The 70684-nt window shown below is 39.2% G+C and overlaps 6 protein-coding genes and 1 long non-coding RNA gene across 12 annotated transcripts; 3 read left to right on the top strand and 4 right to left on the bottom strand.

Annotated features, from left to right (window-relative positions):
• Positions 1 to 9357: 9357 nt before the first annotated feature.
• On the top strand, positions 9358 to 11673 carry LOC103718814 (transcription factor CSA). 2 transcript variants are annotated; one of them, XM_008807802.4, is made up of 3 exons: positions 9358 to 9874; positions 10057 to 10509; positions 11129 to 11673. In XM_008807802.4, the coding sequence occupies exons 1-3, from the start codon at positions 9394 to 9396 to the stop codon at positions 11410 to 11412; spliced, it is 1218 nt and encodes a 405-aa protein (XP_008806024.2). In that variant the 5' UTR covers positions 9358 to 9393; the 3' UTR covers positions 11413 to 11673. The 2 variants fall into 2 exon arrangements, with proteins under 2 accessions (XP_008806024.2, XP_008806025.2); XM_008807803.4 differs by having other exon boundaries at positions 10057 to 10467.
• Positions 11674 to 13708: 2035 nt separating this feature from the next.
• LOC103718813 (putative lipoate-protein ligase A) lies at positions 13709 to 23420 on the bottom strand. 2 transcript variants are annotated; one of them, XM_008807798.4, is made up of 6 exons: positions 23285 to 23420; positions 22455 to 22652; positions 22012 to 22250; positions 18194 to 18250; positions 17919 to 18067; positions 13709 to 14126 (listed from the first exon to the last, which is right to left on the bottom strand). In XM_008807798.4, the coding sequence occupies exons 2-6, from the start codon at positions 22628 to 22630 to the stop codon at positions 13884 to 13886; spliced, it is 864 nt and encodes a 287-aa protein (XP_008806020.2). In that variant the 5' UTR covers positions 22631 to 22652; positions 23285 to 23420; the 3' UTR covers positions 13709 to 13883. The 2 variants fall into 2 exon arrangements, with proteins under 2 accessions (XP_008806020.2, XP_008806023.2); XM_008807801.4 differs by lacking the exon at positions 18194 to 18250 and having other exon boundaries at positions 23285 to 23416.
• A 39-nt stretch (positions 23421 to 23459) lies between these two features.
• Positions 23460 to 27925, top strand: LOC103718824 (pentatricopeptide repeat-containing protein At5g39680). Its single transcript, XM_008807814.4, has 2 exons — positions 23460 to 25852; positions 27516 to 27925. Exon 1 carries the CDS (start codon positions 23543 to 23545, stop codon positions 25664 to 25666), a length of 2124 nt encoding a protein of 707 aa, XP_008806036.1. The 5' UTR covers positions 23460 to 23542; the 3' UTR covers positions 25667 to 25852; positions 27516 to 27925.
• Positions 27926 to 28988: 1063 nt separating this feature from the next.
• On the bottom strand, positions 28989 to 30074 carry LOC103718823 (probable calcium-binding protein CML45). The gene has a single exon (XM_008807813.3). The coding sequence runs from the start codon at positions 29604 to 29606 to the stop codon at positions 29034 to 29036; it is 573 nt and encodes a 190-aa protein (XP_008806035.3). The 5' UTR covers positions 29607 to 30074; the 3' UTR covers positions 28989 to 29033.
• A 2032-nt stretch (positions 30075 to 32106) lies between these two features.
• LOC103718812 lies at positions 32107 to 44634 on the top strand. Of its 2 annotated transcripts, none has more exons than XR_005512759.1 (3): positions 32107 to 32363; positions 43986 to 44070; positions 44190 to 44634. XR_005512759.1 is itself a non-coding variant. In XM_008807796.4 (3 exons), the coding sequence occupies exons 1-3, from the start codon at positions 32181 to 32183 to the stop codon at positions 44227 to 44229; spliced, it is 324 nt and encodes a 107-aa protein (XP_008806018.2). In that variant the 5' UTR covers positions 32107 to 32180; the 3' UTR covers positions 44230 to 44634. The 2 variants fall into 2 exon arrangements, 1 of the variants encoding a protein (XP_008806018.2); XM_008807796.4 differs by having other exon boundaries at positions 44174 to 44634.
• A 513-nt stretch (positions 44635 to 45147) lies between these two features.
• Positions 45148 to 46649, bottom strand: LOC120111556. 3 transcript variants are annotated; one of them, XR_005512762.1, is made up of 4 exons: positions 46383 to 46639; positions 46198 to 46265; positions 46002 to 46102; positions 45148 to 45879 (listed from the first exon to the last, which is right to left on the bottom strand). It is a non-coding gene; the product is annotated as an uncharacterized LOC120111556 (long non-coding RNA). The 3 variants fall into 3 exon arrangements; XR_005512761.1 differs by having other exon boundaries at positions 45148 to 46105; positions 46383 to 46649; XR_005512760.1 differs by having other exon boundaries at positions 45148 to 46102; positions 46383 to 46643.
• Positions 46650 to 52633: 5984 nt separating this feature from the next.
• On the bottom strand, positions 52634 to 55073 carry LOC103718810 (cyclic dof factor 2). The gene is made up of 2 exons (XM_008807795.4): positions 54818 to 55073; positions 52634 to 54162 (listed from the first exon to the last, which is right to left on the bottom strand). The coding sequence occupies exons 1-2, from the start codon at positions 54935 to 54937 to the stop codon at positions 52897 to 52899; spliced, it is 1386 nt and encodes a 461-aa protein (XP_008806017.1). The 5' UTR covers positions 54938 to 55073; the 3' UTR covers positions 52634 to 52896.
• Between the last annotated feature and the right edge of the window lie 15611 nt (positions 55074 to 70684).

A 70684-nucleotide genomic window follows, 5' to 3' on the forward strand; every position in this document is an offset into this window, starting at 1 on the left:
AGGTCAGTAAGTTTCAAGAGTTTATTGATACTAATGGCTCGGTGGACCTTGGTTTCATAGGGCTAAGGTTTACTTGGTGCAACAACTGCCGGGGGGGAGTTAGGGTCTAAGAGAGAATTGATAGAGCCTTTGCCATAGTATGATGGATCCAGTAGTTTTTGGATCGTCATGTGTAGTATCTTCCACAAATTGGGTTGGACCACTGCCTGATCCTCATCTGTATGTAGTCCACCATTTCGTATTAGTTCCCCTTCTAGTTTAAGAAGATCTAGCTATCATACCTGATATCTTGGGACATTGTCAGGGAGGTGTTGAGTAGGGCGGTGCGAGGTGATATGATATACCATATGACCCGCAAGCTCTAGTTACTCAAGTGCTGGCTCCAGAAGCAAAACATAGAGGAGGTGGGCGACATCTTTAGGAGATTGGAAGAGGCAGAAGCTTGATTGTCTCTCTCTAGTCCAAGGAGGAGCGGGATGGGGGTTTGTCTTCAGAGGATTTGGCCAAGTTGAGATCTATGTTGTCTTTGCATCACTTGCTCCTATACCAGCAGGAGACGTTTTAGAGCCTGAACTCTAGAGTCCACTGGATCTTGGAGGGTGACTAGAATACTAGTTTCTTTCACAGATTGACAACAATCAAGAGATAGAGGAACATGATCCGAAGCCTCGAGATAGTAGTAGAGTGATGACCGAGGATGCGGAGGTCATTAGTTGGAAGCTCTTGTAGTTTTTAAGTAAGAGGTGGTTGACCCAGGCTAAGCATGGAAGTCCTTCTTTTGGCCCTATTCCTGAGGTGAGAGTTTTGGAGGTTGAGAAGGGGGTTCTATTTATGCCGATCACAACCATGGAGGTCCAGGCGGTTTTTTGGTCATTGATAGAGGACAAAGCTCCAAGCCCTGATGGTTTTTCCACTTCTTCTATAGAAGGTACTGGCCTATCATTCATCACGAGGTGGTAGCTTTTATCCAACACTTCTTTGACATGGTGTCGATGCCAAGGGAATGGAAGGACTTTCATTACGCTAATTCCCAAACAATAGTCCACCACCAAGCTTGGTCATTATAGACCTATCAACCTTTGCTCTACTCTTTACAAGGCCATCATGGAGATTTTGGTTGCTAAACTCAAAGGGATCCTTTCTAGACTCATCATCCCTAAGCAGGGTGCCTTTGTTGGCAGTCGCAGTATCTTTGATATACTCATAGCTCAGAAGTTCATGCATGATCTTCAGAGAGCCTTTTGTAGACGAAACCTTATGGCTGTCAAGCTGGATTTAGAGAGGGCCTACGATCGGATGAGCCAGCGCTTCCTCTTCTTCACCTTGGACAGTATCAAGTTTGGTGAGGACTGAATCCAGTGGGTTATGGGATGTGTTCATTTTCCATCCTTCGCCATTTTGGTGAATGACACACCCACTCCTTTCTTCGACTCCACCACTGGTCTTCAGCAAGGTTGTCCTCTCTCTCTCTATTTGTTCATCATTTGTGATGATGCCTTATCCAAAGCCCTTTGGGTTGTTTCCTTGGCATAGGTCATTAAGGCTTATAGGCCTACACAGGAGGCCGACCCAATGTCCCACCTTCCTTTTGTGGATGATTGCATGCCCCTAGGTCGAGTCACGAAATAGAGTGCTATGAGGATTAGGGGCATTTTGGAGGGCTACCATGCTGCTTCAAGTTAGCGAGTCAACTTTGCCAAGTCTGCAGTCCACTTCACCCCGAACACCAAGCCAACACTTAAAGATAGCATCAAGAAGATCTTGGGGGTTGGAGAGCAAGCTAACTACTGTAGGTATCTGAGGATGCCTATCACGGGGAGACTTCTATGGAGGGAAGATTGTGGCAAGGTTGAGCAGAGCATCAGCAGGAGGCTAGAGGTGTGACAGACGAGTGTCCTCTCTATGAGGGGTAGGATGATGCTGGTGAGATCAGTCCTCAGCTCTGTCCCAATATGTCTCTTATCCAACACTCTGCTGCCCAAGGTGCTGCTGCTGAGATTGGAGTGGATATTCAGGAACTTTCTTGAGAGAATGCGGGATGGTAGGAGAGGCGTTCTTTTCATGCCTTGGAAAGTCCTTTGTCAGCCTTGCACCAGTGGAGGATTGGGCATCTACTTTCTTCTGATGAGGAGAGAGGCTCTTGTGGTAAGACATGTAGACCAGGAATTGTTGGAACCTAAGGGATTATGGAGTGTCTTGATGAGAGCCAAGTATGGCAACCATATCAGAGTTGCAGACTTTCGGGCTGATCGGCATAGCTCCTTCATCTGGTGTAACATGTGCTCTTGTGCTCTGAGGGTGTTACCTCGGATTAGGTGGATAATCAATGACGGCCAGTCGATCGATGTGTAGAAGGATACTTGGATCTCAAATTTTTTTTTATGACTATAGCCCACTATGGTTAACGTAGACTGCTCAGGCCTCAAGGTGTGTGACCACCCAAGCCTGAGGGAGACGAGTTGGGACATAGCTACGGTCTAACAGTACTTTAGGGAACAACTGGTAGAGAGTATCTTAGCCTTATTAATCTTGAGACTGGGTGGACTGGACAGAAGCATCTAAGGCTCGACTTGCCGGTCTAAGGTAAAGGTCTCTAATTTGGGAGAGCTGTACGGGGCCCTGACGTCACGATTGATTGATGACAGTTGATTTTTGGATGCTCTGTATTCACCCACAGGTTGCCTTGTTTCTGTGGAAGGTGGTGTGGGGCAATTTGCCAACCATGAGTGTGCTCTTTAGAAGAGGGGTGAGGCTCTCCCCCAGTTGTGATAGCTACCCGGAGGTGGTGGAATTAGTGGATCATGTTCTATTTGGATGCCCGAAGGCAGTCCTGATATGGCGCTTGATAGGTGTTGCTTGTGGAGTTTTGCAATCTCCTACTCCGGCCATAACTTTTCTTGATTTCCTGAGGAGTCCATGAGGAGACTTGTCGACTCAGCCAGTGGCATTAGGTGCGCCTATATTTCTTATCAAATTTAATTGAACAAGAATGCTAGAGTCTTTGAGAACAAAGAAAAGAGCCTAAGGATTGTAGTGGACAAGGCGCTTATCGATACAGTAAAGCATACCCATGTAGTGACTATTGATGGAATTGGGATTATAAGGAACACCTAGGGCTCCCATTTAGCTCTGATGGTGCCTTGTGCGATATTTATCGCCTGAGAGCTTCCATCCTCGAGCTTTCTCAAGATAACTTTTGATGGCAGTGTGGTGGATGAGAAAAAAAGAGGTGGGGTTGGGTTTGTCATCAGGAGGCCTGACTCCATCTTAATTGCGGCAAGGGGTTGTCTACTTTATGACACTTTTGTTCCTGAGATGGAGATAAGGGTAGTCTAGGAGGATATCTCTTATGCTTGCCTCGTCCTAGGGTTCGATCGGATTCAGCTTGAAGGGGATTTGGTAACTGTCATCCGGTGGATCTAGGGCCATACTAGGGTTGCTATCGAGCACCCTCTTTTGTATGATATCTGTGGTCATCTGTATAATTGTCTGGATGTCCGTGTGTCTCATGTATACCAGGAGACGAATAGAGCAGTTGATTGGGTGGCATCATTCGTCACTCAATATTTTGGAGGTTCATTTTGCGATTGTATGGAGTCCTCACCCCCCCTCCCCCCCTTTTTTTTTTTGATTTTGTTAGATGTACTTATACTAGAATGGTATGAAAATTTTCGTGTTACTTAAAAAAAAAAAGATAGTTCACTATATGGCAGCTTATACAACATTAGTTATATTGCACTAATTGTCTATCTCTGTGTTGTTTGGCTCAAATCAAACCGCTCAACTCTCAATTATTTATTGTACTTTGCTCTCTCATACATCTAAATTGAAAGAAAGATAATTATACCAATATACAAGGGACCTGATAATATAGGGGGCCATCTGCACAATGTTTTACACTTAGCAATGATCCTTCTAGCGGCAGTCGGAATTAAGAAAATATTTTAATAAGCACTGTTCTAGAGTTATTAGGACCAAATGTCATGAGATAGCTCCTACTCTCTCTCCCTCAAATTACCAAGGTGAACCTTAGATGACAATGCCTGTGAGGAGTTAGGTTAATTCCCACACCCCCCCCCCCCCCCCCCAAAAAAAAGGGTTAAAGAGCCTTTCATGTTTAATAGCTTGAACATAGGTTTTTGTTAGAAGTATCTCCATTATATAGGTACATGAAAAATGGCCACACATTTTATAGAACTAAGCTCTTGATTGATTGCAGCATCATAATCTCACTCATATAGGTATTGATGTATAATTAAATATTATAAATTAAAATTATTTGGATTTACATGTAGCAGCATTTAATGGGTATGCCTTCTTGAGTGTGATGATTCTCTTTGCTAAATTGGTATCATTTCTTTGAATAGTGAGATGCCTCGAAAAGAATGTTCATCTCCCCCAAAGCCAAAAGCTTTTGGGATCCCGAGCACTGGTTCACACAACTGCCAATACTTCATGGCGGGCTGGCTGTAAATAACTTTTCACATGTAGGCATACTTTCAAGAGAACGCTAATCATTCATCCATTGGTCCCAAAAAAACCTTTTGTTGTTGTTGTACTTCATCAATCTGTTGAGACCCAAGAGTACCGCCGGCCTCAGAATTGGGGGGTAGAGATACTAGACGGCGTACAGCAGTCTTGTGTGTGCTCGTGCCACTCAATAGCATTGAGGGTGCAATATTTACATTAAGAACAATCCAGTTAATAGACCAACCTTCTTAAGACAATTAAGAACTTTGTCTATTCCTGGATAAGAGTCACCATTCATATTATTTTCTTGCGCCATGAAGTCCTAACTTCTCTATCCTTAGAAGATTGAACTGTTATAGGTAAAAAAAAATTCATGCTTCCAGCACTAAATATGATATATAGCTATTCATAATGGAGTTCACTGGAAAATAAGCTATTCACTTTAACAAAAAAAAAAAAAAAAAAAAGAAAAGAAAAAGAAAAGCCTGTCCAAATGGAGCTCAAAGTCCCCAAATTGAGGCTTGTTGGGACTGTTTGGCTCCTTCTTCAATGCTGATTCTGCGCTGCCCTCATTTCCATAGACATCTTCACTGGTGGCAGCTTATCCAACTTTAATTGTACTGCATTAATTGTCTATCCGTATTGTTTGGCCCCAACCAAACTGCTTGGTATTCGATTATTAACTATACCTTGCTCTCTCATGCAACAAAACCAGAAGAAAGAGAAGGATATTAATTGATACGAGGGACCTGCCTTATATGGGCCCATCCATACAACGTTTTACTAATGGCACTTCTAGCTGCAGCCAGAATTAAGGAAATGTTATAAGGCTTCTAGTCATTAAAAAAATACTGTTCCAGAGTGAATGAGACCAAATGTCAGATAACCCCTGGTTTGTGTCCCTCTGATTACCAAGATGAACCAAGATTACCATGCCTGCAAGGAATTAGGTTACTCGACACAATCATTTTGGATAAATTGAAGAGGCTCTCATATTTAATAGCTTAGACTTAGGTTTTTGTCGGAAATGTCTCTATCATGCTTGGCCCATCGGCACGAGCTCGGAACGTGATCCCAAATGGCTACATTTATAGGGTTTAGCCCTACAAGACATGCAAGGCCTGCCGTATCTTTTGTGGAGCTCAGGCTGGTCGGTTTGACGCTGTGGAATTATTTTTGTACCTATCAAGATATAACTAAATATTATGAATTAAAATTATTTTGATTTATATGTAGTCTTATTTGGTGGGTTTGCCATTTTGAGTGTGATGATTCTCCTTGTTAAATTGGAATTATTTCCTTAAGTGATTAGATGCCTCAAAAGGAATGCCGATTCCCATCATGCCAAAGGCTTTAGAGATCCCAAGCGCTGGTTCACGCACCTTCCTAGATTATTCATGGCAGTCTGACTGCAAATGACTTTTCACATGTAGACATGCTTTGGAAAACGAGGACGCCAATTATTCATCTACTGTTCCCTAAAAGGCTTTTTGTTATTACTGCACCTTAATCAATCTATGGACATAATTTGTGGGTGCAATATTTACATCAATGAATAAATGAACACATAATTTGTTATTACTGACTTTTCTTTTCTCTCTTGAATGAATAAATGAATAAATGAACAAATAATAACCAAGACTAACACCAAATCTTACTCACCTGAATAAAGAATTATTTTAGCGCTGCAATCAGATTCATGATCATCAGATCCTATACGTGATAAAAATGAATTCAGAAATATCATCCCTTGTAAATTGTTATCATTTTGAGATGGATTCGAAAATTACTGCACAGACTATTGATGACTCACTATGAATAACTTTCCACAATATGTTTTTTAGACAATTCCAGTGTTGTTGTCACCAAAAAAAAAAAAAATTATATTTTTTGTTTGAGAGAAAAAGAAATCTTTTATTATCATTATTAAACTACAAATAATGGGTGGGCATGTATTTTATGAACTGTTCAAATAACGGGTGATCCTTCTCAATTAATTAGTTCTAATACTGATGCTAATTCCTACCTACTGAAACTGAAATTTATGCCGGTTGATATCTTAGAACATCAAAGTTGCAATCGACAGATTTTAGTTTGTTAATTTAATGGCATAATAAACATTGACCATGATCCATAATAAAAATGTTTATCTTAATTTGCACAGATATATTTATCCATAATCTTGTAATGATGTAAATATATCAGGAGATGACTACCAAATATTTGCATGTTTTTGGAGTCAGATAATATGACCAGGAGCATTTATAGGCGCATAGCAGGTATGAGTGCTGCAAATAAGTGAATAAAAGTAGACATCTTCTATAATAAAAAATGAGGACCAAGTGGCATGGACCTGAAAGAATGGTAACAAATTTCAAGCGTTAGGTGTGAAAGAGTATTCGAGAAAGAATGAATGGATGGCGGAGTTAGAAAGTGGATGTCTAGTAGACTGTTTAGGGCTGTGTCACATCGTAGAATGGTAGTAGACAATATTATTGTAGCATCTTTTTCCCACCAAGAATGTTATACTTCAGAATTCACTCGCCAAAGCTTCTCAAACTGCTAAGAGAACTTTTTTTGGATTCATTTATTCAATTCCCTAGGTTTCCTTGTGTAAACTTGTTCTCAACTTTAATTTGGAAGTGATAGGGTCAAGTACTCATGACTTTGTGAACTGTTGGGAGTTTTGTTTGCTTTCTGCTAGCTGCTCGCTCCCTTCCAAATACATTCATTCAGCACACCTTTAAATGCTTGATTCCTTGGTTTGGTTGTACACTTAAAATGGCTTCAGTGCATGTGCATGCCTACAGTTTAATGAACCCGTGGATCCGGGCATGAGTCCAAGTAGCCTGAGAGTTATGGGTTAAGATGAGTCAGATTGGTGGACTGCCAAGGAGATCTGAACTGGGTTTCCAATAGGTCTATTGTTTCAGCCAATTAGTACCGGATACAGCATTGCAAACAATCCAATAACCATCAAAATATGGATATTCTATCTTTTGAACACATCCCAGGTGAGCCAGCATGATCTGGCCATCTGCTTTTCCCTTGCGCCATCGTCGCTTTCTAACCATGTACGAGTCAATAGCTAACATTGATTGTATCGAGGAATAATAGTCTCATATCGAATAGGTTGGCTTTCATAATGTTTGTATACTCTCAGACTCGTCCATCCAAATTTTGGATATTCATAAACGATTTTAACATTACACTATTTTTACAAAATGAGTTTAGCATTATTTTAGATTTGATAGATTGTATCTAAATCTAAGGAATGATATCCATAATAAACTAAAATGACTACCTTTCCCTTTGATTCGGAGGAGGTTCTTGTAGGTGTTTTATCAAGTGTTTGACATGACTAATTTCTCCACTATTTTTACAAAATGATTGATGGTAGTCCTGTTGTTATGCTGGGTAAAGATTCAAAATAAAAATGAACATATAACAAGTTTATTATGCATGCAAATGACTGTCAAAATATTTATCAATTAGAATATAATCATGCCAAAATCAAATCTAGTAGGATCACCGGACTATATTTTAGGATTTAAATATTGTTATTTTCTAACTATTAGAATAGGTTAGTGTTGATTATCATCCTTCATCTAATCATCTTTACCCCCATGTTTTTATGGGGGCTTTCATTTGTTGTGCTTCTAATTATGCTGTTTTATATTTATTCTAATTGTCGACTAATTCTTCATTAGTCTAAGCATTCAGAGGGAAGTAGTAGATTAACATCAGGAACCAGTAACTCCTCAAAAATGATCTTTTCTGTTATTTTTTAGAAACATATTTATCAGCTAGGGCAACTTAAGGGAAGGTACATTGCACTGACACTGTTCATATCATATTAAATAAAAACGCCTGCCTCTGCCCTCTGGGTTTCCGCTGGGCCAGGATGAGTAATGGTAGGTGTTCGAGCAGGTAGGTTTTCCTTCGGACGTTGGGATGGCGCTGAAATACGACTGCAAGCCAGTACCTTCCTCATAAGGAAACATGCAAACCCTCGAACAGTTTTCTTCTTCTTCCTCCTTTTTTTTTTTATTACTTTGGGGAGTACTGTTCTTGAACTGAAGTAGTTTCATGAGTAATTGTGAAAGATTTTGGAACTTAATTTTGTGTGATCAGAGGCATCAAAGCCACAAACACACCGTCCACACCCTTTTGGGCTCTACTTTTAGTGAAGAGCCATGAACCGGTCCACATCAATCCTGTTATTTTTTCTGATATTTTTGTTTGCTGGCTCAACCTGCTTCAGGTGGTTAACTGACACCCAGCTAAACCCCTCTCAGGTTAGATCGGGTCTCTGTGTGCGTGTGTGCGTGTGCGTGTGTGAGAGAGAGCTATGTGTGCATTTATTAGGGTTGGGATCGACAGTGGAGAGGGTGTCAGAACCCAGCTTGGCCTTTGAAAAGAAAGGTGCGTGTAGGCGTTTGCAGGGTCTAAATATTTGATGGACCAGGTCTAATGGACCAGTCCAATAGTCACTTAAACAATCCAGGATATCAAAGGAGGGATGCCTGCTGTCCACCATGTATATGCTCCGGGATTTAGACTGGTCCACTGGACCTGGTGCATGTAAGTCTTTCACCACTGCAGGACACCACGGTAGAGTTAGCAAGAGACAGACCCCCATCGGGACGGATGCTTGGGGGATAAGGAGAGAGACCCTTCCTTACGTGCCGCACGTGCGGTGAATGGACACCCACACGTGTGCTTTGAGTCAGAAGGGCTTGTTGGATGAGTGGTGAGTGTGATAGATGAACGGCTGGGTGTGACGGGGTTTCAAAAAAGAGTGGAGAAGCAGAGTGAATTTCTGATATATTATAACGCTAAGATGCTATAAATCTAATCACTCTCTCGTACACTTTCACTCTTATTCCATCTCTTATCTTCCCTACCCCCTTTCTGTTAAGGATGGCTCTGAAGCAGTGTAATGGGGGCCAAGGCTTAAGCAGTTTCCCACCCTCTTCTTCCTCTTCTACGGGGCTGTTTGCTGAGATGGGTTCTCTCTCCATAAATCCAACTTCTTCAGTGGAGAGCAATTGCTCCAACAAGGGCTCAGAGAAGACCTTTTGGACTTCTTCTTTTAGGAGGAACTACATTGGCCTAGAGGGCCACCCACCACAAAGCAGTGAGGATGAAGGTGGGAAGTGCTCCGATGCCATTTATGGTTTTGGAGAGAACCACATCAATGCCATTGGAGAAGAGAGCCCAGATGGAGAGAACACAAATGAGGGATCATTGGCAGGAAAGGAGGCTGCTGAGTGTGGCCAGTCGAAGCTCTGTGCCAGAGGCCATTGGAGGCCTGCAGAAGACTCCAAGCTCAGAGAGCTTGTGGCCCTCCATGGCCCTCAGAACTGGAACCTCATAGCAGAGAAGCTGGAGGGCAGATCAGGTGAGGAAAGAAAAAGGAGATAACCATCATCTCCTCTCTGTTGTTGTTGCTGCTGCTGTTGTTATGATTGCCTTTCTGTTGCTAGAATATAGTTAGCTGGTTGCTTGGAGTTTGAAGGCTGAGATCTTGATTTGTTTTTGTTTTGCTTCATTTCTTTATCATCATTGGTGGGGGAGTTGAAGGGAAGAGCTGCAGGCTGAGATGGTTCAACCAGCTGGACCCCAGGATCAACCGGAGCGCCTTCACTGAAGAAGAGGAGGAGAAGCTGATGGCTGCTCACAGATTGTATGGGAATAAGTGGGCTATGATTGCCAGGCTCTTTCCTGGGAGGACAGACAATGCTGTCAAGAACCACTGGCATGTCATCATGGCTAGAAAATATAGGGAGCAGTCCAATGCCTACAGGAGGAGGAAGCTTAGCCAAGCTGTACTCCACAGGGGACTGGAGGATGCTGCGGCTACCTCGGTAACTTGTGGCTTCAACAGCAGCCTACACCTTCCCTTCGCACATCTCTCTCTTGCCATGGGTGGGTCCGACGGCTCATATCACAGCGCAACTGGTGGGGGTGCAGAGGATTCAGTCTCCTGTTATGGTGGGTTTTGTTCAGCTCAAGCACCTTATGATTTCCTTTCTGGTGTGTTCTCCCTATCTCTTATCATCACTACTATTCTCATTTTAATTATCATTTTTTTCAAAAGAAAGAAAACACGCTATCATCATCATACTAGTTGGTGCAGTTTCTGTTGCATTTTGGTTCCTTTGCTTGCCCTCGTTGGTTTTCCCCGTAGAGGAGGCCTTATCTCCATGGCCTTACTGATTACCAGTCTCCTAGTTGAAATTGTACATTAGCTCAATAGTACTTGTGAAGCTTTTCTTTTCCTGCATAACAAAAAGTTCTCTTAAATTTTCTTGTCACTTCGTGACTTTGAATTTTTTTCAAAGTTCGTTTGGAATCGGAGGGGAAACCCAAAACTAGGTCCTGCCAATACACGCAGAAGGGCGAGCTTGCAGAGGGAAAATCTGCGCCTGACACCCTAAGTTATTTATTTTCTAAGCAGTCGTTATGTTGACATGCGGAGTGATAAACTATAGAATAAAAAAAATCTCTCTCAAAAAACTACATGCGAAGAAGAAATATATTGAAGGAAGGAAAAACAAATGAAGATAAAATAAAGTGACTGTCATAAGTGATGGCGAAATAGTTCTTCATTGTATACAAAACTGCTTCACCGTTTTGGTTGGTTCAATTGCAGGGATCAAGGCTCAGGGCAAGACAACAAGCTTCCACGGCACCAACAACTGGCGTTGGGATAGACCAAGAGATGAGTCCTTCATGGGTTCTTACTCTCAACGTCCATTCATGGTGGCTATGCAGCAGCCAAGCTACCTATCCTACTTCTCAGACTGCTCCGCGTCAGGAGCTTCAGCTACTGAATCATCATCTTCATCATCATTCAAGGAGAATGGAGAAAATGGTCAATCTGAAGCCACCACCACACCACCTTTCATAGATTTCCTAGGAGTAGGAGCCACTTGAGGGAGAGGAGTAACACAAGAATGGGAAATGAAGAAGGTTGGCAAGGAAGTTCATTAGAGACCCATGATGGGAAAATGAGAACATTGTTTTGAGTTGGGTAGCACAAGTAACAGGAGACCGTAATCCAAATCCTTTCAAAGATGAGATCAAGTTATTTGAGTATAAATTGGAACCCACCCTACTGTATTCTCCCCTCCCTCTCACTGAAGTTGCCAGACAAAAGGATGGTTTTTAATGTGATCAATAGAAATTTTTAGTCCATATCAATTAAATGAAAGAAGAACGAAGTATTAACAAAATAATAGAATGCGATGACCAAGACAACAGATGCACCTTTTTATGCATCATTGTCGAGTGCAAGGGAAGCACAATAGAGACCACCATTAAAGTCACTACAAATGCAAGCATGACATCAGTGTCAAAGCAAACTGCTAATTAAGAAGCATTACACACCATACCAATCATGCTCAACTGTTCACGTATGAACTACTTAATGCTGTTGTTATTCATGGTCTGGTGTCCGGTCTGTCTTAATTGCCAATCTTTGCATCTACAGTGCAGTTGGCTCCGCTTCAAAGTAAAATATTTTTTATCTTCTTTGCTGTGACAACCATTGCTGCTTGCGCCTAAGCATTCTTTCTTACAGGATCCATGAGAGAAGGCCTATCTAAGAGAACAAGAAAATAAATAAAGTAGTAAAGTTATTGGTAGAACACATCTACAGATCAAGCTAGTGAAGGAACAACGAAGCCCTCGCCTACCGAAGGCGGGTTCGTATATTCTTGTGCTGGTTATACCAGTAATCTTAGATCAAATCTTGCCTTCATTCGGGTTGAGGGCATCCTCTCAACTTTTGGATGCAGAAATTAGCATATTGTTTTGTTAATAAGCAACTACTAATTAGCCTCGATCGTATTACTTCCCGAAATCCTATGATGATGACTACAAGAAACAAAGATGTTCATTTTACAACCGGCTTTAAGAAACAAGAGAATTTTTATCAGATTGAAGTTAGGCATGTTTGGTTGGATTAAGTGCTCAGACCTTCTAATGCAAAGCAGGCTTGGCATTTTTCAAAAGAAACCAAAGGTTTGGTTTATACTATCACATCTCACTTGCGGGACCAAACACCCAGAAATTACAACTAATTATACCAAAAGACCACTTACATCCGATCATTTCTAACTTTGTAGAAGTTATCATACGCAGCTCCTGTTACCACCACAGGAAACTTGCTGCAAGTTCTTGATCACAACCATCCAATTGTGATTGTTCAGAGTAGCGGACGGCACTGATCACTGATCCCAATTTTAGCCCTTTAGATGCCAAGAATAAGATTAGCTTCTTATGTAAAAGTGTCCTATCCACAGCAAAGAAGGGAGCAACACAAAAATGGAAGAGAATCACTGATCACAAGAAGAGGCCTTTATAATAGAAACAAGACAGAGAGACAGAGACAACAAGCTTACTCATGACTGTGGGAAGGCCTGTAGAAAGAACTCAGGCCTGCACAGAATCTCCTAGCCCTTTACATCAGATGGCAAACACTTGTGACCGAGAGGGCAAACTATTTCTGCTTAACAACAAGAGAATCATGGCAGAGGGCCTCATTTCCCTCATTCCCATAAGGCAACATTTTTTAAATTATCTTTTTTTTTTCTTTCTGGACCCAATAGAGAGAATAAGGGCATAGGATCTTATGCCTAAGGGTACAGACTATTTACACTACCCACAAAATGACCATGAGATGATCTGGAAAGGAACCAGGTTAAAGATTCAGCATAGGCTGTGGTTAGCAAACTTTTCCAGTGACCTTTCACTCTCTTTCCTGCCATTCTTCATTTCTTCCGATCACAAGTAGATTCGAACACTTTGATTACCACAGTGATGGGATTCTCTTGGGTAATCAAAAGTTGGGGTAAATGAAACACTACAAACTAACCCATGATTGATTAAGCGGCTCCTCATATATTGTAAGCTGTACTGTCCTGTTCTATCGGCATATCCATGTCAGCAAGCAGCCTCAAAAGAATTATCCCTACATTACTTAAAATTAATCAGGTTTGAAACTTGAAAGCCTCAGAATGGACTATATCATACAGTAGTTTATATCCATTAGGACCTCCTTCGACTTGATAAGATTGATTCATCTACCATTTTTTTTCTCGTCTGATTCCAAGAAAGTCTAGATTTATCTGTTTCCACTGATTAACTTGAAATGTTCTTTTATGAATCTTTATGTCCCTACGGAAGTAAAATCTGTTGCAATGTTAGTATCATAATATTTGCAATTAAATGCATAAAGAGGTCTGCTGCACACTATGCAGAGCAAACTTTAAATTAATGAATATAAAAACAGCTAAACACATGATACAATAGTTAGGATTCTGAGAAGCAAGGGAAAGCCAATTTCTCTGGGAAAAATAGTCAATCAATTAGGGAAAAAATATGCATCAGCATATGTTCAAAAATTATACAGAAATAGCTGCTATGTGAAGTTTTTCACACAGAGATGAATATGCCTCCTCCAGCTCCTGCCTGGTCAACAGCTTCGAACTGGAGTGTAATGTATTGGAAGGATCAATAACTCTGTCCTGATGAATGGGTTTAACTGAGAAGTGGTTTCCAAGAGATGCAATGGTTCTCTCGATGAAAGTTGATCTGGAGGGCACATATTCTGTCATTCGACATAAGAACTCAACATGGGGCCTTGCCTGATAGAGAAAGCAGGTAAATTCACATTAATGCAAGTTTTGGAGACATTACATTTAAAAATTCAAAGCATACTGCCGCTCTTCTTGTTACAAGGTATTTTTCAGTGAATTAACATCTTAAGTGAAGGTTATATAATCAATGTAGGGAAGTTTATTTTAAGTGCAGGTACCAGGTTTAGCAACACTTCAATAAGATATTTATAAGATATGTACTTACATAATAAATCAGTCACTTCATGTCTGTAATTTTGTACGAATGCAATAACCACCAACAATTGGAAGTTTGCTAAAATAAGAACTCAGTGATATAATTAATAGAGACAGGAGTTAGATACCACTGGTAATGCATGAGCAAATCTCGAAAGTGCTAATTAGACAAGCTAGAAGTGCATCATGTAATGCTATGAATGAAATAGCTCATAAACCGAGTTTTTTTATGGGAAAAGGTCAGATTTCGAGGTTAGTTTACTGAGTTTGTGAGGGCCCGGTCCATTGACTGGCCCGCACTTTCCTTGGGCCTGTGGACGGGCCCGAAGAGGCTAGGCCCAAGGCCCCATCGTGCTCCCTGGCACGAAGCAACAGAGGAAGAAGACTCATCTTCTTTCTCCTCTGAATCCGGCGAGAATCAAGGACTCCAAAGGCAATCCGAGTTCATCTAGGACTCGGAGACCTTGCCTATTTAACCTCCCCACCTCTCTTTCTCCTCCACTGACGATCATCGAGCTCCTTCCTTTCTCTTTTTCTCGTTGAAATTTGCGGCTGCCTGTCACTGTGTTCGCCGAAAATCGAGGCTGGAGAGCTTGCTGGAGCCGAGGTAACACCTCAACCTTCTTCCTCTCTGATTCCTCTTCTCTCCACGACCCTAAGCCTCCCCCACTAGCCGAGAAATTGGCTGAAAATCGATTGAAAAGCTCCCCTAATCACTGTCCCTTGTTTCGTTTTTTTCTCTTCCTTTTCTGGCCATGTTCACTATTGGCGCTCGTCACAGCTCCCGATCCTTCCCTGCATTGGCCCCTGGCTGGAGCCGAACCTCCCGGTTGCCGACGAGCAGGTAGGGACCCACAATCGGCCGAGCCATGACCTCATATCGACCCTGTTTTTGGGCTAATTGTTGCCAGCCGCCGCTGCCGACTACCCTCTGCTGGTCGCCACCTCGCCGAACCACCAAGTCCACGGCCACCAGCCCACCTTCCCTTTCTCTCCTATTACTGAGAAAGAAAGAAAGAAAGAAGAGGAGGAGAGAGAGAACCATCCCTCTTTTTCTCTCTCATACTTTCTCTCTCCTCTCTCTACTTTCTCTCTCTTCTCTCTACTCTCTCTTGATTTCTCTCTTTTCTCTGCACTTTCTCTCCATGTTCTCTCTCTTCTCTCCACTTTCTCTCTCCTCTCTCTACTTTCTCTAGACCTGAATTGACCCTGTAAAGGGCCCTAATCCGCCCTAGTGCATAAGCTGCCTACTGAACCAATCACCTTGGTTCTGTTGAATATCCCTGAAACCTCCATTGATGAATCTTGTTGATTAATCTTGGCCTAATTGAGTCCGATTCATTGAGCAAATCGTCTACACCTGACCTACTTAGAGCCGCCGAACACCGTGACCCGACCAACCATCTCATTTCTTATTTGAATAGAAATTAATCTCGCTTTTCATATTTTTAATAGAGTTAACTGAATCGCCTAATGAAGTTTGACGATCTAAGACGAAAGAGGTAAGTAAACCTTGTACGCCTTACTAATTTCAAACTTGTAAGTAAATCTTATGCTCCTTACTAGTTTTTGAATTTTTACTTATTTATGGTATTATGAAAATATGAAAATAGAGTTAAATATTGATGATATCATGTTTTCTTAAAATTAAAGATCAAGCATACGATATTATGAAACTCATGATTTATTGCAAATTAATAGATCCATGATTGTTTTACCGTTAAGCATTATTTGTGAATTATAAACTCCATATTTATGAAATTGTATTTTTGGTATAAAAAAATAATTTCATGATTATTTTACTGTTAAATGCTTTTTTATGGGCTATGAACTCTATAAAGTCATTTAATGTTTTATTCACGTATGATTTAAGAAAATATGATTCAAGAAATATGACTTAAGAAAAATTGTTTTAAGAACCATGACAAAAAGTCTCCCAGATAACCATGTATGGCTCTTAAAAGTGAAGTAGATCGACATTCAGTTTTATATGATCTTGCCAGCGGGTAATAGTAGTTGGCATACGACCCTGCCAGTGGGTAATAGTAGTTGGCATACGATCCTGCCAATGAGTAATAGTAATTAGTGTTTGTCGATTACAGCTCTGTCACGGGTATAATAGTAACCTTAGCATTTAGTCTGAGAGAAGTAATTTGATCAATAATAAATGATTTATAATTTTATTTATGCTATATACTAGAAACTATATTTATGAAATATGAATGATTCATACATGCATGATTGGCTTTATAAACCATTTTTAATACACTGTACTATGAAATACTTCATTTTGGAATACCTGTTATTTTTCTTAAATGATGTATTGACATGAAAAACTTATGCTTGATCTGGTAAGATAGTGACAGGTTTACTTACTGAGTTGTGTCGCTTACATACTTCTATTTTTCTTATAGGATCGATAGGAACAAAGAATGGTCCAGGCTTGGAGTTAGGGCTAGCAAGCTTGGCAATTTTGTAGAAGGATTTTAGTATTTTAAATTAACTATGAATTTATAGTCAATGGTTTTCTAAATATGAGGATTATAGGCTTGATTTTTATGTTTAGATTTAGAAACTCTAAACCAATATTGGTGTTTATTTAATGAATAATGAAATTAAATTCCTATTTATTCTATTATATTTGAGATGGATTTGAAAGCTATATGAAACGTTTGGCTTCATGTTATCGTGGGTCGTACCCCTCGGTAGCACAGCCATATCATGTTCTGAATCTAAGGCATGACAAATCATGCTCCAGATCTGGGGTGTGACAGAGTTTATAATCTAAAACTTAAGCAGGAAAATTCTATCTTGCAAGTGATTAGATAATCCATTTAATTTTATGTTCTCCATTGAGCTACTTATTATTAAGTCACCAACAGGATACATCAAAAAAATTGGCCAAGCATGTTAATGGGAGCACTGTGATCTGATCATCAGACTTCAAACAAATCAACACACCATGAACTAAAGTGAAACTCGCTACAAGGCATCATTAAAAGGAAAAAGTTCTCTTTTAATAATTAAATTTATACAAAAGAAATAGAGTAGAAAATCATCATGAATTGGAATTCAAGAATTCAGCAAGCTTGTCATGTCCATATATGATGCATTGTACAGTGTACACAGATACAGAAGCAGTAGTACCTCAGTTACAATTAGCTACACTGTATTGTACTATGTTAACCCCTAGCACATGTTAAAGAGTGCTCAGTATCTATTAAGTATTCTGTATAATATATTAACACAATGTGTTGCGCATCCATATACATGCCCTAAATTTCAGATAAATAATGGTTGATACGTAAAATCGCATATCATATCCATATCACGTCAACTTGGAATATAAATACTAATATGAATGGTCTTGACATTTGATTTTTGTTACAAGAAAAAATCAAATTGCTCAACATATTAGCATGAGACGGGGGAAAATAGTGAAACCATAGAACAAAGCCTGATCAAATCCATGACTACGAGGCATTCAGGAAGGACGTGTCGAAGCTCAAATCATTCTTAGTAAGTCAGCATCATATTCTTGATATAAAGTCATAAAAGGATATAGCAAAGAAACAAAAAACATACTGATCGATACTTGGGAGCTCGCGAGGGAATTTTCAGGTATTCCATATTCTTGATATCATAATCCCATAAAAATGATGTGTGGTGGACCCATCGATTTTTAGTTATGGATTGAGCATTTCCACCAAACTTGCGAGAACCGATTGCATAATCTGAAAATATGTAGGTAACGAGAATCTGATCAGCAAGCATTGTATTAGATAAATGATAGCAGAATTGATAATGGACATAAAGTTTGTAGCCATGAACTTCTACAGTCCTTAAAGAACTAAAATTACCAGTAAAATAGGTATCAAGTACTGTTAAGCTCGCATACATGTAGTACAAGAAAATTTCTGCAAGATAGAAAGAGAAACAGAGATTGGGAATAAAGACAGAACAAATCAATTTAGATGGTTTGGCTATCTGCAGATGGATTTAAAAGAACTATTACATTTGTACTTTCCTACTTCAGGCAATAAGCAATCATGTAGGATTTAAAGAGATAAGTGCAAAAGCTAAGGCCTTGTCTGGATATTCATGTATGTAAAGAGCATGTGACTGACAATGATGCATTTGCACAAATTAGTAATGTCATCTCAGACATCACTTTTCTTATGCTATCTATACACATACAAATAAGAGCATATGCACAAAACGAGTAACATCGATGAACTTGCACAAACTGAATATATAATGAAAATATCCTTGACTGTTGACAATGATGGAAGCTGTCTGCCAAATTATTTTTTCTGCACGTTATTGCACACCAACTTAAAATTTGATGCCTCCCAGTATGAGCCACTCATCTTTCCTCCCAAACGACCAAGATGTCCTTCCTGCTTCCATGAAGGTACCAAAGCAGCCTTAAAACCCCCTATTCCAATTACTCTCACTTTCATCTGAGATTAGAAAGAATCTTATCTTTAGATAGCAGCATTATAGTTGTCCATACAACACTCTCTATCTCATAAAAGCAGTTTACCTCAAACTGAGAAGCGATAGCATGCAGATCTGGATACACTTCACATGGCCATGATGCATACTTAATAGCACTATGTGAATTGGTGTCTTAGGCTGCATGCGACAGCTAAGGCCACTGATCATACAAGCCTGTTGATGCACTCCATGGCCCACTTGGCAAACATCATCATCTGGATGACGATCACATCCAGATGTAGCACAAGCATTGCCCTTTCTCAAACCTTGACCGCTCTCTTCAAGCCTGTTTCACAAATTAGGCCATCCATCAACCCAACTCTCAAGAAACATCCCCAGAAATTATGATTGAGGTGTTCCAATGGGCCTATATGCACCAAGTATTGACTGAAGCAACTCTCCTATAGTGTATGTTCTTTTATATGAATCAGCCCCATGAAAAGATGAAGTAGATAGATGGCAGTAGTCCGCAACATCCAGGACATATAATGCAGGTAGTTAGAGAGGAGCCTTTTATCACTCCCAAACATTCACTTTGTGCGCCTTTCACCTTGTAAACATGTGCATGTGTGTGCACAAGCAGCAACATGATTGCATCAGCAATCACAACTGGTGTTCATGAACATTATATAGGCGACTCGAAGACCAAGAAAGCTTGCAATATTCATAATTTCCTGCACAAATCGAGTACATAAGCATCATATGTTCAGAATCGTTGATGATCCCCCCATCATCTATATGTTTTCTCCCTCCAAGATGACCTGCTATGCAAAAGGAGTTGCTCTACAGACATTCGAGGTTTCATTCTTGTATTCACTTGTCCCTTGTCTACCAACCAATAGAAAAACTAAGGCCACGACTACACAAAAAATTTTAAATCACAAGAAAATGTAGTGCCAAATCTTCACACCATAAAAGGAGGCAATCATTGGGCTCCTAATCATTCTCACTCAAAGGCATCAACTTCGTAACTTCCAACCCTTCCTTGTAACAGAAAGAGTGCTAGAATTTCCTCCAAATAGACAATTTGATGGATTTATCCCTCGTCTTGCTTCCCACTTCTCCTTGCACCATATCCTTGCATTAAATTGAGGATGTGGCATGTAATTTCTAAATTAAGTTCAAGTTCAGATTTTTATATTTTATTGAGGAACTGTGGTGCAACTTAAAGAGGGTATCTAGTGCAAATTGGAGAGAGAGAGAGAGAAAGCAAGTAACAAGAATACTAGAGTTATGATAAAAATTAGAGCAGATAATAGTAGTTATTTTTAATATCTCACGAAAGATCATGACAGCGCATAAGATACATGATTTATTCAAGATGTTCCATAAGGGATTATAGTCAAACAACATAGAAAAGAAATATTCGAGCCTAAAGTATCATATTTAAATAACAATCAATCAAAAGAATATTAATGTAGACTTTGCGATGAACTCAGAGATTTCCAATGGCAGACTATATTTAGAGGCTCATGTCACATGGAACGTGAGTAGTTTTTTTTTTTTCTTTTTAATTGGAAAAAAAGACTGGAACTGAGTTTGTTGTGGCTCTTTGGATTCTATGCCTTCAAATGAAAACAGCTCCATATGTCAAGTGCATCATATTCCTTCATGCAGACTCTTTGCAAGTCTACAGGATTTTTGGAGGACTTCTCCTTGGTTGCATGTGCATAATCTGTCACCAATAAGGTAGATCTCCAACCACCCTGCCATGTAAATTACTTAGCAGTTTCCTCTCTTGCCTAATATTGCATTGACATCAAGCTGCCAGAAGGTCATGAAAATATGCTCGAGCGTTCTGTGGAATTTTAGCTCTGCTCTATAGAGGACCCATATCTCATGGGAAAAGAACTGGGCAATGATGACTGGAAGAACTCAAGAAAGGATTTGAAGGTCAATTTAATAAAAGATCACAACTTCAACATTGCTGGGCCAAATGCTCTCCCTCTCTGGAATTGAGCATACATCCATCCTTCCTATTTATCACTACATCATCCACGGTCAATCTGAATCCGCTCCAAGAAAGTTCTGAAAAATTGCTAATCTTGTACGACCTCCCCTACTGGTGAACAAGTGATGATACTACTGTGATCATGGGGCAGATGACAGAGAATATGCATTCAAAGCATCCATTACAAATTGTCAACTTACAAGGTGGGTAAAGAAGTTTAGAGGGAGGAGAGGATTATCTGAAAGGTTTCTTGTGTATGATTATCCTGCTCGAGGTGTCTCAGAACTCGCAATAGTTAATTATGTTCTTTAATAAACTTTCCTACCTCAGTTGTTGGGGCAATTATTTGGTGGATAATTCGTACAGGACACGATGCTAGAATTTTCAGAGCTGCAACAAATTGTGTGAAGGAGGTTAAACTTGATCTGAAATTTTATTGGCTTAAATGTTCATCTGTTTTTTCCTAAATTTAACGAGAAAGAAATAAGTCCAGTGAGTTATGCTTGTGGACTACTTCTGTTCTATTGCATTTAATGAGCTTAATGAAATGAAGCGATGGGATTACTTATCTTTTTCTTAAAAAAGGAGATAAAAATTCCTCCCCGAATGTAGGAGGCTAAGGAAATACTGCTATGTCTTCTTAGATGTCACCAAAAATTACATGTTTTTGGACATCAAAACAGGTTTGTTTTCAGGGACAGTGATGATGAACAATGATGATGTTCACAAAGAAAGATGACAAATATTACATCCACTTTAAAAGGCAGACCTCAATGTGGATGAAATGGACAGTTCATGGTCATAACTAACTCATACTGGTGTTTCAAATGCTGCCAAAACATAAATTGCTTCTTGTTCATTTGTTATAAGTGTTTCAATAGCAGAACAATTATTTAGATTTGAGACTGAGACATGTCTCAAATATGTGATATCCAAGAATGAACGAATTGTAAAGCAAATGAACTACTCCAGAATTGATCATACATCAAAACTCATAAAGATAAGAAACATATAGCCTGTCAAGTATCATGAAGGGAACTCCCAAACGAAAATTATTGCATATAATGAACAGGACTATATCAAGGAGACTAATGTATTATTTGAAGCGGATGGGCTACGGTAAAACATCACACAATGAAACATATATTCCTAGTTGAAAGAACTGTAATGATGTCAAATTGTGCAAACCATGCAAATGAAGGAGCTCGAATTTTTCCTTTTACTTACCATTTTCTTGGAGATGGAAATCACCAAACCCATGAAGCACATCCTTGTACAACTGGCCTGTCCAAGACATAAGAGGGTGAGGATATGGTTGCAGCCCAGGAATAGCATCCTTATTGCAAATAAAAGTGACAAAAATTGTCCCATCATCAACAATAACAGTTCCTCCTCCAGAAAACCTTCTAATCACAGGAACACGATCGCGAAGCACAGACTTTAGATCAATAAGTTCTGAAGGTCTCCTGATGTTAAACATTCCCATTCACAGTCAGTATTTTATTCACAGCCCAATTATTTCTATGAGATTGTCCAAACAATACATTGAATAAGACTTCAAGAATAAAATTATCAGTCACAACTCACAACTGTCCCTAGTCACAAACAAGAGAGTAGACAAGAAGGTGAAAAAAAATAAAATAAAGAGAGTAATGAAAGGAGAGATTTACCCAGATATCCCCATGACTATATTAGGACGATTTGTTCCATCATTAATAATGCACCAATTATCCGATGAGCTCCTGAGAAGCCTTTCCTCCAAATGTAGCTGCTGTAGAATAGGAACTGCTCTCAAACTAACAAGATTCATCAGAGGAAGACCATCTCTAACTCGATGTAGAATCATCTCCCGAGTGAACTAAATAGTTCTGCAATTGTGTCCGTTTTAGTAAAGAGAACAACGTTGTTTCTCAAGAAAAAAAAAAGAATCGGAACTTTGGACATAATATAGCATTACCTCAACAGTTTCTATCACAAGTTAAGATATTTTTATTTGTACCTACCATATGCTAGAAGATTGATCATGAATTTCTTAAAAAATATTTTATTTATTTATATTATGTAGGAAATAAAATTTTATCCAATTTCTTCTGTCTGAACGACAGCACCTAAAAAAAGGAGCCTCTTTTTCCTACAATCAAAGTGCTTCTAAGGTTTTACGGATAAAAAGACGAGGTTTTATGATCTAAAAACCATCAAAAAGAAATCACCTCTCCCTCTCCCTCTCCCTCTCCCCCCCCCCCCCCCCCCCCCTCTCTCTCGCAGCAACACCATTAACAGTACCTGCACCAAGAACAGATCAAATCCACTACAAAAATAGTTCATTCCTCCATGTTTAAGTTTTCCAACATCCTCCAAATAAACAAAAATTCCTTTTTTTTAATATAAGGTAAGATAGTTGGGATCAACTGAAGCAGTAAACCGATCGCAGTTATCAATCCATGAAAGCAAGCAAAAAGAAAGAAAAAGAACTGGGGGAAGAAAAAGAGATATTTGTTACCTGAGACCCAGAGAACCCTCGCGCCCCCCTTCCCAAACTCCCTCCGGTTAGGACGGCAACGGACCAGAATATACATGAGGGTACTGATTTACAAGTACCCCCTCATGAATGCATCTTATGACAGATAACTCCATTTATCAAAAGATTTAAGGCATAAACTCCCTGACCGTTAAAAGTTGATATAACAGTGGCAAACGGCTGTATCCTGTTTTCTTCGGACAGAGCACTCGATGACCAAAGCCAGAGACTTTTGAATCCATGACAGTCCATAGGCCCTGCGTGAATGGATTTGCTCTCCTCATCCACAGCATGCCTTCTCCTCTCGTCCAACCCACGCAATCCTTCGCTTCTCGGCGGAACAGCTTAGATCTCTTGAAAAGATTCACGGAGGCTAGGAATTTGAATTTGGGAAAGGCCATTAATGCACAGCTGATCAGGACGTTCCAACTTGATTTAATCCAGGCGAATTATTTGATTAATATCTATGTCAAATGTGGTCAGCTTCATCTCGCCCGTCGACTCTTTGATACAATGCCCGAGAGAAACAATGTCTCTGGTAATGCACTAATGGCAGGCTATTTTCATGCTGGGTTTCCATTGGAAGCGCTTGCAGTGTTTAAATCGATGGATTTGAGCCAGCTGCCTGGGGGCCCAAACGAGTACATGCTCACAACGGTCCTCGCTTGTTGTGCGGAAGTCCGCGCCCTCGAGGAGGGTCAGCAATGCCATGAATATGCGCTGAAGTCTGGATTGGTGTCGCATTCTTATGTCAGAAATGCGCTTCTCCACATGTACAGTAAGTGTTCAGGCATGGAAGATGCGTTGCAAGTTTTCAAGACCATACCAGGTTTTGATATCTTTGCATTTAATTCCATGATCAATGGATTTTTAGAGCATGGGCAATTGAATTATGCCTTGGAAGTAGTGAGTGGTATGGTGAAGGAGGTTGCCTGGTGGGATCATGTCTCGTACGTTGCTGTTCTTGGCCTTTGCGCGGATTCAAAGGATATGAAGTTGGGAAGGCAAGTTCACAGCCAAATTCTTAGAAGAGGAGTTGAGTTCAGTGTCTTTGTTGGTAGCGCAATCGTGGATATGTATGGGAAATGGGGTGATGTTCAAAGTTCCCGGCATGCTTTCGATAGGCTGCTGAATAAGAATGTAGTCTCATGGACAGCAGTTATGGCAGTCTGTGTACAAAATGGATGCTTTGAAGAAGCCCTGAAGTTATTCCTAGAGATGGAATTAGCTGGTGTTCGGCCTAATGAGTTCACCTATGCTGTTGCTCTGAATGCCTGCGCAGGTTTGTCGGCTTTGAAAAATGGTGATGCACTGAATGCTCATGCAGAAAAATTAGGATATAAGGCTCAACTGACTGTTGGTAATGCTTTGATTAACATGTATTCTAAGAGCGGCAGTATTGATGATGCAAAGAGAGTATTCACAAGCATGCCTTATCATGACATCATTTCTTGGAATTCAATTATAACTGCTTACTCCCATCATGGGCTTGCTAAGGAAGCTTTGGAAGCTTTCCATAATATGTTGAAAGAGGTGGTTCCAACATATGTGACTTTTGTTGGGGTTCTATCAGCATGTGGTCACTTGGGTCTAGTAGATGAAGGGTTCTACTATTTGAATCATTTCATGAGGGAAGTAGGAATAGGACCTGGTGTGGAACATTATACATGTATGGTCGGGATGCTGTGTCGTGCTGGTCTACTAGATGAGGCTGATAGATTTATGAGATATAAATATGTTGATTGGGACGTCGTCGCATGGAGAACTCTTTTAAGTGCTTGTCAAGTACATAGAAATTGTGGTCTTGGTCAGAAAATTGCTGACCATATCCTTAAGTTGGATCCTGATGATGTAGGAACGTATATCTTGTTATCTAATATGTATGCTAAAGCAAACAGGTGGGATGGAGTTGCAAAAGTTCGGAAGTTAATGCGAGAAAGAGATATTAAGAAAGAACCTGGAGTCAGCTGGATACAGGTGAGGAATGAGACCCATGTTTTTGCTTCAGAGGACAAGAAACATCCGTGGATGAGCCAGATCAATGAGAAAGTAGCAGAACTAATAGCCCAAATAAAGCTAATTGGATATGTTCCGAACATTGCTAGTGCATTGCATGATGTTGAGGATGAGCAAAAGGAAGAGTACCTTAGATATCACAGCGAGAAGCTGGCTATTGCTTTTGGGCTTATTTGCACACCGCCAGGCGCACCTATCCATGTCATGAAGAACCTTCGTATGTGTGATGATTGCCACATTGCCACAAAACTTATATCAGTCATCGTAAACAGGAAGATAATAGTTAGGGATGCCAACCGCTTCCATTGTTTTGAGAGTGGAGTATGCTCTTGCGATGATTACTGGTGATCTGGGGAAAAAAAAGCTCTCTCAAAGGATAACAAAAGCAGAAGATTTGCTGGATCATATTGAAAATGCGTACTCCTGTCTTGGAGCTGCTCCTGCACATGCGGTCTGCTGATGCTGAGCTCTTTGAGTTAACTCTCTAAAGTCTTAAACGCCCATCCAGATTTTCGTGAGATATTCCTGTGATTGGTAAGCCATGAAAGAATTCTGAATCACAACTAATGCACATATGTAACATAATTAGCAGCCCATGATTTTTTTTTTTTTGAGAAATAGCAGCTCAGAATGGATAGCTTTAATTATTTGGTAATAGAGCTTTTGTTTAGGCAATGAAGAATTTTTAAGTCATTTGTGTGCTAATGAATATTAAAAATATGTGAGAATCTCACAATAGTGCTTTCCCTAGGACTTTCTTATTTGTTTCTTCCATGATCTAAATTCTGCTGTTTGTAGACAGTCATTCTCAAGATGGGTGCGTGTAGTTGTGTTGCCAACTATGAGAAGAGAAGATCTGAAAAACTAGCTCCATTTCCATCTTGTAACCTTGCTGTGTTTATGCTCTTAAGATCAGGATTTTAGTTGACTACAATCTAGTATAGTAGAAGATTTTCTGTGAAAGGTCCAATGGTGGATATAGCACTTCTCTTCACCCAAATTCGCTACCTGTAAGTTTGTTGACATCCCATATGAGGCCAGTAACTGTTTCTTTTTTTGGATATTATTAACATTGTTATGATGCGTCTTGTATTTAGATAATAGACTGCTAAAAGGGTCTCTTCACTCATGCCTTCAGCAAAGGGCTTGAAGGCTAATGCGGGGCCACATGTGCAACATCTTATGTCTCGCAACTGGCCAATCTGGGGGTTTCAGGGGCAAAGCCCCCAACCCAATTTTTTTTAGGTGTTCATACGTGTGTGGATTTCGCCCGTCTTAGGGCTTCCAGGGATTACGCCTCTGTACTTTGGAGATTTCGAGTACCTGTGAGATTAAGGGTTTTTGCGTTTGGGTCTCCTCCTCTTTGTACTTTCTCCATCATTAGTGAAGCTTTCTCCAATCATCTCTGCCTGTGGACATAGGCCATAAGTTGAACATTCAAATTTCTATGTTTCTTCTCTCTCCCTTTGTTTAGTTTGCTGTCTCTAGACCTGAACTCTGCATAATAAATATTGAAATAATAATGAACTGCATGACTGATTTTATTGCAATAAGCTATTTTTTCTTTGGGCTATGCTCGCTTCTGCAAGTGTTTCTACTAGTAGGGTATCTACATTTAGCTTCTTTTTCTCAAAAAGAAAATTCTACATTTGGCTTGTTTTGTAAGGACTGAATATTTGTAAGTTTGATAGGCATTTCATCAGTAGTAAAGCACACACTTCAGCAGGTTTCTGTGGCTGAAATATTTCCCCTTTTTTATTAGAAAAAAGAAAAGAAAAGAAATTTTGAAGAAAGAATGAACTGATGGTTGATACATAGCGTGAAAAGCTATTTTACTTGGTTGCTTCATTGTTCGTAGTTGCTATCTGCTTTCAGCACATGGTTCTCCAATAAAAGAAACCTACGTTTAGGTTCTGCTGTAGTGCGCTATCTAGTGTTTAGGTTTGAAGGTTCAGAAGTGATAAATGCATTTGAGTGATATTCTTTTGGATAAGATGGACCTTCTTTTTTCACTCCCATTTACATTCTGTTCTTCTACATGTTTGAATTTTGAAGTAGCTGTTTCTTTCAAGTTCCTGGTGAGAATGGCTGTCAGAGCCAACTGTTCAAGCTTCTTCTTCAGCAACAAGCTTTTCCATAAGTTTGCTTCTTTGTATCTGTTATATTTTTCATACATCAACTTGTTGTGATCTTCCAGGTTCCAGATTCCAGCTCATCAGGGTACTTCAGAAAGCCTTGCCCAGATTATCACATGCCGTGTCTGCTGCATCATAATCAATAAACAATTTGTGTGAGATCTCTAAACAGTGAACAGAGGGTAACATGAAAAAAAGCAGATGCAAGCAGCAAGTTCGCCACTATTTCTTGGCTGGAGGTTAGCAGCATGATCCTTGCACTAGGATTCATAAGGAAGGAGATATGAAGGTGCATAATCTATAAAGTATGCCATTGACTTCTCAGGGTCATGTACTGCAACTATATGGCTGGTGTACAATTTCAACTATGCAAGCTGTCTGAACTATATGGCTTGTGTAGAATCTCAACTATGCAAGCTGTATGTTATAGTGTCTCCATCTAGCATATTCACATCAGTTAATTTATCTTTCATTCTGAAGTCTTTTATTGTCGATATCGATGTTAGTTCACAGCATAGTTTGTCTGATTTTATGAATACATATATTTGCCAATAAAGTCTAGAAGTTTTTATTTTCATCAGATAGAAACCATTAAGTTTTTTATTGTGCTTAATTTACCATAACTTAGCTACTAATCTGAAATTATGAATACGGTGGCATGAAGCTTTATCACAGGTTCCAAAGCAATTCTTTTGTAGTAATGCATTTAAGTGGAGAAATAAGAAAATAGCCACAAACAAGTAATGGCTCAATCTTATAACTAGACAACAACAAACCCATATAGTCATGGATGTTTCTTAATAAGTAGGACTAAACTTCGCTCTCATCTAGGATACTAAACCATGACCGATGTATCTATCAGAAGCATTGCATATCCTTTTGAATATGGCCTGAAATCCCCTAGCTTATATTTTATGCATCTGGAGAAATTTGTGAATGTAATCCTATTTAGGGATTCCAATACTATTAAACTCGGAGATGTCTTCATGAACTTAACTATATAATTTTTTGCCATTCTACTTTTCTCCTGTTTATATATGTTCATTATGGACTCATTTGTATAATGGAATGTAGCTTTGCAACTACATTTAGCATCTAACATCTTTGCTTAAGCATATTAATCTTAAATATTGCTTCATCAGAATGTGCAACTTATTATACATGAACTGCCACTTCCCCCTGAGAGTACCATCAACAAACTTATCCATTCCTTTAATAATTAATACCCTTTTATTGTTAAGCCTAATTAATTCAACTGCTCACACTTTACAAGATAGTTAAACATGCAATATGCCCTGTGGGTTAGGGGAAGAGAGCTACCTAGAGCACTTCGAGATTTATTGTCTTTTGACTTTTTTAGATGCATCCATGCTAGGTGTGTATGAGCCATCGGTTCTAGCAAAAAAAAAAAAAAAAAAAGAAAAAGAAAAAAGCAATATGAAGATTGTTGTAAAACAAAATGAATAAAAGACATAGCAAAAGAAATGTAACCAAATTTTCTTTATAGATTAAATTTCCATTTGATTGCTCTTTATACAACTTGGATGAAGGAAGAGAAGAAAAATGAAAAAAAAATGGCATCAGCAAAAGCTAATCTCCATAAACTTGACAAACTCATTGAAATCAATCCTGCCATCTCTGTTTTCATCATACGCCGCAATCATCCGTTTGCATGAATCGAAGTCCGATCCTTCGCCGAAGCCCAGCATGGAGAGAATTCTCTGCAGCTCAAGTGCATCAATGAACCCGTCACCGTTCTCATCGAAGACACAGAAGGCCTCCTTCACTTCCCACAGACTAGGCTCCTTCTCATTAAATACACCAGAAATCTCATCAGATCCCATGCACCCCAGCTGATCATCTTCCTGGCTGCAACACAGTCCCATCCTCCCCATAACCATCTCCACATCTTCTCGGCTGAGATGCATGTTCCCTCTTGGCTGACTTGGTGTGCTCTTCATAAGATGATCTTCGTCAACCGCCGACGAGAAAGCGAAGAGCTCAGTATAGGAATGGAGGAAGGAAAATGATCTCAGGGAGAACTTCCGGAGTGTCATGATTAACCAGCTGAGTATTCTGCAAAAAAAGAGGAGCCCAACTGGTTCTGCCAAAGAGATGGAATGATGGAGACTTCTGGGCGATGCTTTCTCCATTGGTTTTTAGTTTATTAGTAGGCGAGGGAGAATGGGAGATGGAAAGGTAGGAGATGTTCTGGCTTTGGTTTGATGAGGGAAGAAGGGTCATGTAGGTGAAGGCTTTATAGAAGGCTATTGTAGCCGTTTGAAGGACGGCCAGTAGAGTTGTCCAGAGAGGAAGGTGCCTGGGTTGGTGCAGTGTTCCACAGAGTGATGGTTGGGATCAATATACAAAAGGTGGCGGCCATGGAAAAAGAGATAGATGAAGGAAAGGTAGTGCCTGGGTTGAAGGAGCCAGGATCCTAACTTCGTGGGACTTTGCTGGTTCTTGACCTGGTGGAAATTTCCTTGAAAGAGATGAGCAGGCAGGCCTGCTTCTATGGAATATTTTTATGATAAGAGTTGTTCCCCTCTCGTTTTCTAGTTATAGTTTTGTTGGCCGAGAAAGAAGAAAATAAAGTTAAATCAAAGGACTTGATAAGGGCAGGAATTTGGTGGACGAGCCAAGGTATGGATGCCAATTAGTTCAAGACTAAAACCTTGGCAAGAGTTGGTTAGTACTTGGCTCAAGCTAACATTCACCATTATGAGAGACTGTGTCCCAACTTCCACCTAGAACTAACTTCTACGTTTCATTGAATCATTATTAATGCTAAAGATGTTGGACTGACCTCAAATCTGGACAAAAGCATGGGTGTGTCAGACTGGAAGGTGCAACGGCGGCTATGTCGCTCCAGATGGAAGGAAGGGGTTCACCAGAAGTCCAAAATTTGGATGGAAATTGGATGGAAATTGATTTGGTATGACCTGGGATGATGCTATGTAAACAATATTTCCATGTTTTTTTTATCACAACGTCTCTATGTCCATGTACCTTTTATATGACCACGGCTGATGGAATGGGTCCAAGGAACCAGCTTAAAAGTCATTTGATGGTAGTAGAAAAGAAATTGTGATGATAGTGAATGTTCCATGGAAGCATTAATCTGGCCGCATGCTATTTTTCTCCTGATGGCTGCTTCACGTTTCATTTCCACGGCCTTTTGCGTCTCGAGTCAATCTCATCGGGTTCGCACAAACTTCCCATGATGGTTATCAGACTTTCTTGGGTTTATTCTCTCACAAAATATTTTTTAAAAAAGCTAATGCCTAAATATATAATGCCTAAAAAAATAATTTTTTTATATTTATTAATTATGAGAAAGTGACATATTTTAGAGTTTCTTATATTTAGTTAAGTATTTATTTTTATAAAAAAATTGTATAAAATATATGTTATACCCTAAAGTAAAAAAATCTTATCCTATTCTACCTAGAAGCTTAAAAATATTTTTGAAAAAAAAATCCTAATTTTCAGCTAATATTTGAATTTTATTTTCTACGTCCCATAGGACTTTATAGGAATGTGGAAAGCTACATTCTTTTATAAAAACTCCAACCAAATTTGAGATATTTCTCTATTTTTTTTTGTTGACCATACTTTTTCTTCTCTTTTTCCGCGAACCAAATAAGCTAAATAAAAATAGAATAAAATTTTTTAAGACCTTGTCTATTATTGATTTGGCTTGCTACAATAATATGGGAAAATTCTAAGAAAAATCAATAGAATGAGGGAGCCTATTATCAGTGATGGCATGATCAAATCTAATATATTTAGTTTAGCATTTGGGAATGACATTAATAAGTGTGAAACTTTAAATATAAAAGAAATAATTAGATATAAAATATTTGTGAAAAATAAATGACAATAATATTGATGTTGCAGATACAACGCACAAAAGAAAAAAGAAAAAAAAAAAGAGAGTAATGGAGAGAGAATTACAACAAATGCAACTAAAAAAAAGTTAATGAATAATTTTTGCTATTTAATTTTTTTTAAAAAATATGAGGATAATAAGAGACTTTATAACTTCTAAGCAATCTTTTCATACAATTTCATTAATTATTGCAATCACACTAGTTTGAAATAGGATTTTTTTTTGCATATTCTTTTAAAAATTCAAATTTGCATGAATACCCTCTTAAAATTTATTTTTATTTCTGTATACTCATAAAACATTATTTTTGTACAAATATCCTAATATAACGATTCTTCTAACATTAAAGAATCTAAACTATGTATTCTAACATTTTTGTTTTCTATCGCCATCATTTTATAAATGTTTCTTTTTGTGTATCATTCATTAAGAGTATTTACGTCATTTAAATTTGAAACTGTTAGTTTTTTTAACGTCGTTAGATGATATGGATATATATACAAAAATAAGAAAAAAAAAGTAGAATAGCAAAACAAATATTTTATGAAGGTAAGAATAAAAAAGAGTAAAATAGTAAAATAAGTGTTTTATGAGGGTATATAAATGAATAGATATTCATGCAAAATTCGATTTTCGGAAGGGTATTTAGAAAAAAAAAATCCAAATGTAGAATGACGTCATTATTTTCAGTTTCGGATTTTTTTTTATTTTTGAGAATTAGGGTCGGAGGAAACTCGGATAGTATGCCGTTGAGAGTGGGTTTTAAATTTAGGCCGCGTCAGACTTCTCGCCGGAGCTCTACGGCGGCGGCGGCGGCGGCGGAGGATGGCCGGGAATGGTGGAGCCCAGGAACTTTCCCCAGAGCGTGAAGCAGCAGTGCTGGGAGAAGGCGGGAGAAGGTGAAGGACCGCGACCCCGACCGGTGGCGCCGCGAGTCACTCGGCAACGTCTTCCGGAAGCTCGTCAGCTTCCCCGCTGCCTCTGCCACGAGTACGATCACATAATCCCCTGCTCCAAGGTATCGACTTGATGCTGTTTCTTTATCCATCTCTACTTTAGTGTGACAAAAAATTGGACTTTTGGGTATTTCTTCCTTCTTTGGTAGGGTTTTGTGATGCAGGTTCTTTTTGAACCAACATTAAATGATGTTGTTCCTGTGATTTTTTCCATCAGGGTTCATGTTTGGAGTGCTAATATTGGATTTATGGTGGGTTTTAGAATCAGGGGCTTCGTAAAGTGGTGTTCCTATAAATATAAGAAGGTGTCGAGAAAGGAACGATGTTCTTCTTAGATTATGAAAGTTGTTGTTGGATTTATTTCGAAGGATGATTCTAATTTTATGGTCCCAAATTTTCTGCTCTAATGTTTTCTGCTTTAGTTTGATTGCTGCATGCTTGCTGCAAATGGGAATTTGTGTGGAATTCAACATGTCAAGCTTTTAAGAAGATGGTAATTGAGATATAAATTATAGTTTATGTTTATGAATGGCAAATTTTGGAGGAAAAAATTGTAAATAGTTGCATTTAAAGGAGTTTTTTCTCCCAAGAAAAAAAAAAAAAAATGACTCTGGGAGAAAAAATCTTATAACCAGAGTGACATCTGTGAATATTAAATAGTCAGAATTTCTACACCTTCTTCTTTCCCTTTCTCTTGAAGCTTCACGAAGGAGAAGTAGAGACTCTCGAAATATCAGCTCTAACTCTCCCTAGCTCCCAGAACAGTCCATGACCATTCAAACTTCTTGTGAAAATAGACTTTTCAAGTATAAAGAAATGAAGGGGACTAACAAAGGCAGAACGGAGGAAATTCAGTAGGCTGCCCCTTCTTACATTATGACCTATTTATGTTTTTTTTTTGTCCTTTTATTGGGGTTCCACTCAAATAAAGAGGAAAGCCTCAACAGGAGGAAGCATAGAATTTGCAGTGATAGGGGATACAATGATGATAACTGATGAGATGACAAGATACTGTTCGATGAAAAATTAATGAGGCCATTAGAGTGGGGGCTTAGTCATATGCATGAGGGTCACATGAGAGGTAGGAATTGTGAGTATTCGAGTCCGGGTTTGGACATCTTGGGGAAGAATGATTTAGGGGGATCATGAAGTAACTTACTTCAGATAGTTGAGATAGTATTGCTGATAGCAGATTTTGATGTGGTTGATAACATTAGATGATTGGCAGTGTAACACAAATAAATGTTGAGATTCTGAACTCATTTATGAATTGGTAAAGTCAGGCTCAACTTTTGTCTATTGAAAGGTTCGACCGTTGAAAGTATTGAGATCTAAACATCTTCCTCCTCATCTTCTTTTTCTTTTCTTTTCTTTTCTTTTCTTGTGGCATATATCTTGGAGCAAGGAGAGAGACGTGAAGTCCATCTCTGACATAAGCAAGTATAGTTTGGATACGTGCTCAATGTGTCTTGCATGATTTCAACTTGCTGAGGAGACTTGTTGAAGACCTTGTGCTGAATGCTAAAAGAAGAAGGCATGGGTGCAAGAAAGTGGATTGGCGTAGGTCACTGGAGATTTAGATGGAAAGAACAAGACACATTAGCACTGGCTATTAGAACTTTTAAAAGAGGTTTGGCTACTCTGACGCCAGAGGTTAACAATTAAAATTTAATCTCCTTTTCTATTCTCAATTTTTTTATTGGACTTTCTTTTTTAATAAAATGAAAAATAAGTTTGATGAGTCATACCCCTTTTGAGAAAACTCGTACCAAAGTTTTACGATTTAAGTGTTAAAGTGTTATTTCGTTAAATTTGATCAAACAGATATTTGAACAACCATAAAATTTTATAATCATGTGGATCACATAAAGTGTTACCAGAACAACTGGGCTATCAAAATGGCTTCAGATCGTGTGGTTGGAATATGCACATTATGAAAAATAATCAGGATGTGAAGTTTTTCCAACTATAACTTGGTGAACATGGATAATCCTGTCATGGGATCTAATGAGATGTTGGCTTTCCCAAAGAAACAAAAATTGATGAATTTTGTGACAGTAAAATGTAGAAGAGCAGGAAATGTCTAGTGCATGCTGAAAGGATGAAAGTTCGGAATGGTCCACTGTCCACATATACAAGACCAGAAAACCTTTTTCTACTTTTGTAAACTAATTTTTTATGAGTGGATAGTAAAAAAATTGGTTTCTAAAACTCCTGACCGGAAATTGTAGATTTTTCTGGAGCTAATGATGATTTGTATTGTGAAACCCAAGCTTTGAATCGAACTGGGCCTAATCCACTTGACCGCCCCAGCCACCAGTTTTGGCCTCACGTGCGTCGCACGTGAGGGCACACAGTGAGGAGATGGGGGTTCCCTCCCAAAGAAGTCGGGGTCCCCAGTTTTAGGGCGTCCTCCTCCCCTTTGAGACCACCCGATGTAGAGCCGCCACGCCCGAGTCTCGTTCTTCCTCCTCGGGCTGCCAGCCGAGAGAAAGAGAGAGCCAAAAAAAAAAAGAAAGAAGAAGAGAGGGAAGAAGAAGAAGGCTAACCATCGCGGGCTCTTCTTCTTCTCCTGTGCGCAAGCCTCCTCCACGGGAAGAATGAGAGGGCCGGCCGCCGCGGGCACCGCCGGCCTCGACTTGGCCTCTTGCGAGCTCGCCGACCTCCCTTCGCGGGAGAAGAAAGAAGAAGAAAAAAAAAAGAGAAGAGGAGGAGAAGAAGTCGGGAGAAGAGAAGAGGAGAAAGAAAAAGAAAGAAAAACGAAAGGGGGGGGGAATAGTGGAGCCGGGAGAAGGTTCTGGAGAAGAAGAGTAGAAAAGAAAAAAAAAAGAAGGAAAAAGAAAAAAAAGAGAAGAGGAGGAGAAAGAAAAAGAAAGAAGAAAGAAAGGAGGGAAGGAATAGTGGAGCCGGGAGAAGGTTCTGGAGGAGAAGAGTATAAAAGAAAAGAAAAAGAAAAGAAGGAAAAAGAAAAAAAAGAAAAGAAGGAAAAAGAAAAAGAAAAGAAGGAAAAAAAAAGAATAAAGAGAGGGGGTGGTTTACGGGTATGAACCCGAACTCGAGGTGCTAGGCACTTCTATAGGATCAACTATGGGAGGATATTAAAATTTAAGTTTTTGTATACGTATATTGTGATGAATTTTAAAAGAAGAATATAATTTTTGAATATTAGGTTCTACGAGGAATTTGCGGAATTAATTGGATTTGTTGTGGATCGCGTTCGCAAGGTCAGTGATGTAACCTCTTTACTAGATTTATCAACAAACTAAATATCTGTTTTACGAATCAAATTATTTGTGATTACGAATTTGATGCATGGATTATATGTATATTTTTAGAATATTGTATGACTCTGATTGAACGTATTTGCTTCTGGTTCGAATTGTATTTAATTGCTCTGACATTGTATTTTTCGGCTTGAAACACTGAACATAATATAAGAAAAGATAATGACTTGTACTAGATTCAGACTTGCAGTCGGGCTATGTTGAGGACCCTGCCAATGGGGGCTAATACATGGGTACCGCAAGAAAAATAGTCGATAATATGATCCTGCCACAGGGAACATGTGGTCATAGTTCCTGACTGTTGAGTTGAATATGATAAATTGAAAGAAATTAAGATATGAACGATATTTGGTTTTGATACTGCATGTTTTCATGATTGAAATATGAAAAAGTGAACTAATTGAACTTCGACCTGGCTATGTTGAGGATCCCGCCAATGGGGGCAGATACGTTGGCAATTGACTGTCCTGAGGGACTCACCACAAGAAGATTAATCGGTGTTGATGACCCTGCCACAGGGAACATGTGGTCATAGTCCAGGATCGACAAGATGAATTGAATATGTGAAAGAATCTCGAAATCATGAAAAGAATCTTATGAATTTAAGAAATATTTGATTTGTACTTTGGAACTGCGTATATATTTATTTTCCACATATTATTGTTTGATTTATCTAGTTAGAGTGTTCATTACTTACTGGGCTGTCTAGCTCATTATACAATTTTTTGTTGTTTTACAGATTTCGAGCACTAGTCTATTGGGGTTCCAAAATGGGAAAGTGACTAGAAGGACTATGGCATAAGTTATCTTAGATTAGGGTTATTTAAGTTGATATGTTATCTTGGACATTTATTATGATTGTTGGACATTGCAAGGTTTTATTATTTTAAGAACTAGGTTTCTGCATGTTGGTAAATTATTGTTCCGCTGCGTATTTTGAACTGTGAGACCTTATGACTTGAGTTAGTCGATGGAATAAGATTGCATTTATTCAGTTAAATTATTTTAGACTTTTATAATTGAGATGTTTGGTTAAGATGCCTTGCATGCTCGTGGGGAGAGTTTTCTATGGGTGTACGGCGGTTAGCACGACCCCCGGCTCGCGATCTCGGGACGGGGGCGTGACAACTTTTATGGTATCAGAGCTTAGGTTTAAGATTACTAGGGAATAATGATTTGTCATATCAAAGCTTAGCTTTTTGGATTCGTAGAATTCGTCGAAAAATTTGAGAGATGGGGCAAGAAGACAAATATCTTTGTTTACTTTTGTTAATGGTAAATTTGTGTTATCTTATCTGAATTTTGTGATGCTGAAATTAGAATGCTAGCTAACTGTGTTTATAGCCAAAGTATAAATAGACTATTTTGAGAGTTTTCTTGGTAGAGTGATTTGTATTCCAAGATATTATTAATTGGATTTTGACTAAGTTAGGTGAAAGAGTATTAGTCTTGGAATATTATCGTGCAATGTAAGTATATTGGATGTGCAAATTGATATCGGGTACTATGATGTTACTTCTAGCTTGAAGTTAATTAATTCGGTGGCAAGTTAAGGTTCACATATGAAATGTCGTTTAAGGTTTGGGCTTATATATATTTGATGATATTCATTAAAATATTCTTCGAGGATTGAAAACTGTATGTGGATCATGTATGAAACTCCTGTGTAGATGGAGAATATATTTGGGATGAAATTCTACAATTATTCTTTGGCTTTACCGAGAATTTGAAATTGTAAATGTAGATTGAGATTTTGATTGGAGGTGATTTAGTAAATTATGAGAATATTGGTTGTTTAAATTATTTTAAGATGATCAACGATATTAACTCTGTGATTGGAAAATATTTTTTGATGGGTTTCCTTGTTAAGGAGAATTTTGTTGTCAAAGAAAAGAATATTGTTTTTGATTTTGACTGATATGGATATTATCATGTTATTAGTAGGTTCTTCTATCTGCTATGAAAAAAAAAAAGAAGAGAGAGAGAAATCTGGCATTCTAAGTCGAGGATTAATAGTTCCTGCATTAGCTAATCTTGGATTTGGTATGATTTAGTATAGATCGATTTTCTCTTTGATTTGTAGCTTATTCTTTTGAAAGAATTCAGGGATAAATATCAATCTCGAAGAATTGATTTTATTGGAGATTATAAAGTATTCATCTCGGTGAAATTATTAATAATTTAAATTATCACCTTTGGATTCAAATAATAGATCTTGTTCATGTTTATCGAAAATTATGTAATGTATATGAAACTTCAATTCAAAGTTTGGATTTATAAGCCGATCTAGGGTCTTTTGTCAATATTGTTGCGGTTGCTGATAAAATCTATATTTGCTAAAAAAATTTGAATTTTAGAGGCTTACATGATTATGATGGAAGATTTTTAATAAATGCCATAGATCTCGATGAAGAAAACTCTAGAAGAGATCGCCGAGTCAATTTTACTTATATCTATTAATTTAAGGTCTTCTAACTTGATGGAGCATTGAGAACATTTTTATAGTTATTTTTACTTGTAAGAGTTTAACTTGGAATCGTCCAGTTGAGTAGGTGAGAGAATTAAGATTTAATTTATTTTGAATTATAGTAACTAGCCTATATGGTGTTTTTGAACGTATCAATTGACTCGAGGATCAGTCTAGATGGATGTACTCGGGGGAAGTTAGAGGACGAAACCAAAAGTTCTTTTGGGCTTTACTTGGAAATTAGAATTTTGGATCTCCTTAGTTCAAAATACAAGGTAGTATTTTGATTAAAAAAAAGTTATTAGTGAATTCAAAAAAAAAAATTTGGTGGTTTGAATCAGAGTGCGCAGCGAAAGCATAGTGGTCTGAACTATTTTTCTAAGTTGGTCAGAAGTATTATCTCTTTAATTCGGCAAGTTTTAATAACAAAAGACTTGATTTGATTTTGAATTTTCGGATGTCGCTGCACTATTTTAGGTTCTCTAATTTTATGTCGTGCTAAAGAAATGCTTAACATCTTGAGACTAGAATTAATAGATCATCGATTATGATCTTGGACCTAGAATATTTTGGTGTATCCCTCTTTCCTCCTAAATCCGAAGCTTGTAATTCTTCAATTAACATCAACTCTCTATTTGATCGAAAGAGATTGAGGTTATCTATCGATCTTGATAAATATTCTACTAAGGGTGGATTAGAGTTGTTTATGACCTAATCTTGTGATAGATCGATTAATAAAGAGTAGTTGATATTTTGACAAAGAAATTTGATGTTCTTATTCAAAATTAAGACATTGACTTTTATTTATGAGAGAGAGAAGTTTGATTACATCATCTATAAAAAGAACCAAATTTGGAGGTATTGGACCTTATTCTTATGATAAGATGAAATTGTATTGATAAGTAGAATTATTGGAAGACTTGAGTTAGCCTTCTAGTAGAGAAGAATGTTGTTGATTCTATGAATAATCTGGAGGTAGCTATGTAATTTTCACCAGTGGGTTTTTCTATTGTTGACAGTTCTTGGGAGAATCTTGGGCATCCTAAATTTAGTGTTCACAGATTAATGGTTCCTTGTTGGGCTTAACCCTAGAATGCTTTAACATTGGTTCCCTACTCCTAGTTATGACATCATCAATCTATCTGTTCGAAAGGGTTTGAGGTTTTTTTTTAGGATAAAGGTTGATCATTAAATCATGGGCAAAGTTAAGAGAAGAAAAAAAAGATTATAGATTATGAAAAGTATTTGATGCTAATGCTCTAACCTATTTGTATTAAGCCGATTATGATTTTTGTGTGGAATTAATCATGAACAATTAAGTTCTTGGGCAAAGAATTATGGAATTTAAAATCCAAGGCTGGAAGGTTAGTCTTACTTTGAAAGAGATCAAAAGAACTTGCTATGAATCATAGATGGAAAGGATTAAGTTTTGAGATGCCATAGTTTTGCCAAAATCTTGTGAGCCAACATTTCAAGATGGGGATTGTTTAGAAGCTCGGGAATGATATGATGTTTCCATACTTTCCAAAATTTGAAGCCTTAAGTGAGTTAATTTCGAGGACGAAATTATTTTAAGGAAGGAAGAATGTGAAACCCAAGCTTTGAATCGAACTAGGCCTGGTCCACTTGACCGCCCCAGCCACCAGTTTTGGCCTCACGTGTGTCGCACGTGAGGGCACACAGTGAGGAGATGGGGGTTCCCTCCCGAAGAAGTCGGGATCCCCAGTTTTAGGGCGTCCTCCTCCCCTTTGAGACCACCCGATGTAGAGCCGCCACGCCCGAGTCTTGTTCTTCCTCCTCGGGCTGCCAGCCGAGAGAAAGAGAGAGCCAAAAAAAAAAGAAAGAAGAAGAGAGGGAAGAAGAAGAAGGCTAACCACTGCGGGCTCTTCTTCTTCTCCCGTGCGCAAGCCTCCTCCACGGGAAGAATGAGAGGGCCGGCCGCCGCGGGCACCGCCGGCCTCGACTTGGCCTCTTGCGAGCTCGCCGACCTCCCTTCGCGGGAGAAGAAAGAAGAAGAAAAAAAAAGAGAAGAGGAGGAGAAGAAGTCGGGAGAAGAGAAGAGGAGGAGAAAGAAAAAGAAAGAAAAACAAAAGGGGGGGAGGAATAGTGGAGCTGGGAGAAGGTTCTGGAGAAGAAGAGTAGAAAAGAAAAAAAAAAGAAGGAAAAAGAAAAAAAAGAGAAGAGGAGGAGAAAGAAAAAGAAAGAAGAAAGAAAGGGGGGATGGAATAGTGGAGCCGGGAGAAGGTTCTGGAGGAGAAGAGTAGAAAAGAAAAGAAAAGAAAAGAAGGAAAAAGAAAAAGAAAAGAAGAAGGATAAAAAAGAATAAAGAGAGGGGGTGGTTTACGGGTATAAACCCGAACTCGAGGTGCTAGGCACTTCTGTAGGATCAACCATAGGAGGATATTAAAATTTAAGTTTTTGTATACGTATATTGTGATGAATTTTAAAAGAAGAATATAATTTTTTGAATATTAGGTTCTGCGAGGAATTTGCGGAATTAATTGGATTTGTTGTGGATCGCGTTCGCAAGGTAAGTGATGTAACCTCTTTACTAGATTTATCGGCAAACTAAATATCTATTTTACAAATCGAATTATTTGTGATTACGAATTTGATGCATGGATTATATGTATATTTTTAGAATATTGTATGACTCTGATTGAACATATTTGCTTCTGGTTCGAATTGTATTTAATTGCTCTAACATTGTATTTTTCGGCTTGAAACACTGAACATAATGTAAGAAAAAATAATGACTTGTACTAGATTCAGACTTGTAGTCGGGCTATGTTGAGGACCCTGCCAGTAGGGGCTAATACATGGGTACCGCAAGAAGAATAGTCGGTGATATGACCCTGCAGAAATTAAGATATGAACGATATTTGGTTTTGATACTGCATGTTTTCATGACTGAAATATGAAAAAGTGAACTAATTAAACTTCGACCTGGCTATGTTGAGGACCCCGCCAATGGGGGCAGATACGTTGGCAATTGACTGTCCTGAGGGACTCATCGCAAGAAGATTAGTCGGTGTTGATGACCCTGCCACAGGGAACATGTGGTCATAGTCCAGGATCGACAAGATGAATTGAATATGTGAAAGAATCTCGAAACCATGAAAAGAATCTTATGAATTTAAGAAATATTTGATTTGTACTTTGGAACTGCGTATATATTTATTTTCCACATATTATTGCTTGATTTATCTAGTTAGAGTGTTCATTACTTACTTGGGGCTGTCTAGCTCATTATACAATTTCTTGTTATTTTACAGATTCCGAGAACTAGTCTATTGGGGTTCCAAAATGGGAAAGCGACTAGAAGGACTATGGCATAAGTTATCTTAGATTAGGGTTATTTAAGTTGATATGTTATCTTAGACATTTATTATGATTGTTGGACATTGCAAGGTTTTGTTATTTTAAGAACTAGGTTTCTGCATGTTGGTAAATTATTGTTCCGCTGCGTATTTTGAACTGTGAGACCTTATGACTTGAGTTAGTTGATGGAATAAGATTGCATTTATTCAGTTAAATTATTTTAGACTTTTATAATTGAGATGTTTGGTTAAGATGCCTTGCATGCTCGTGGGGAGAGTTTCCTATGGGTGTGCGGCGGTTGGCGCGACCCCCGGCTCGCGATCTCGGGACGGGGGCGTGACATGTATATTAGAGGATGGTTCCTCGTTCTTTCGGATAGATGACAACTAAGTAGAGATTATAGCTATAGAGGATAGTACTCTAGAATACCTGAAAACCATGGGATGGTAAAAGCATGAAGTTTGGTGGTAGAGGACAACAGTATTCTCTTGAAATTTCATGCAGTAAGATATTCATTTGAAACCCCTTTTTCTCTAGTTTATACCATATGCTGAGAGATATCTGCATCGTTCTTCGTAGTCATTGGAATGCTTTTTTTCTTCGAGGAAAAGAGTAGGGCTGAAACCCAAAGTCATTGGAATATGTAGTTATTCGAAGGGAAGAAATTTAGCAGCTCTTCTTCTATAGCTATTGGAACTCAAAGTTTTCGATTCATTATAATTTGAAACAGTTTTTTTGCATAAAATTGAAAACAAGAGGGTGGAAAATGGAAATTGTTCGTGAAAGTTAGAAGATGTACTCGCAAGTATTATAGTCAGTCACATGAATCTAATAGCAAGTTTGAGAAAGGAGAAGGTGATGAATTTGCATTTAATAAAAACCCAATCTAAGAAAAAAATTTCCTAATGGGCCAACTGTAGTTTTGATATTTTGATAGAAAATGCATGGATTATTACTAAACTATGGAAGGGCATTTTGAAAATTTTCTAGTATCATTTGGTGGTGCATTTGCCATATCATTGAGTGAGGAAGATTGGTGAATGGTAGTTTTCTTAGGCCAAGGAAATGTCTTGATGGTTTTATTAATCAAAAACAGAAAAAAGAAAAAAGGGTTTTTATGCCATCTTTGGTTGTGTATGAATATAGAGATAAAGAATGATTGAAAGGAAAAAGATGGTGTGTCGTTCACAAATGGAGCAGAAGCTCTGAAGAGTGAAGTGCCCTTTTTCTCATGGCTAAAATGTGTCTCTGTCTGCATAGGATATCAGGGGTTGCTTTATTTGTTTTTTAAGTCAACTTATATGTTTCACCGTCAGAAGGGCTCCTCTTTTGCCCACTCATTTGTATTCTTAGCTTCTCTTAACCTGATATATTAAATACTTAAGCAGTAAATGTAATTTCTCAATTTCCATATAATTGGATAAATTCAAAAAATGGTTGGTAAGCTTCTGATAATAAGGTGTTGGAATTCCTCTCTCTCTGTTTTTCTTTTTGATGTATGGGTAGCTTGACATTTGTCTCTCTAATATTTGCAAAATTCTGGATGGGAGGAGCACCTTGGATAATTGCCAAGTTTTGCAGGTGAGCGTGCTATTCTTGTTTTTCTCAGTGTGTTGGCTAATGGTATCTTTTCCTCTGAATGCTTGGTATTTGAAACTTTTACAGCTGAATAATTATCATGCCAGTGTTATCATGACTTGTTTAGCTTAAATTTCATTTTATGTAGTTGGAATGATTGAATACATTCAATTCAGCACTGTTGCTTGTCTTTTATGATGTTTTTTACTGAAATGTTATATTTCACAATCTGGCAGCATAATCCATTAGACTGAAATTACTCTTTCATGGGTATATATTGATTTGAAGTCTAAGCTAAAGGGGTGGCCCTTACATATAGCCTTTCTCTTTTCTCTGAAATCTCAATGTATCAGATATCTTGAACATTTAACCTAAAGAAAAGAAAAAGATTGAGTTAGTTTTATTAAGCAACTAATGCATAAAAAAAAGTCATGAAACTGTGACTTAAAGGCCCAGCTTCTTTAGTTTTATTTCCTCGCATCTAATTAAGTCATAATTTCCTATTACAAAATCCACTTATGTGGGGTCCTGATTTATGTCTTTTTGCAGATCAGATAGAATTAGGAAGAAGTGAGAAACAAAACTTTATAATTTCTGTAGAATTAAAGCCAGGTATTCAGTGGCAGTATAAAAGTTGTGTTTGAATTATACACTGTACTGATTCTGGAGGCCATCCAGTGTCAAGTTGTGCATGTTGTAAAAGCTCAACTATTTAAAGGGTCTGTTCTGGTGGTTAAGCATAACAACATTTAGTTTACTTTTGTCTGATTATGTCTATTTTTATGCTTTGATGTTTATGCTTGACTGTTTTGATGTTATGAAGTTTATCATTATTTTCAAACATCCATTGCACACAGAGTGGCAGCTAGAAAAGCTTGGCCATTTAATTATGGTGTAATCCATATAATACATACACAGTTGTTTCGCCCATACTTGATAATGTTATCTACATTATAGATTATATCCAGTGTCTTCGCCTGTTGCTTCTCACTTAAATTTATTTGACAAATAATCTGGTTTTCTCTCATTTGCAGGCAACTGTTGATCGACCTAAGGGAAATAAAACTATGATATCCAAGCCTGTCATCATACAGAAGAGCGCATATTATAGAGTTTCAGGTACTTGAAGGTTTTATCAAAAAGCTGTTTATCAGATTTATGCACAGGATTTTTAGCTAGTAGAATACGGCATGCAATACTAACTTGATTGCTAATAATGGAGCTTCCAACAACCACAGGATGAGACACAGATCTTCTAGAACTCTCTGCATATGGTAATGTCTGTCGTGCACCAGACTAACACAGTGGTCTCTGACCAGGACCAGGAACCAATTCGAATTTGGATCTTGACATGTCGGTTGTTTTTAACCGTAGGCATCTCGCCAGGAAGTTGGTGGGCTCATCATGAATTAGGTCGGGGTGGCTGGTGGTTTCGGGATCCCGTAGAAAATGCCTCTTTTATGCCTCGGGTATTAGCCACAGCTCGTATTCATTCAGTAATTCTACCCCTTCTTCATTCTTGGATCTCGCTTCTTAATATTTTGACTCTTCCATGCTGTGTCTCAGGAACCTTTTCAATACGGTCCGGATTGCTAGCTCCCGTTCATAGTTCTGCTACAGACGATACACGAGGAAGATTTTTATGGCGGTTCTTCCTTCTAATTACAGGCATATCTATGAATCTTTTCTTGGGGGGTTGTAACATCCAATGACAGAAACAGTGGTATCTGAAAAACGTCAATCTATAAAAAATCCCAAATTTCTAGCCAAGAACAGCTGGGTAAGTGATCCATGGAGTTTCAGCAGCATCTGGAAAATGTCAATCTATAAAAAAATCCAAAATTTCTAACAAAAAACAGTTGGTTAAGTGATCCATGGAGTTTTGTAGTCTAAACAATGTATTTACTTAGGTAATTGGAAAATCTTATATTAGTGACTCCAAAATATGCAATTTTTAGTGCCAGAAATTTTATATGTGAAGTATATTCTTATGGCCTAGAATGTCATCTGACTGATTTATGCAATGCATTCTTCATTTCAAATCAAGCAAAACTGACTGATATATATATATATATATATATATATATATATATATATATATATATATATATATATATATATATATTAAAAAAAGGCTATGATAAGGTATCTTAGAGTGCATCGGCATGGGACAAGTGCATCGTGATGCATAGCATCTTTGAGGAAAACTAAATTGTTTAGGAGTATCAGATTGCCTGCATTATTTTATGAAATCTTTGTTTGACAACTTTGATGTGGAGAATATTCTGTCATGCCACCACTGAAAGTTCTAAACAGAAAATCTTATGTACAACACTTGTGAATTTATCCAAGCTAGATCAACAGTGTTATACTTTGGAACACAGAAAGTATGGGATCAGGTCCCTGCTTCATTATTGGCTTTTCCATCTCTGTAAGGCTCAATTATTAGCTGACTCTGACTCATTCTTGCTATGATTGTGGAACATTACTATTCAGAAACTTAGAGGAATGCTCTGAAGTAATTGCATCTGAGCCACATTACCATTGATTCTTTTCATTTTGAATAATGTGAAATGAAATTATTATGAGAAGCATAAGGTGTATTATATTCACTTCCTAACTAAAAGAAATATAATTGATAGTCTGCATCTTAACTCAATTCTTCGGCTTGTTGCTAATAGATTCCATGAAGATGCCACCTCACTTTCAGCCAATTCTAAGTTCTTTTTCTTTCGTCAATTTATTTTTTTGATATTAAAAGATGGGAACTCCCATCACGAAATACTTACATAAAAGTAGAACATCATAAGCCCATTTGTAAAGCTCTCTTCATCTCCATATCTCCAACCTGAGAATTACATCAACTGTTCTTAGACAATGGATCCTGAGAGCAAAACCTCTGCTTTCCTCCACAAACTTGATCACATACTGTACAAGATAGACATTGGTACATCCTCAGGAAGAGAGGAATATCCATAGCTATATATATAGATACAGATTTATATCTTAATTTTAATTGTAAACAGGAAGGCCATCAAGGCCTTGGTGACCTGGGTGGGGGGTTGAAGGGGTCTCCACTCCTTGGGTTGGTGTTGGCTCCGGGTTCCTTGTAGTCCATCTCCATGTCCACCGTTTCCCTTCCTGATCTTTCCTGCTGAGGGAACACCCCCCCCACAAAAAAAAAAAAAAAATGATAAGAAAAAGCTTCTAGTCTAGTTAAATAAAAGAACTAAAGAAGAAATCCACCTCAGGCTCAAAGGGATACCCTCCTTTATCAACAGGCCTCAGAATTCCAATCCTTTTTCCAAATCCTACTGCACCCAGCAGAAAAGGGACAGGAGTTATTTCTTTCTGAGATAAAAAAGGAAGAGGACTCAATAGAAAAAGAAACTTTTGTATGGATATACTACAAGGAGAGAGGAGGAAATCACCTTGAAAAAGGGAGGATGAGAGGAGGACTGAGATGAGAAGAAGAGAGAGAAAGCGACACCAGTCCATTATCCCTCCTATGTTCTTAGAATCACAAGAATCCTCCACCAAATTTTCGTTACAGTACCTCTCTGCTCCATTTCTGTCACGGTGGCCGGCCACCGCCCACTAGCTAGTGGTGGGGACTGTATATTCTTAATGGCATGATGGCAGCACATTTGTTTCCCAAGTCCGCCTCCCAAACCACTTTTGCCCTACTTGGGAGGCACTATGGATTGGAGAGAGAGAGTTGTCTAGAGCGTTCCAAGACTTACTGTTTTTTTTGGCTTTCTTGGATATATCCATATTAAAAGTCTGTGAATCATCTGTTGTAGCAAAAAAAAAAAAAATGTGAATGAAGAGGTTCGCCTAGTGGAAGGGTGATAGCTTGATGCATCTGCTTGCCATAGATAATAATAAAGTTTTTCTTTTTCTTATATAATATATATTTATATGTATTCTATTTTTTTGAAAGAATGCGGGTTTTAGTAGCAGATATTATAAAAAATTTAAACTATATATATGTATATATATATATATATATATTTGTAGGTATGTATGTATATACATGCATATGTAAAAATTTTAGACAAGGTTTAAATATTGGTAGCAGATATGGGAAGCGATATCCATATTGATCTGATATCTTTTGATAGATAGTGGTATATAGTGTATCATATGTGTCGGTATAACCATTGGTATTTGCCAAGAATGTTTCTTCTAATGGAGTTCATTGGTAGAGTTCAATATAGACTGAAAGTTAATTTTTAATTCTCAATTATTTTTAATTTTTATTTCTATTTAATATTTTCTAAAAAATGTGGACCTGATAATCCAACTCTCTTCAAATATAGGAATGGGAAAATAAAAAGAAACCATTGTTTTGAAAAATAGCTGCAAAATGCAGCAGTCAAGGGACCACATAATTAAGGATAGTGAAATAACAAGAATGATAAAATCAATATTTTTTAATACTATTAGCACTTATTGATGTCCACCTGAAACTTACTTCAAATTTAACTATAAGTTTGAGTCCACTTCACCTGCATAATTCTACACAAGAGTAGGTTGTATATGCAATGGGCCTACAGATGTAGCTGTAAAATACTAAAATATACCACATATATGTCGAGACAACGGTGAATGGACTATCATTTTGGTCCTTATATGGTATTACCATGTATAGTACTGTATATAGGCAATGTGATGTGGCCATGAGATCACATATGCATCTCGTATGGGGCGTATAGCGGTAATATCCACTGCATTTTAAGATATTGAATATACTATATCGTAAATTCTTAGATTTATAGGCTAGTGGATGCTGTCGGCATTATAAATGTTATGCTATCAAGTTGCTAATGGTTTTATTTACAGTGCTCGGTGACGTTGTGCATGTGATGCCTTCCATGAAAGCATGCCAAACTTTTGCTGATCATGCTTTCATTATTTTGCAAATGTTCCTATTTAATTGCAAGTTTTCTCTTCAGACCCAAAACTAATCACATGCAAGATTTGAAACAGATGCCTAATCCCACATGATTAAGCATGTCAAGCTCAAATTTAACACCAATGAGAGCAGTGGAACAGTAATCTGAATCCATTCACCTAAATGATCTAGAGAGTTTTCATGCTCGACTTCTAAATTGTAAGCATTCTTATTTTTATAATAGTGTATATATATAACTCATAGAATTCTAGAATACCAGACTTAGATCCAATTATTCATGTAAATTACATGATAAAGAGTCAAATGCATCTATGAAATCCAAGTGCATCGAGGAAGAAGATATCTCCATGCCTTTTTTTTATTGTTGGAATATAAATTTTTTACAGATTGACCGACATCTTTCATCACTTGTGCGAGAGTCATCCAAAATGAAGCATTTTAAACTCCTTTAATTTCTTAACTTTGTTAATTAAGTATGGTCCAGATTTTTCTCCTACCTCAACTACCACAAGATGTGCTTGGTAGCGTCTTTGGCTGAAATAAAGTTTCCCTTAATATATCCATCTTAGGTAGCAGCGAGCTATCTTTCTGACATCTCTGATAACAAAGATGGCTTCATTTACAAAATTTATTAAGCCCAATCATACTTCGACACATATGCAAGATTTAAACATGCTAAATTATATGAAGTAACACTTCATGGGACCCTTGTTGAACACATAACAACATATCTAAACATTATTATAAAAGTTCCATAATGGTTAGGTCATCCTCTTCCTTTTATCTTTTGTTTTCTTCTCCACCTAGCTAATAAACCAAACTTTAAAAGGACAGGGGCAATGTTCCTAGTTTTTTTTTTTTTTCCCCTTCCCTTTCTCCACGCACCTAAGTTGCTAATATTTCCTCTTCCACTAGCCCCTCTAATGAGGTCACTCGGGCCTCCCTCGCCACTTTCTGTTAGCTTTGATGGGAAAGTGCACTCATTGCTTTACTGAAGTGGACTCTTTTTGAGGTTGAGTGCTTCACTCCAACATGATGCTTCCAATGAGTTGATGACAGGAGAATGCGCAGAATACTAAGTGGATTGTCCTCGAAGTCAACAGACTCTGACCTCCACAGTACAACAAAATGGTGGTGTGCTTCATGGTTTGACACTCGAAAATGTTTAGTGGTGGGTTTATATTGGTGATGTTTCGGTGCTACTTTTATAGCTTTCTTTTCTGTGTGCCAACCACCACCACATGTCAACAATGGAGTCTTTTTTTTTTCCTTTGACCAGGTAAAGTATTTTATCAAGTTTCCATGGCATTTAGTTTTGTCCAAATAATTGAGTCTATATCACAAAACTCTGTTGAAATACGTAGGTTGTATACATTTTTTTAGAAAAAGAAAAATTTCAATGTGGAGCAAAACATAACTACAGATTTGTAGTTAGTCTAAAATAGCATAAGATCATTCACCGCTCTGTTCATATGTTCGTTCCTTCTATATTCAATAACTAATGGCGTTATTATACTTTATTGAATCGTCGGTTGCATGGTTAGCATTCATCTGTTATTTTCGTATCTCTTTAATTAATCTATTGTCCATATGACTGTTTAGGTTTGTGTTGAATATATGAATATTTCTTCTTGGCCTCTAAAGTTCAATTTTCTATGGCTTTAATTGGATCGTAGGTTGTCATATGCCACATCTTCAAATTGCTTCTCTTATTATACGAATTTTTCATCTGTTCACGCACTTGATTAGATCAATATTCAGATTTATTGAGGAGATACAATTTATAATGAGAGTTTAAATATTTGCTATAAAAAGATTACTAGACTCGATGTAGAGTATTTTGACTACCACATGGGTGACTGAATAGGATTTAGGGGCAAAATCCGCCATATCAAAAAACTAAATCATATTTCAAACTTCCGATGGACCTAAATTCTCCATATAATATTCAATTGAAGTGTAAAAGCAAACCTCACTAGTATGAATAAAAGCTTTGTAACTTGGTTTTACTGTTCATTAATAATTAAAAAAAAGAATCTAGACCCTACTTTCATTATTTGTTATATTTTCTATTTTTTTGAAAAAAAGATTCAAGTTGCATGGATTGAAGGAATTTCTTCCTTTTTTTCGGATCGAATCATCATCAATCGTGCATACCTTGTCTGATATTGAAATATGATTTATCAAAGAAAAAAGAATCAAATAAAAATTGTGTTCATTGGCTTTCTCAAAAAGAAAAAAAGAAAGGAAGAAAGAAAGAGATTGTACTCAAGGTTCAAAAGAGAAAGGGTCAGGAGACTTCCTGTCTGTCGTCAGTTTGATCGCATATTGTATTATGGAAGATTGGGCATCTTCGGAGACCTTTGAAGTTAAATATATATCTCAAGAAGTAAATGATGTGGTGGATCAAGTGGCATCTTTTGTTTGTTTTTTTTTTTTTGGTAAACCGGCTTTTCACTACATACAATGATGAGAGAGCTCAGAATTATCGCAAAGCAAAACACGATCTAATACCTACGGCACATGATCGGAGGGACCCCAAAATACAAAACCAGAATTGTGGGCTGTATAGGAGAAGACCCAGTCCGCAGCCCTGTTCATCTTCCGAAATACATGCGAAACCCGAAGTAAATCTAACTCCTCCCCCATGCTCCGAAAGTCTCGGAGTAATGGGTGCAAGTCCGACCTGGCCTGTCGGCAGCGAATCCAGTACTGTGGTCGAGTCACCCTCTAGAAGAATCCGTCGGGCACCCAGGTGTACTCTAGCATATACAAGACCCTCCCATGCCGCGTACAACTCCACCACATGGACAAATCCATCAAATGTGCGCCGGCTTCCGGCCACAATCAATCTGGAGTCGTGGTCTCTGATCACAAAGCCCACGTCATATCTGCTACCACCCTCCGCTACGCTACCATTGAAATTCACCTTGAGAGAACTAGAGGGCGGGGGCTCCCAGAATACCAGTGGTATCATCGCATACCTATACGGGGAAGAATAGGAGCTCCAAGTATCCCTGTCATCTTCAGATGAAAAGTCAGCTACCATTCAAGTTGAGTGATTTGGGCTTCCATTGCATCTACCGCTACACCACTCCATTATATTTCATTCTCCGATTCTTCTGGTCGTATCTACTCTTGAGTTGTGTAATTAAGCCACGTTACCCAAACAAAAAATGAAAAGGTTGATCTAATTTTACTTACAGTCCACTCTTTCTTCACTAGACTCATATCCTTTAACTGAAACTCAAATATGAAGACTTTTTTGAGGTCAAAACATGATGGTTTAGAAATCCTAGAGCAGTCAGCCGGTTCATAGATGGCGATCAAAAGTTTTAAAAAACTTAGTCCAAGTGGAATTTAGTAGAGCTGAACATATTAAAGGGCAATAAGAGATGGTAACTGAGAGCATACAAATGGCAAATCAATTGTGCCAATAAACTTATAGACCGACCCTTTGACAAAGGAACCTTTCTACCTCCACTAACATTTTCTTATATTGGTCGGTTTGGTAATTATATATTTGAAGATGTGCGAGTTGGATTTGTCTTTCAGCATCTTTTTTTTTTTTAAAAAAATGTACATATAAAGCATCATTGTTTTAACTAATTAGTTTATGGAAGTAGATTGAATCAAATGCACTTGACAGCATGTTTGTAGTAATTCAAAGTCCCAAGAGAATCTGAAATCTGCATCAAGTTGATCAAAAGGATATTATTCAAAGGAGGAGAGGGCAAGAAACATGATAAGAATGGAACAAGGGATTCAAAACGTACAGCTAAAAAAATGACAAAGAGATGCTTTTCTCACAAAAAAGAAAAAGGAGAGAGAGAGTGGGGTGGCAAAAGCTCCCTCCTAAAATGCAAGGCAATTGGAAATAACATATCTTCAAGATGGTTGAAGACCGGATGCCCTCCGTCTGAACATGCTCGGTGGGAACGCTATCTGATCCAGCTGGCACTGAGGTGGCACCGGGGTGACGTACTCACACGTAGGGTAACCTACGGGTAGGGAAGGGTATGAGCAAAATTTCTACCTGCATCGAACATTCCCTAGTGAAAAAAAGGTCCGGTGAGGGCTGCTACGCAGGTGAGGTTTTTTCTCCTCTCTCCGGTGATGAATCTAGCCATTTTTCAATTCAGAATATGTTGCTCTAAGTTCTGAATTCACCCTACAGTTGTAGACTTGGCATTAAGGAATAGGTCCAGCATCCCTTTCTTCCTAGAGTAATGTTTTCTCTTTGTTAGTCCAAAAAAGCGCCCTATTGCTATCGTCCCATTCTTTCAACTTTTGCTTGCAGTCCACTCAGACTCTGGAAAGGACAAACGAAAAAAAAATGCTTCTCACTTTGTGGTGGGAATTCATCTCTATCCTCAGAGGTGGGGCCTACAAGAAACTTTTCTCTTTTTCCCCAGCCCTGTGTGTACCTTTTGTAGAACTGTTGTGCCTTGTTCAAGGCATTGTAGAAGGGGGTTACTTCTGCCACCCTGGTCTCTTCCATGCTTCAAAACAAGCATGTTGTGATTAATCCTGCCATCCTAGTATCTTCCATATCCCAATACAGGGCAAACATGGCAGTATCTGACCTTTTTTTTATCCTTTTTGAGCTTTTGGTCCTATTTCTATCTTCTCCATTTCCAGCATCCAGAACTTGTCACTGGTGTTTGATCCAAGTAGGCCTAAGTAGTAGAATTGCCCATTGCCGTCAGTTAGACATCCTGGTGAGTAGAGCAAGTGAAGATTACAGAATTCAAAACATGAAGGTTGTAGAGAAGAACATCCCCTTTGATCAAGTTGGCTAAGTTATTTATGTACAAGTGCATATCTCAGTCTCCTCAATCTACCTCTCTGCTACTCATCAGCTATTTACGTTGAGGAAAAAAAAAAAAAACAAACAAACAAACCATCATAGCTAGGTGAAGATGGCGAATTCTTATTGTTACATCTGAGGAAAGACCACTCCGAGATGGCTCCATCTCCTTACTAGTAGTCATCTTAAATTTACAAAACTTCAGCATTTTGCTCCTCTATGAGCTCTCTTGGAAGCGAAGAGACCGTGACAGAGCTGCAGGGTTGGCATGCAGCAGTTGGGAGGTCTCGTTCGTATGATTCTTGATGCCTGCCTTTGGCTGGAAGGCCTTGAAGATGCCTCTTCCACTCACTGCACCAGCCTTGTCGTTCTTAATACCGATCATAGCCCATATAGAGCTCTTTGCAGCTTCATCAGCGTCATCGATCCTCAATGTTTTAGGAGCCCAGATGCACCTCTCCTGATTGGTCTGTGTGAGGCCATCTTCTTTCTCCAGATTGCTGCTTTTCAGTATATTTCCATCCCTTGAATGCTTGCCCAAGGTGGGAGAATTGGGTCCTGATCCTGGGGAGCCACTGTTAGGAGGAGGAGGAGAAGAAGCTAGAGGTGAGAGCCATGGAAAGCTCCAAGAGCCAGGGACTGCACAGCCCCAATAAGCTGGGGCAGGATAGAATGGAATAGCAAAGCTTGAAGTGCAGAGAGGAGCAGCTGGATTCCATTGGTAGGCCCATGGAGTTCCATTAAAACATGGAATTGGAGCTGGAACTCCCTGCAAACTAGTCTTGGCTGCCTCCTGTTTAGAATTTGGTGCCATCACCGATGATCCACTGGAGTGCTCATCTCCGTTCTCCGCTCGGCAAGGCAATGGAACCGTCTTTTCTTCCATTTGGTGATACCCGTTTCGGGTGCAGTTCTTCATGTTTTTCTCAGCAAGGTTCAGTGCAGAGGCCATTGATTCGCAGAGAGGCATGTCGGAGCCAAAGCTAAGGACAGTGCCATTGGGTTTTATGGGAGGATGGTGAATTGCTTCCATAGCATCAGATCGAACTGCTTGGAGAGTGGCATCTGACATGGCTATGTGTCTGTAGTGGGGGATGGAGCTCTTGTTCTTGCGGCGACCAGCTCCCACGGGGACATTCCTCATGGTGCCGCCGGCGGTCCAGTATCTCTGGCAGTTCTTACAGAAGTGTCTTGGCTGGTTGACGTTGTAGTTGTTGAAGTAGCAGAACTTGGTGTCCAGGCTACTGCAGCGAGGGCAAGGAAGGATCTTGTCCGGCTTCTTTGGTGCTTTCTCTTGGGAATTACTTGTCTCATTTGATTGCTCTTTGGGTGTCGAATCCTTCATGTTTGTATCCTCTTGATTGCCAGAGGAAAGTTTATCAGTCTCGCCTGCTGTAGGTGTTGGAGGATCACTCTTCTCTTCTGAATCTGGGGATTCCATGTCTTGGTCCTTGGTTTCTGGAGTAGCTGCTTCTTTGTGATCCTGAAATTTCAAAGCTTATTGTTAGATATGTTGGTAAATTCTATGTCCCTTCTCAGAAGTTTTAAAAAGTACATGCCTAGTTTTAGAGTTTTAAGTTGAAAGCAAGCATCACTTTAAACAAAACAAATCTATACACCGGAATGTATCCAATGGTTGTTGAATCCATATTAAGCAGATATTAGAGAAGTGTATGTATACAGTCCAACTGCTTCCAATATTTATGATGATCAATCCTCATGGCAAGCCAGAATTTTATGCAACTTGTTCTGTTCTCACGACACAAAAATCTCATTTCATAAAGTCGTTAAAGCAGACTAAACTCCGACATAATTAGAGGAAGTGAAAGAAATATTTGATAAAAATTTGACGACGACCATCAGTGATCATCTCCCAAAACATTTGACAACAAAAAAATTCCCCAGAAGAAGAAAACCCAACCTCTGTGTCCAAAACAGAGCACCACCTCAAATTCCCTGCAAACGCGACTGCACAAACCCCATAGAGCAATCCACTAAATCCCTTCAGCACCATATAACTCTGAATAATTCTAAATCACTAATCAAACGAACTCCAGACAAACCCCAAAAAAAGAACTGAGTTTTTTTTTTCATGGTAAGTAGACTATTCATTACACTACCACCGGCAAGTAATTTACCTTCTCCGCTTTCCCACCGCTCTCCTCGCTGCCACCGGAGACCGGCGGCGACTCTCCGGTTGGCTGCAGGGGGATCGTCTTCCCGAAGAGCTTGATCGCAAGGTCTCTGCTCTCTGCCATCTCCTCCTCCTGCTCCTCTCTCTCTCTCTCTCTATCTATCTATCTATCTATCTCTGCTCGAATACTCTGTTTCTCTTTTGGTGTTCTCTCTGTTTTCCTCTGCGGATTTGGCTGTGGGGAGTGCTCGGCTACCGCCCCGTCCTGGGGTTTAACGGGGAGGGGGGCGAGGGGGAGGGCCACATCAGCAGAGGGGAAAGGGATTCTGAGCCACAAGTTTCTTTGTGGCCCTGGGAGGGCGTTATTTGATTCTCTTTGCCCTTTCTCACCTCTCCCGGTCCTACATGAACGTCAAAAATAGACTCCCCGCTTGACTTGTAGGAACTGAGTATTGGATTGGTGTCATCACTGTGCTGGAAACTTTATGAGTTTGGAGTGTATTTGGGGTGATAGAATCATGTCTCTTTTACCTCTTGGCTCTAAGGGAGTGAAGGAAAGTAAGACACTTTCCTTGGTTCCGAATCATCACCCAGTAAGCAGCAACTTCTCCAAAATGTTGCTCTCCCCCACCCCACCTTTTTATTTTTTTTCACTAAACTTTTTCTTAACTATAACATTGTTCTGACATGCTTTATGGCTTTTCTTCTTTACGATATTGAACACTGTTTTGTCAAATTTCATGATAAGAACTGCAGTTTGATTTGAACAAGCGAGTCTAGGAGATGGGGATTTTTTTTTTCTTTTCTTTGTTCAGAAATTATATAATTTTACATAGGGAGACTAAATGATATTGATGTGTTGACACTAAAGTTTTTATATCTCTATGTGCTTACTAAGTGAAGTGATCTAACTTTAAATTAAAACAGTATTATTTTTATAAATGATAAATCTCATTTTAAAAGATCACTTGCCTGCCACATTCTTTTCTTATTGCTCTACCATGTGGCACACTACAAAGAAACCAATTCAAAAAGCGCCAAAGAAAGTTGTAAAGCAGCAAAATGACTCTTTTTGGAATAAGATGATTATTCCAAATGTAGTTTTTTGTGATGCCACTAGATAATCAAATTTCATAGTATATCCATTCAATTAACCACAAAAGATAGGATCCAAAATTAACCAAAGATAAGTATTGGATATTAGCAATACTCATTTTGCTATTATTTGTAATGCCAAATTTAATTCTTTTTCCCTAAAATTGCATAACTATGATTGGTAATGTATCAACCTTTTTTTTTTTTTTTTTTTTTGACCCTTAGCCTTACAATTAGTTATAGAAGACATAACTATAACCAATTATCTACTAGTATGTTAGAAGGCTATATCAAGTCAAAATTTTTTAATTATGTTATGAAAAGATTGGAAATATACCATTTCACTTTCCATCAAATAAAGATAATAAAATTTTACTTGGCATGATTTGATATATATATATATATATAATAATAAAATTTTACTTGGCATGATTTGATATATATATATATATATATATATATATATATATATATGAGAGAGAGAGAGAGAGAGAGAGAGAGAGAGAGAGAGTTATCTGAATAATTTTTTTCACAATTGAGGACATGTCATTTTCTATTTTACTCCTTCCTGCACAAGATGAGGTGTTTGTTTTCCTATAGCGCTTCCTTATCTGCCACGCGGCAGGATCTTCGGTGGGCCCATCACTAAAGGTAAAGCAAATGCCAAACCGACGCTCGCAAATCAGCCACCCCGACCGTCCCGTTCTATTATATATCAACCGGAATGGAACGTGCCCCTCAAACAGGACACGTGTTTAACGCTAGGAGCCTTTGGGAGAGAAGATCTTGAGGATGAGCGACACGTGTGCCTTAATACAAGCTGGTGCTCAGATACCTTTGCCTTGATGAAATTGAAGGCTGACACGTCTCGTTCCTGGCCTTTTCCCGGTGACATCGCGACGACAATTTGAAGGTGACTAGGCCTCTGAGGTCTTTCAGGACGTGTGAAAGGGATAACGGTCTCCACGCGTCATTTTTAAGTACTTTATTTCTTTTTTTATGGAGATTCCTCCAAGTCCTTTTAAGTCCTTACGTGATCTGGCTTGGCATTTCGATGCCAAATAACAGAGCATGAGGTTCCGGCATTAAATTAAGATGGTTTTGCAATTTTAATCACCATAATTTGGCACGCTAGCTAAGCTAATGAATGGATTTAATGATCCCTCGGGCAAGATAATATGGCAAGTTTGATCACTAATAATCTACTAAGCTAAGTTTTTATGCCTTCATTCCGCTTAGTTTATGTTAATTAATAAAGTAAGTAATTGATCCTGTATTATTAAAATCTATCCTGCATGCATATCCCTATTATTCTATGACTTACATTCTTGTTGAAAAATCGATCAACACGTAATTAGAAGCATAGCAAGAAGTTAAAAAAAAATTCAAAAAGTGTGGACACGGTTGACAACTCATTCTTAAGAGCATGTACTTTAAAAATCTAGGGTTAAAAAAGATATTTGTTAATCTAGTAGAATATTTTAGGGGAAAAAAAAGAGCAGAGGGGAGGGGGCATTGTTATTGAAAGTGCAATAGATTGTTTCCTTTTTATGGAAACTAATTCATCAAATATGGTTTCCTTCTTGGAGAAATGGGGAAAAGGCCTATCCAAAGTAAATTAACTAGATCCAATTTATCTGAGAATACCACCCCCCCCAATTTCTATGTATTTTTTTGTTATATATATATATATATATATATATATATATAAACTTGCTTTTCTAAAACTTCTTTAAACTCATTATGAGGCCTAGCAAATACCCAGAAGTATAGGATCAATACATATAATTATCATATATCATTGCATCTCCATATATCTAAGCACTATTTTGATACTAATGATGCAGACGTCCACTCCAAATCTCCTACCCACGATCTCAGCCGCACCTAATTTGGAGAATCTAGCCAAAGAAGAAAAGGCCAACTAAGGCGTCCACTCCAAATCTTCTACCTGTGATCTCAGCTGCGCCAAATTTGGAGAATCCAGCCAAAGAAAGAAAAGCCAACCAAGGCATCCACTCCAAATCTCCTATCCGTGATCTCAGCCGCATCTTGTTTGGAGAATCCAGCCAAAGAAGGAAAAGCTAACCAATCCATTGAATCTTTTCAGCATCTTTTTTAGAATTATTGCTCTAAAATTTTGCTTCAGTCAGCCTACTGAATCTTTTCAGCATTTTTAAAATTATTTTTCTAAAATTATGCTTTATTTTTCTAGAATTATAAAGGCCCCACTCCTTGTATTGGATTCATTAAAGTTTTGAGTAATCAAATTATTCCACAAATTTTCTTTTGGTGTGATCACAAGAGAGCAACGTGCTTGCTCTTGCCCTTCCATCCTTCTTCGAAGGCGACGTGCTCGCCTCGACCTGCTTCTTTTGCGTCAAGTAGTATCAGAGTAAGGCACTCTCCCTCCAATGGCCTGTGCCACCAATGGATTGGGGGGCTCCAACTCCGCGGACGGTACTCCGAGAGTGCTAACCGTTGAAACCCTCGGTGCGGCTTAACGAAAGATGCAACAAGATTTGGATAAAATCTAGGAAGCTTTGGTGATGATAACCCAAGCCATTGGACTTGCTCAAATCCATGACGACGACTCTACTCCAGCACTTGCTCCTAACATCGGAAGGCAAATTCGTCACGAGAATTCAACTTCTAATATTGGATGCAGAGAACGACACGAACCTTCCCTTCCTCCTCTTGGCCAACTTCATCCTAGGCCCGCGACTCGTCCTCTTCTGCGCACATCCTACGACGACTCCTTTAGCAATGAGGAACCCCTACACAATTCCTACAATGGTGAAAACTGCTTCGGGGGTGGAGACAGCTGCTATGGTGATGGCAATCGCTATAGTGGCGGTAACCCTTATAGAGATAGTGACCACTACAGAGGCCGCAATGAGAGGGACTACCATATGAAGGTAGATCTTCCATCCTTCAATGGCCGTCTACACATCGAGGACTTCCTCAATTGGCTCGCAAAGGTCGAACGCTTCTTCGACTACATGGAGACCCCGGAGGAAAAGAATGTCAAGCTTGTAGCTTACAAGCTTAAAGGAGGCGCTTTGGCATAGTGGGAGCAACTACAAATCTCCCACATGCGACAAGACAAAGGACTCATACGTTCCTGGCCACGAATGAAGAAGATGCTATGAGCCCGATTTCTTCCTCTTGACTATGACCAAATCCTTTTCCAGCAATATTAAAATTGCCGACAAGGGTCACGGCCTGTCAATGACTACATCACCGAGTTCTATAGGCTCTCTACTCACAACAACTTGGAGGAGACAGAAGCACAAGAAGTTGCTCAGTTCGTGGGTGGACTCCGACTCCCTATCCAAGATAGGGTCTACCTCCAACCGGTCTACAGTCTCCACGACGCGGTCCAACTAGCTACAAAGGCCGAAAAGCAATTGGAGGGGGTACCCAAAAGGGCCCCGCCTATGGACGAGGCACCCCAACCACTTCAACAAGCAAGCTCATCCCAAATAAAGGAAATGCTCCTCTTTGAGAGGCCTCACCCGTTGTGAACAAAGAGCCTGACAATCACCAATCCAAGTCGACTGGAGAAAACAATGCGACACAGATTCCTTCCACCAACTCGTATGCTCCATTGCGGGAAACTAAATGCTACCTGATGAGGCCGAGGTCAAACCCTAGACCCTAAAATGTTTGTCCGCACACAAGCTTAGGCAGCAGAAGCGACTGCTTCTCCCAGAAGGTATTGTCCACTTTAAAGGGGGTTTCATAGTTTCTTTCCAACGCACGGCTTTGCCCCACAAAAGGCGCCTCCTAAGAGAAAAGGGTACCCCCCTCCACTTAAGGAACAGACATCTCCGCTACCTATCTAATGTGGGACTAGGTTCGGACCCTTCAGGCCCACAACATACCCCCTAGTGGAAAGGTCTGTTCCGGGGTGAAGGGCTCTCAACGAAAGCACCAATGATGAGGCCGAGGTCAAGCCCCGGATCCCAGAATGTTAGTCTGCACACAAGCTTAGGCAACGGAAGCGACTGCTTCTCCCAGGAGGTATTGTCCGCTTTGAAGGGGGTTTCATAGTCTCCTCCCAACGCACGGCTTTGCCCCACAAAAGGCGTCTCCTAAGAGAAAGAGGTACCCCCCTCCACTTAAGGAACAGACCTATCCGCTACCTATCCGATGTGGGACTAAGCTCGGACCCTTCAGGCCCACAACACTACCAGTGCAATCAACCGGGGCACCTATTCAACTAATGCCCAAAACGAGCGATAACCAATCTCGCCGAAGCCGACGACATTGATGAGGGACATGATGATGCATTAGATGAGGAGGGCTACGATGATGAGTCTATCACCTACAAGGATGATGGGGAAGCTCTCTCCCTCGTGGTGCAACGATTGATGTACGCACCATGTCAGAAACTTGACTTCTTGCGGCATCGTATCTTTCGAACCACGTGCACCATGAACCAAAAGGTGTGCGACCTCATCATCGACGGTGGAAGTAGTGAAAACATTGCTTCCAAGTCCTAGGTGGAAAAGCTCCAACTTCCTATAGAAACGCATCCGACACCCTACAAAATTAGGTGGCTTAAAGATATTGGTGAAATCAAGGTAACTTTGCACTGTAGAGTTTCCTTTTCTATTGAAAAACATTATGAAGATGAGATATTATGTGATATAGTGGATATGAACGCCTACCACATTCTTCTAAGCAGACCTTGGCAGTTCAATATGAACACCATCCATAGAGGTCGAGACAATACTTATGCCTTTACCAAAAATGGGCATAAGATTGTCCTTAGACCTATGCGAGAAGGAACTCGTCCCAAGCTTTCTCGAGTGGACGAATGATCCTTCCTAGTTACTAATAATTTTGAAAGTGATATGAAAAAGATTGAAAAAATCGATGCCCAAGAGATGTGCACCCTACTCCAAGGCTTCAAGGACATCATGCCCAAGGAGTTACCTAACAGCCTTCCTCCCATGCGAGACATTCAACACCAAATCAATCTCACACCTGGTGCTAGCCTCCCAAACCTTCGACAATACCAGATGAGCCCGAAGGAGCATGAGATCCTAAGAACCAGGTGGAAGATTTAATCCGCAAGGGGCTAGTTCGTGAAAGCATGAGCCCTTGCGCGGTACCAGCACTGCTGACTTCCAAGAAGGATGAAAGCTGGAGGATGTGCATCAACAATCACACCATCAACAAAATCACCATCAAATACTGCTTCTCCATCCTCCGCCTGGACGACATGCTCGATATGCTAGAAGGTGCCAAGATCTTCTCCAAGGTCGACCTCAAGAGAGGCTACCACCAAATACAATCTGTCTTGGAGATGAATAGAAGATAGCTTTCAAAACGAAAGAAGGCCTATACGAGTGTCGTGATGCCATTCGAACTCTCGAATGCTCCGAGTATCTTTATGCGCCTGATGAACTAGGTACTCAAATCCTTCTTTAGCAAGTTTCTGGTTGTTTATTTTGACGGCATCCTTATGTATAGCCAGACGAAAGAGGACCATCTCGAGCACCTACGGCAAGTCTTCTCCGCACTCCGAGAAATCCAACTTTTCCGCAACCTCAAAAAATGCAGCTTCATGATATCTAGCTTGGTGTTCTTGGGCTATATTGTGAGCAGCAATGGCATCTGCATCGACGACGAGAAGGTGCGAGCCATCCGAGAATGGCCTACCCCAAAGAATGCAACAAAGATGCGGAGCTTCCATGGCTTAGCAACCTTCTATCAGTGATTCGTGCGCAATTTCAGCAGCATTGCGATGCCTCTGGAGTAGGCATTGGCGCAGTCCTTTCCCGAGAATCGAGACCCATGGCCTTCTATAGTGAAAAGCTTAGTGAAACAAGAAAGAAGTGGTCCAATTACGAACTCGAGCTGTACGCGGTGGTCCGAGCCTTGAAGCATTGGGAGCACTACCTCTTCCAGAGGGAGTTCCTACTACATACCGACCACCAAGCCCTCAAGTTGCTCGATAGCTCGAAGAACACCAATCGGATGCATGCCTGATGGATTGCCACACTCTAGAAGTTCACTTATGTTATCAAACATAAGGCAGGGCACCTGAACAAAGTTGCTGACACTCTTAGTCGAAGGGCCGACCTGCTGGTCACCATGCAAACTGAGGTTGTAGGCTTCAACTTCCTTAAAGACCTCTATGCCGAGGATGAAGACTTCTAGGAGATCTAGAAAAAGTGCAAATCAAACAAACGGGGGAAGGCGGCTTCCACATCGAAGAGGGCTACCTCTTCAAAGGCAACCAACTCTGTATTCTCTAAAGTTCACTTCGAGAGCATCTCATTCGAGAGCTAAATTGCGGAGGTCTCAGTGGTCACCTTGGCCAAGACAAATCCAGCACCCTCGTGGAAGAAAAGTACTACTGGCCCTAGCTTAGGAAGAACGTCGGCAATTTCATGCGCCACTGCTACATCTGCCAAACATCAAAGGGCCAGTCACAAAATGTGGGGCTCTACACCCCGTTTTCCGTCCCGTGGGAAGATATATCCATAGACTTGGTCCTGGAACTACCAAGAACCCAAAGAGGCATAGACTCCATCTTCGTCGTCGTCAACAAATTCTCTAAGATGGGTCATTTCATCCCATGCAAGAAGACGGCAGATGCAGTTAATATTGCCAACCTCTTATTCTGTGAAGTTGTTCGCCTGCACGGAATTCCAAAAACAATCATGTCTAATCAAGATAGCAAGTTTCTCAGCCATTTTTGGAGGACACTATAGCGACAGCTCGACACCACCCTCTAGTACAGCAGCACATGCCACCCATAGACGGACGGTCAAACGGAGGCAACCAACCGAACCTTGGGTAACATGCTCCATTGTATTGCAGGAAAGAGGCCAAAGCAGTGGAACCTAGCACTATTCCAAGTAGAGTTCGCATACAACAACATGCTCAACAGATTGACCGAAAAGACTTCTTTTGAAATCGTGTACGGTCGCACGCCGAGTCATACTCTTGATTTGGTTCTCCTCCCAAAGCTCCCAGGGATGAACATCTCCACTGATCGCATGATTGAAAAGCTCTCCGCCATGCACTCCGAAGTGAAGGAAAAGATCAAGGAGGCAAACGCCAAATACAAGCACGATGCAGATCAGCATCGACGAATCAAAACTTTTAATAAAGGTGATCTCGTCATGGCACACCTACGAAAAGAACGCTTTCCAGTGGGCACCTACAACAAGATGAAGCCAAAGAAGACTGGACCCTACAAAGTTCTCCGCAAAATCAACGACAATGCCTACGTTGTAGACCTTCCTAATGATTTCCATATCTCCCGAACATTTAATGTGAAGGACTTATACGAGTACCACGAATCAAACATCACTCAATTAAACTCGGGGTCGAGTTCTTCATAGGAGGGAGGCCCTGATGCAGGTGTCCACTCCAAATCTTCTACCCATGATCTAAGCCGCACCTAGTTTGAAGAATTCAGCCAAAGAAGAAAAGGCCAACCAAGGCGTCCACTCCAAATGTCCTATCTGTGATCTCAGCCGCACCTAATTGGAGAATCCAGCCAAAGAAGAAAAGGCCAACCAAGGCATCCACTCCTAATCTTCTATCCACGATCTCAGCCGTACCTTGTTTGGAGAATCCAGCCAAAGAAGAAAAAGCCAACCAACCCATTGAATCTTTTTAGCATCTTTTTAGAATTATTGCTCTAAAATTTTGCTTCAGCGAATCCATTGAATCTTTTCAGCATTTCTAGAATTATTTTTCTAAAATTTTTCTTTATTTTTCTTGTCTTTCTACTTATGTGTGGCTCGCCTTTATTATATAAAGGCCCCACTCCCTTGTATTGGATTCATTGAAGTTTTGAGTTATCAAATTATTCCACAAATTTTCTTTTGGTGTGATCACAAGAGAGCAATGTGCTTGCTCGTCCCGTTCCATCCTTCTTCGAAGGCGACATGCTCGCCTCGACCTGCTTCCCCTGCGCCAGCTTAGGAGAAAAAAAGTAGATCAATTCGGGGGGAAGGAAATAAATTAAGAATTTTTTTGTCTAATGGGATAGAGAAAACATAGAAAAAGTTATAAAGAGAGTGGTTAAATTATAAGTAAGATTTCTTTATATTGGTTGTTGTCTCTCATAATCACTTCATACATACAAAAGAAAAAAATTAGAGATGACTTTGATTAAGGCTCAGCATTAATCCAGAAATTACTTATGTCTGATAGAAATGTCAAATTATAAACCTACCATCTTGCTAGTTATGGAACATAGACCCATACCCCATTCAAGAAGATCTAGCACAAACGTTTTTCTACAAATGAGGTTAGATGAAGGTTAGACCCTATGAAAGGTTGTCCTTAACATTCAGCAAGGTCGTGTATTCCAAATACTGTAGCATGATTGAATGTTTAAGGATAACCGTGGAGGGTGCCGCCTATCATATTTCAGAAATAAAGGAAGAATTACATGTGCTATATAAGAATAGCTTGAAGATTCAAATGCAGAACCTCTTCTCAACCAAGGAGTGCAACCATCGGGCCATTGCCTTGTTTGCGTAATAGCAGCAGGTCCGATCTTACATTTCATAATGTAGGATTATCACTTTTTGATGACTATTATAGGAATGATTTTGATATTGCAATGTCCCGTATATTTTAAATCAAACAAGCATGCGATTGATCATGACTCACCACCACCAACCCAATTTACCACTAATTCCTTGGTTAGAAAGTCAAAGACAACCACAAATTTTCTACTAGCAATTGATCGAAGATTGTCGCATACTTGATTGAGACTAAATAGCTCGCACCCTCTCTATAAATAAAGTTGATTTTGCATTAAGACCTTGGATGCTATAGAGGATTATTGTCTTAAGTACTTGGCAGGGGCCTCATGTAAAAGTATTTGGTTATTCACAACACTGTATTCCGTAACTCTATATTCTATTTTTTCTCGGAAAAAAAAACTCTAAATATTACTCAATTTGAAGGCAACTTATCATCTTTGGAAATTGAGGGGAAACTAGAATCCCACCACATTCCCTCATGGCTTCATATTTTCATGCTTCTCTTTGTAACATCCATCCAAACCTATAGACTTGAACCAATTAGTGGAGACTTCTCAGCGGCTCAAAACGCCAGCAATTCATCACCACTTTTATCTCACATTCCACTTTCAAGCTGGTAGACGCCCTTCTTCCTAGATCTTGCATCTCTTCCCACTTTCTTCGAAGAATATTAATCAATTTATCCCCAGTTGCATCTCTCCACCAACCAATCCCAAGATATCTTGTGTCCGAGATAATCTCCTAGAGTTATTTTCTCCTTTCTATAAGATAGCCATTGGTGGTATTGTTATTCTAGAGTATGTAATGTTGGAGAGGAGATAAGGCTTGTTTCTTGTGTAGCACTAAAAAAGTAGAGTGTTAGGTAACTAGGCTGCTGAGAAAGGATAGGGTACTTCCAAAGCTTCTCACCCTTGGAAAGGTGACCCAGATGACGAGGTGGAGTCCATCATATGGGACTGCATACAAGGAGACAGACCCCATTCTTCTGCTGAAGGCATAGCACAAGTGATAGCAACACCTGCATAGAGACCTCGGCAGAGATGGAAAAACTATCATCACTCCATGGACTGGTGATTCTATTGGCTTTCTCTCATCTAATTGATTCCTCCCATGCAGTCCCCTCGACAAGTATGCCGTCTGTTTACCTGATCTTTCTCGTAGGAAAAGCACCTTCGTGTTCTTCTTTATATTTTATCAGCTTCCATTGCTGCAGGGGCTCAAAGAAAGATGGAGGAAACTGGAAACCATGGGGCTCTTAGCGAAACCGCTCGGGTAATGCATGCAACTCGATCAAAATTCCTATGAGTTGATTTTCAACAGATTACTAGTGTATTACTTCTATCACTCTTTCATAAAACTCATTTGTCATGCAACATCTGTTCTTGCTTCGATGTAGATCGCCTGTTAGTCAAAATTCTGAGATATCTGAAACTTTTCATTGTTTTGTATATCCTCTGCTAGAAGAAAGATCGGTATCTAGCGATTATGGAATTCCTTCAATCTCTAGATGAATTACAATGTCATTCCTAGCTCTAGAATAGTGTATACTCAGCTGGAACTATTCTTCTTTTTTTTTTGGTATCATCATTCCCACTTGAATTAGACTTCTGCTCATGATGTTTTTTCCCTTTTCGTCTGATTTCTACAAATTCGTCTCCTGTTCTCTTAGAAGAGTTCTGCAATCGAAGCCACTGATTTCTTAAACTAGTGGTTCAAAACTTCAAATTTTCACATTCGTTAAGAAAAAAAAAAAAAGGTTCAGGAGATTGAAAGCCTTGGCTTTTATAGTCCTCTATTTTTCTTTCCATCTCTTGTAGAAACAGCATTAACTCTTGGCAATGAACACAGATCATCAACAAGGACACATTGGAAGATATCAGGGATGAAAGGATGGATTTGGAGATCAATGACTATCCAGGATCAGGTGCTAATGATCGCCATACTCCGAGGCCACCGGAAAGAGCTGACTTGGAGCTGATTGTAAACTAATCTGTCTCTTTTATCACCACAGATGTTGTTCTTTATAGATATCTCAACATCTAATAGCTCATCGATGAACATGCTACTTAAGTCATGTACTAAGAATCTAAGTTGCTGCTGCTCAATTAGTTTAATGGAGGGCAAGGAAGGAGTGAATAAAGTTATCTGTTAGTACTCCTCAAGCAGCTTTAATATAGGGTAAGGAGAGAGCAAATAAAGTTGTCAGCAACAGCAAAGGCCCCTCGGATCCTTGTAATTGGATTGCTCTATGTTGTATAATAATGGTGAAATTTGTGATTACAAAGAGATAAATTTGCATGCTTCAATTTGAATATTCTATAAATTTTGGGACCATTCTAAATTTGAGAGGATTGAAGAACTTAATGTGGTCTGTAGGATTTTTGAAAGTTTTCTGCTTTTAGGAAATACTGTCTTTTTTGGTCATTGCCACAATGTTTAGAAACAATTGAGATTAGCAAACAAGAGAGATAACTAGCAAACATAATAAACAGCAAATGTTTCTCAGAAAGATAGAAGTTGCTGGAAATCATATTGGGAATGAAGGGGAGATATAAAATTTCAGGTTGCTGCAAAATCATTTCTACATGGTCATGACTCTTGAAGAAGCAAGATATGACCATGTAGATAGTGGTGATTGGAATATTGTCAGATTACTTAGATGCATGGAATTGCGTTCCAATCAATAAAAGTTAAATTATTTCGCCTAGCTAGCCTCATGACTTACGTCGATCCTTTCCTAAATTTTATAGCAACCTAATATCTAAACATCTAAAATTTTAAAACTTTTACATGTTAGAAGAAAAAAAAAGTGCCACGTAGCCTTTTCATAACAGCCTAATACCTAATCCAAAAAAACTGGCTGAAAGGTATTTTTTGAGTTCCTTAGTCCTGTATAAGTATCTAAGATCTTTCCGGTATATAACTAATATGGGTTAAATATACGGATCCTCACATACTCCTCCGTTTAAGCCTTGATGTGCTCATTAGGCTAAGGGTCTAAATTCATTCAAATCTAATCACAATCACCACAATCGGCCCATGGTTAGCCTTAATGAGTATGTGCTGCAGTGTTCCTTATGTGTTGTAGTGTTCCTTATGTGTTGTAGTGTTCCTTAGTCTACATAGGTCATAGGTCAGATCTGCTCTGATATCTATTGTAACAACTTAAGACCGATATCAACTAAACACACGCCGACACGACTCCTCACACTCTTTCTCTCATCCATCTGAAGGCTCTTTGTAAGGACCCAAAATTTTATTGGACCTGAGCCGACTGCTGGGCCACATCACATACTTGACACATGTGGCAGAGAGCAAGACTTCCGATACGAAGGGTATTTTGGTCATAGTATAATTTCATGCTATTACACGATAGTCACATTCTATTAACAGAGATGAAGTTTGGAGCAATTTCGAAACTTGGAGAGTCTATTTAGAACTTCTTAAAGCCGTAGAGATATTTTTGGATCGATCCTAAATTAAGAAGGTGACCCTATAATTTTTCCAAATTATTATTAATTTTTTAAAATGTTATTAATAAAAATATTACCTTCTCCTTCTTTTTGTAATTTTGGATTTTTTTTTGGCTAAAGCGGGTAGATCATATCTGACGAGTACGGATGCACCAATAAAGTCGGAAAATAAAATGTCTCGGAGTGCCCAAGACAACTCCCCATATCCAGCCCATAAGGTACTACCGAAATAACTAGCCATATAAGTAGCCACACAATCCGCAACCCTATTGGCTTCTCAGAAAACATACTTGGCCTGGAAGGCCCCTCTGTCCCTCAACATAGCCTAGATGTCTTGGAGCAGTGGGTGGTCGCAGCCGTTACCCCTTGGGCCCTCCTGGATCCAACTGATAACTGTGGCCGAGTCACCCTCCAGGATAATACAGTTGGCTCGTAAATTGCACCGGGCATGATGAAGGCCCGCCTAAGCAGCCCTCAGCTCCACATCGGAAACCGAGATGTTGAATAGCTGACAGCCACCTGCATCCACAACCTTGGCGTACAGGTCTCGAATAACAAAACCTGCACCTCCTCTTGTACCTCTGTCCAAGACAGACCCATCGAAGTTGACTTTGAGGAAGCTCAAAGGTGGAGGCTCTCAGGTGAAAAATACCGTACGGAGTGCTTGATAAGTGCTGAATAATTTATAATTTAGTTATCTTTTCATAGCACTTATCAATGTTCTTAAACTGATAAATACATATTTTACCATGAAATTGAATAAACAATGAAATAAATTTAAATTATGGTAAGAAGTAAATAATTCTTTTCTTAAAACCGACTCTGAACTTGTCTCTCTTCCGGTTGCGATCTTTCATGAAAACTACAAGAAAACATAAAAGGAGGAGATTGTGTTGACCTGAATTATTAACCTGATGGAGTTGCAATCAAGCTAAGGGTATAATTCAATGGGCTTTGGTCCTGGTTAGATTGAAAGTTATAATTGTATGGAAAAATATTTGATTAACCCTTTTATTAAGTCACGGTCTGATCTGGTTGAGTTCAATCTGAAGCGGTTTAGTAAGAATAAAATGACATTGGGCTCAAGAACAAGTTCAAGCAAATCAACGATCATGACCCACCTCAAACCCAAAGTCAATTCCCAACCAATGCCTTGCGTGCCTTCATATAAAATTTATAATTTAAAATATATATATATAATAAAATAAAATAATAAAATTAATAAAAATAATTTCGGGAAGAATTACTAGATTCACTGTTCATATGAACAGTGTCCCGTGAAAACACTGTTCATATGAACAGTGTTTTAAAAATATATATATATAAATCAATAAAAAATAAATAAATAAATAAATAAATAAATAATAAAAAAAACCCACTGTTTATCTTCTTCCTCCCGCTATCCCGCTGTTTATTCCTCCCGCTATCTATCCTTCCCAGCTTCCCAACCACGTGATCACCATGCGTGCAGCCAGTTCCTCCCGTCAATCCCGCCAGCGATGCAGATCCTCCACGCGGTGCAGTCGGCGACCAGCCCCTCCGCGATCACCGTGCGTGCAACCAGCCTCCCGTTCCTCCGCCTGCATCCCCGCCTCCGCGCTGCCGTTCCGATCATCCAAGACAGGCTCCCAGCATATCACGCCACGGATCCGGCCACCTTCTCCTTCGGCTCCTCCCAACGCGCCCGTTTCTCCTTCAGCCAGCATCCCGGATGATCCAATCCCACGGCCATCCAACTCCTTCCGTCCGACTGCAAGCATGATCCCAGCCCCCTTCCGAATTTGAGATCTTTTGCATCCGTAAGCATCACGTGTCAACTCCATTCTGGAATCCCCAGCCTGTGATCCGGCCCTTCATCTGCCTCCCGGCACCACGCCGCAAAATCAGCTGCCGTGATCCGCTCTTCCTTCTCTCCGCGTGCGCCGGACGGCTATAAAAAGAGGGCGTTCGGTAGCAGCAAGGAGGAGCTGGGGGGGAGCTCGGTTCAACAGAAAAACAGGGGAGACCCCCTGTTTCAGTGAAAAGAAGAAGAAAGCCGAGAGGGAGATGAAGAAATAAAATAAAAAAAAGAGAGAAGAGAGAGAGGCTGGGAGCGGAAGGGAGTGAAGAGCAATTTTTTTATGAAAATGGGAGGACTTCCGGCCACCATGAGCAGCTAAGCCTCGGTTTAGGGGTTTGATGAAGCCATAGAGGAGTATTCGTTTCATTTTTATTGATTTGAGTTTGTATTGTAAGATGGTTGCATGATGAAGAATTTATCAATTGATCTTATGATTTATCCAATTTATGTGAATCATTTATCTTGCATAAAATATTTTACATAGATTGATCTATTTCATCGAATCCAACACCTGTGGTTTGGAGGAGATATTCATGTGACATCGATTTCATGTTTAATGACTTAATGATCAGATGCATCATGCTAGGTTAGACAGGTCATGCTTATCGTTAGAGTAGATGGTTTGTGCTAGACTTAGATGATTCATGCTGGGAATTAGTTATAATTTTCTTTTGTGATTGCTTTGGCTTGTAGTCGGAAGCAGTCAAGTCTTACATACAACTCAATCATTGAAAGCGTCACGGATATAAATCTATCGGTGGAATCTAACCCTAAACACCTCTCTCCATAGATAATTCATACTACTACACCCATATTAATTCTTAGTTTTTATCATTTACTCTAGCTTATCCCCTTTGAAGTAATTATTTAATTAGGAAAAATAACTTGTCTCCAATCCCTGTGGACCGACACCCGTAATCACTGTCCTACAGGAT

This window comes from Phoenix dactylifera, chromosome 8 (assembly GCF_009389715.1).
Source record: "Phoenix dactylifera cultivar Barhee BC4 chromosome 8, palm_55x_up_171113_PBpolish2nd_filt_p, whole genome shotgun sequence".
Lineage (NCBI taxonomy): Eukaryota > Viridiplantae > Streptophyta > Magnoliopsida > Arecales > Arecaceae > Phoenix > Phoenix dactylifera.

Coding starts and splice junctions, on each gene's coding strand:
- LOC103718823 (XM_008807813.3), bottom strand. CDS start 29,606: ATGGAGAAAGCATCGCCCAGAAGTCTCCATCATTCCATCTCTTTGGCA.
- LOC103718814 (XM_008807802.4), top strand. CDS start 9,394: ATGGCTCTGAAGCAGTGTAATGGGGGCCAAGGCTTAAGCAGTTTCCCA. Junction 9,875..10,056: donor GAAGCTGGAGGGCAGATCAG/GTGAGGAAAGAA, acceptor GGGGAGTTGAAG/GGAAGAGCTGCAGGCTGAGA. Junction 10,510..11,128: donor ACCTTATGATTTCCTTTCTG/GTGTGTTCTCCC, acceptor GTTCAATTGCAG/GGATCAAGGCTCAGGGCAAG.
- LOC103718813 (XM_008807798.4), bottom strand. CDS start 22,630: ATGATTCTACATCGAGTTAGAGATGGTCTTCCTCTGATGAATCTTGTT. Junction 18,251..22,011: donor TTTCCATCTCCAAGAAAATG/GTAAGTAAAAGG, acceptor TCTATCTTGCAG/AAATTTTCTTGTACTACATG. Junction 18,068..18,193: donor ACTTGATACCTATTTTACTG/GTAATTTTAGTT, acceptor ACATATTTTCAG/ATTATGCAATCGGTTCTCGC.
- LOC103718824 (XM_008807814.4), top strand. CDS start 23,543: ATGACAGTCCATAGGCCCTGCGTGAATGGATTTGCTCTCCTCATCCAC.
- LOC103718810 (XM_008807795.4), bottom strand. CDS start 54,937: ATGGCAGAGAGCAGAGACCTTGCGATCAAGCTCTTCGGGAAGACGATC. Junction 54,163..54,817: donor GCGGTGGGAAAGCGGAGAAG/GTAAATTACTTG, acceptor TTGAAATTTCAG/GATCACAAAGAAGCAGCTAC.
- LOC103718812 (XM_008807796.4), top strand. CDS start 32,181: ATGGTGGAGCCCAGGAACTTTCCCCAGAGCGTGAAGCAGCAGTGCTGG. Junction 32,364..43,985: donor ACATAATCCCCTGCTCCAAG/GTATCGACTTGA, acceptor TCTCATTTGCAG/GCAACTGTTGATCGACCTAA. Junction 44,071..44,173: donor CGCATATTATAGAGTTTCAG/GTACTTGAAGGT, acceptor CTAATAATGGAG/CTTCCAACAACCACAGGATG.